Source organism: Archocentrus centrarchus, chromosome 17 (assembly GCF_007364275.1).
Source record: "Archocentrus centrarchus isolate MPI-CPG fArcCen1 chromosome 17, fArcCen1, whole genome shotgun sequence".
In the NCBI taxonomy this organism is placed as follows: domain Eukaryota; kingdom Metazoa; phylum Chordata; class Actinopteri; order Cichliformes; family Cichlidae; genus Archocentrus; species Archocentrus centrarchus.
Window position 1 is genome coordinate 31,816,938 of NC_044362.1, and position 53,822 is coordinate 31,870,759.

The 53,822-nt window shown below is 43.2% G+C and overlaps 3 protein-coding genes across 6 annotated transcripts; all 3 read right to left on the reverse strand.

Annotated features, from left to right (window-relative positions):
• Positions 1 to 9,249: 9,249 nt before the first annotated feature.
• LOC115795810 (piggyBac transposable element-derived protein 4-like) lies at positions 9,250 to 17,062 on the reverse strand. 2 transcript variants are annotated; one of them, XM_030751911.1, is made up of 5 exons: positions 16,913 to 17,062; positions 12,813 to 13,121; positions 11,922 to 12,003; positions 11,408 to 11,596; positions 9,250 to 11,150 (listed from the first exon to the last, which is right to left on the reverse strand). In XM_030751911.1, exons 2-5 carry the CDS (start codon positions 13,060 to 13,062, stop codon positions 9,422 to 9,424), a joined length of 2,250 nt encoding a protein of 749 aa, XP_030607771.1. In that variant the 5' UTR covers positions 13,063 to 13,121; positions 16,913 to 17,062; the 3' UTR covers positions 9,250 to 9,421. The 2 variants fall into 2 exon arrangements, with proteins under 2 accessions (XP_030607771.1, XP_030607770.1); XM_030751910.1 differs by having other exon boundaries at positions 16,864 to 17,062.
• A 17,521-nt stretch (positions 17,063 to 34,583) lies between these two features.
• On the reverse strand, positions 34,584 to 39,719 carry LOC115795809 (piggyBac transposable element-derived protein 4-like). Of its 2 annotated transcripts, none has more exons than XM_030751909.1 (5): positions 39,585 to 39,719; positions 38,024 to 38,332; positions 37,186 to 37,267; positions 36,675 to 36,863; positions 34,584 to 36,421 (listed from the first exon to the last, which is right to left on the reverse strand). In XM_030751909.1, exons 2-5 carry the CDS (start codon positions 38,271 to 38,273, stop codon positions 34,681 to 34,683), a joined length of 2,262 nt encoding a protein of 753 aa, XP_030607769.1. In that variant the 5' UTR covers positions 38,274 to 38,332; positions 39,585 to 39,719; the 3' UTR covers positions 34,584 to 34,680. The 2 variants fall into 2 exon arrangements, with proteins under 2 accessions (XP_030607769.1, XP_030607768.1); XM_030751908.1 differs by having other exon boundaries at positions 39,536 to 39,664.
• Positions 39,717 to 52,993, reverse strand: LOC115795831 (gastrula zinc finger protein XlCGF57.1-like). 2 transcript variants are annotated; one of them, XM_030751943.1, is made up of 4 exons: positions 52,844 to 52,993; positions 50,779 to 51,043; positions 46,970 to 47,611; positions 39,717 to 39,832 (listed from the first exon to the last, which is right to left on the reverse strand). In XM_030751943.1, the coding sequence occupies exons 2-4, from the start codon at positions 51,026 to 51,028 to the stop codon at positions 39,825 to 39,827; spliced, it is 900 nt and encodes a 299-aa protein (XP_030607803.1). In that variant the 5' UTR covers positions 51,029 to 51,043; positions 52,844 to 52,993; the 3' UTR covers positions 39,717 to 39,824. The 2 variants fall into 2 exon arrangements, with proteins under 2 accessions (XP_030607803.1, XP_030607802.1); XM_030751942.1 differs by lacking the exon at positions 39,717 to 39,832 and having other exon boundaries at positions 46,005 to 47,611.
• Positions 52,994 to 53,822: the final 829 nt, after the last annotated feature.

Genomic DNA, 53,822 nt, shown 5'->3' on the forward strand with positions numbered 1-53,822 from the left:
TCCCACAGGTGCTACAACAATGTGGCTTCTCACCTGTGTGATTTCTCATGTGAGTTTTTAATGCAGATAAGTAACTAAATATTTTCCCACAGATGCTGCAGGAATATGGCTTCTCACCTGTGTGAATTCTCATGTGAGTTTTTAATGCAGACAAGTAACTAAAGATCTTTCCACAGGTACTACAAGAATGGGGCTTCTCACCTGTGTGGACTCTCTGATGTTTAGTCAGTTTGTATTTATACTCAAAGGTTTTACCGCAAGTGTCACATTTTAAAGACTTTTTACTTGTGTCAGTTTTACACTGACTCTCTGACACAGGACAATTGTCCACTTTGTTATTGTTTCTGTGGTGTCCCCTCTTCTCTGGCTCTGCATTTCTACTTGATCCTGAGTCCACATGCTCACTTTCATCCTCATCTCGACTGTCTGGATCAGGAGAGTTGTAAGAAGGGAGCTGGTCACTGTTTGGTTCTGGTTCCCTTTCCTCATAAGTAGGAGTCACCATGAAGGTATCAGTCTCCACCTTCAGTACAAGCACCTGACTGGTACAGAGTTCTTCTGGTTCCTCTTTAATCTGTGGAAGCTCTGGGTCCTCCTGGTCCAGAATGGAGTTCCCCTCCTGGTTACAGACCTGCTGGTCATCTAGATCTTCCTCTTGCTTACAGACATGTTGTGGGAGGTCTAAAGTGGGGGTGGGGGGGTGGGACAAAAATGATAGAAAAGCATCAGATAAAAGATTAGATCCTAGTCTTGATCATTATCAGATATCTACTTTGTGAGCATGTCACCAATAAAATTTAAAGTGTACCAATGTGACAAAAATATCTGGCCACTGATGCAAATATCCTTTGAGTTCTGACCTTCTGATTAGCAAAGTTCAGCTCAATATCAGAATGTCTGTTATGCTTTAAATGTATAAAACTTAAAGATATTGATGCATTTCTTTCAAATTAATTTGGTCGTGGATGTCTGGATTTGGTGCACCTATAAGTCATGTTGGGCCAGAGCTGCTTGACTCGTTCTGGCTTGTGCGCTTTTACATAGTGGCAGTGATTTCAACCGCTCAGCTCCAAACACCATGAAAACCCTCCAAAATTCACATTTTTGTATTTCATAAAATATATTACAAATATTTATTTGTACTTAACCAGAACTCTAAATTACTAAAATGTAATTTCATGTATTTCCATGCTGGAGAGGAATCCTGTAATCCTTTCACTTAAAGTGATGACAGAACAAAAATGATAATACAAATCTGCAGAACCTAAAGTTTTAGTGTCAAGATTAGGGATGTGCACAATTACTCCCCAACATTTTATGTTTCTTTTGATATTAAATAGGCATAACATTTAATTTGATATGTTTCTTAATTTTAGACTTTTTCTTTGTTTAGGCGACTATGAAATTAGTGACCAGGAACATCCCTAGTCAAAATGGAAGTATGCACTGGCCATGAAAAGGACTAGAAAACCACCAAGTGGGAAACAACTCAGAGGCCGTCAGCCTTCCACGAGTGTGGCTATAAACCATGATACTCAAAATGTGGCTGCTTTTCCCTACACCCGTCAGTCCTCCACTTTCATCAAGCAAAGCACTTTCTGCCATTGAGAGTCTGCTTGCTGCTTATGTTTTAGCTTTGACAGATGCAACAAAATGGCATGATTTGTAGAAAAAGAAAAATCACCATTTCCAGCCTTCTAACCTGTAACACTGCAAAGTCTCTGTGATGTATCACATCGGCAACAGAGCTCAGCACCATTAATGTTATGAATTAAGGCAAACTCATCTGCCAGCATGGCAGCCTGCTGCAAAGTGGATACCCATGGCTAATTTAAATAAATCATCTATTCCCAGATACAAAATTCTCTTGCAATGAAGTAAAATAGAATCACCTATCCAAAAGAACACCCTTCTCTCTGGAAAGTCCATGTACCTAAGTTTGATCACAAGATGGCAACCAACTGGAACTTCACAGTTCCAGCCGACGCAATCTGATGGTGGTCTCTACTTCCAACCTTTTTATTTCCATCTCCCTAGCTCCCACCGTCTCTGCATACAATTTTTTCTCTCTGTTGCCCCCTCACTCTGGAGTGGAAGAACACAAAAAACCTCAGCTGGACACTTACCTGACTTATCTGGTAAGTTGTATATGCAACAGGCAAAACCTTGCTAGCCACAAACATAATAAATATAACAAAAAACAAATAATGCTGCTTCCAGACCTCCTTTTTAAAAAGTCGTGGACAAGAACCTCATCTGTTACATTCCTTTAAAAAGTCCAGGGGATGTGAGGAAGTAACAAAAAGTGTTTGGGTTAAAAAAAGAAAAAGGAGGCAGCAAGATTAGCATTAGAATACAGTTGTTTTTATTAGTAATTAAACAAAAAGAGACAGACAAGCCGCTATCATCATCAAAAGAAGGAGGATTCAATTCATTTCAATTTTATTTATATATCGCCAAATCACAACGAACAGTCGCCTCAAGGTGCTTTGTATTGTGGGTAAAAACCCTACAATAATACAGAGAAAACCCAACAGTCAAAACGACCCAGTATGAGCAGCACTTGGTGACAGTGGGAAGGAAAAACTCCTTTTTAACAGGAAGAAACCTCCAGCTCAGGGAGGGGCAGTCATCTGCTGTGACCGGTTGGGGCTGAGGGGAGAGAAAAATGACATGCTGTGGAAGAGAGCCAGAGATTAATAACAATTAATGATTACAGAGTGAAGTATAAACAAAGTAAATGAGGTGAATGAAAAGAAACAGCGCATTATGGGAAACCCCCAGCAGCCTAGGCCTATAGCAGCATAACTAAGGTGTGGTTCAGGATCACCTGATCCAGCCCTAACTATAAGCTTGATCAAAAAGGAAAGTTTTAAGCATAATCTTAAAAATAGAGAGGGTGTCTGTCTCCCGAATACAAGCTGGAAGCTGGTTCCACAGAAGAGGGGCCTGAAAGCTGAAGGCTCTGCCTCCCATTCTACTCTTAAGTATCCTAGGAACCACAAGTAAGCCAGCAGTCTGAGAGAGAAGTGCTCTGTTGGGGTGATATGGTACTATGAGGTCTTTGAGATAAGATGGTGCCTGATTAATCAAGACCTTGTAGGTGAGGAGAAGGATTTTAAATTCTATTCTAGATTTAACAGGGAGCCAATGAAGAGAAGCCAATATGGGAGAAATCTGCTCTCTCTTTCTAGTCCCTGTCAGTACTCTAGCTGCAGCATTTTGGATCAGCTGAAGGCTTTTCAGGGAGCTTTTAGGACAGCCTGATAATAATGAATTACAATAGTCCAGCCTAGAAGTAATAAATGTAATAAATTCGCTTTTCAGCATCAGCCTGAGAAAAGATGTTTTTAATTTTAGAAATATTGCACAAATGAAAAAAGCGGTCCTACATATTTGTTTAATATGTGCATTGAAGGACACATCCTGGCCAAAAATGACAAGATTTCTCACAGTGTTACTGGAGGCCAAAGTAATGCCAACCAGAGTAATATCTGGTTTGACAGATCAACTCCATAATTAACCTTAGTGTGTGAAGAAAACTCCCCATTTACATGAACAAATTGGAGTCTATTAGAAAAATATGATTCAAACCACTGCAGTGCAGTACCTTTAATACCTATAGTATGCTCTAATCTCTGTAATAAAATGTTATGGTCAACAGTATGAAAGCTGCACTGAGGTCCAACAGGACAAGAACAGAGATGAGTCCACTGTCACAGGCTGTAAGAAGATCATTTGTAACCTTCAAACGGTTTTGTTCTTCCTAGGGAGGGCATAACAGAAAATTATTGAGAAGCACTGGTCTAAACCAATGCCAGCAGTGCTGAAAGCAGCCGAACATGAAGAATAATCTTTGAGATGGTTATGAATAATTTTTTCTCTAATGTCTAAAATTTTATTTGTAAAGAAATCCATGAAGTCACTACTAGTTAAAGTGAAAGGAATACTCGGCTCTACAGAGCTCTGACTCTATGTCAGCCTGGCTACAGTGCTGAAAACAGTCTAAGAAATCAGACAGAAACTCTGAGTAAGGAACAGGTGGACGACAGACAGTAACAAATTCAACAGGTTTTTGATTTTCCCAATTAGGGTGGACAAGACTAAGAGTCAGGCTTTCAAAAGAATTAAAACTTTGTCTGGGTCTTTGATTAATTAATAAGAAAGATGGCGCCTCGGTACTGTGCTCTCTAGTACTATTCTGGTTTTTGCTTATTATCTGTAATTACGGATATTCAAACCCAACAACCTATTCAAGAGACGAACTGCTTAACATCAGGCAGTCAATCCCGATCAGTTTTTCTCCAGTTTTCACAAACCCAGAAAGTTTTTTTGGAGATCCTGGTTGGAGGTGCAGCGGCCTTTTATGGGACATGGAAAAGATGCAGATGAGGTAAACGCGCTGGAGCGCTTGTAAAGCTGCGACAGTGGGGATTCCAAACTGCGCTTCCATCCATTCACCTGGCGAATCTCCACTCTTTACCAAACAAAATGGAGGAACTACATCTACTTAACAGGATAAATAAGAACTTTGCTTGGTCTGCTGCTCTCTGTTTTACTGAAACCTGGCTCAGCGAATCCATCCTGGACAGCAAACTACAACCGTTGGGTTTCAATCTACACCACGCAGATCGCATGGCGGAGCTTTCAGGAAAAACTAAAGGCAGCGGAATTTGCTTCTATATTAATGAAGGTTGGTGTTTAGATGTCACAATTCTGAACAAATACTGCAGTCCAAACTTGGAATCACTATTCATAAACTGTAAACCTTTATATTCACCGCGGGGGTTTTCTTCTTTTATCCATGAGTCATTCACTACAGACTCTAGCGGAGCAAACAACTTTTCTGGAACAGAAACACCCGGGCTCACTTTTTGTAATACTTGGTGATTTAACAGAGCAAAATTAAACCACGAACTGCCAAAATATAAACAACATATTAATATTCCTACCAGGGAAAATAACACATTGGATCACTGCTATACAGTACGTAAAAACTCATATCGCTCTGTTCCCCGGGCAGATTTGGGACATTCTGATCACTGCCTGGTACATCTTATTCCAACATACAGGCAAAAGCTAAAATGTGCAAGGCCTGTTGTCAAAACTGTGAAGAAATGGAGCAGGGAGGCAAAGCAAGAACTGCAGGACTGTTTTGACTGCACCGACTGGAGTGTCTTTGAAGCTGCTACTGAAAATCTGGACCAACGGACTGACACTACATCAGTTTTTGTGAAGATGTGTGTGTGCCAACCAAGACCTTTCGCACATACAGTAAGAATAAACCATGGTTCACCGCCAAGTTAAAACAGCTTCGTCAGGATAAGGAGGATGCCTACAGAAGTGGGGACAGAGACCTGTACAAGCAGGCCAGGAACACACTGACAAAAGAGATCAGACGGGCGAAAAGGACATACACAAAGAAACTAAAAAACAAGTTCACAATGACCCGGCATGAGTGTGGAAAGGCCTTAAACACATCACAAACTACAAGGGACCACCTCCCCCTACTGAAGCAAACAAAGACCTGGCTGACGATCTCAGCACCTACTACTGTAGGTTTGAGAGAGACAAGTTTACAACTCTCACCCACTCCAACCAGACAACAACTGCCCTCTTCACACCCCTACTCTCTCTCCCTGATCAAGTTATTATCAGTCAGTCTGCTGGAATGACAATACACGAAGAGGAGGTGAGACAGCCCTTCAAGAGACAAAAGATCAGGAAGGCACCAGGTCCAGACGGCGTCTCCCCCTCCTGCCTCAAAACATGTGAACTTCAATAAATCCTTAGATCTGCATGAAGTCCCCTCCTGCTTCCAAAAATGCACCATCATTCCAGTACCCAAGAAACCCTCCATCACAGGACTAAATGACTACAGGCCTGTCGCACTGACGTCTGTGGTAATGAAGTCCTTTAAACGTCTGTGTTGGCTCACCTGAAGAATGTCACAGGACTCCTGCTGGACCCCCTGCAGTTTGCCTACCGAGCAAACAGGTCAGTGGGTGATGCTGTTAACATGGGACTGCACTACATCCTACAACACCTTGACAGCCCAGGGACATATGCTAGGATCCTGTTTGTTGAATTCAGCTCTGCATTCAACACCATAAAACCTGATATCCTCTCCTCCAAACTCTCTCAGCTCACTGTACCTCCTGCCATCTGTCAGTGGATCACCAGCTTCCTGACAGACAGAACACAGCAAGTGAGGCTGGGGGAAATCACTTCAGATACACTGTCATCAGCACTGGAGCTCCACAAGGATGCGTCCTGTCCCCACTGCTCTTCTCCCTCTTTACCAATGACTGCACATCGACAGACCCGACTGTTAAACTCCTTAATTTTGCGGACAACACAACAGTCATCGGACTAATACACGATGGTGACGAGTCTGCATATCGGTGGGAGGTTGAACGGCTGATGCTTTGGTGCAGTCAGAACAATCTGGAGCTAAATATGCTTAAGACTGTGGAGATGACAGTGGACTTAAGGTGACACCCCTCATCATTGATTCCCCTCACTATAACCGACAGCCCTGTGATGACTGTGGAGACCTTCAAGTTTCTGGGAACCACCATCTCTCAGGACTTGAAATGGGAGCTCAACATCAGCTCCATCCTCAAAAGGGCCCAACAGAGGATGTACTTTCTGCGCCAACTGAGGAATTATGGTCTACCACAGGAGCTGTTAAGGCAGTTCTACTCTGCGATCACTGAACCTGTCTTGTGCTCTTCTGTCACAACTGGTTTGGAGCAGCAACAAAACAAGACAGGAACAGACTACAGAGAACTATGAGAACTGCTGATAAAATCATTGGCGCTCCTCTGCCCAACCTTCAGGACTTGTACACTTTTAGAACCAGGAAACAGGCAAAGAAAATCATCAGAGTCCTCACACCCTGGACACAGTTTATTTTAGCTCCTTCGCTCAGGCAGGAGATACAGATCACTGTACACAAAAACTATCAGACACTTTAACAGTTTCCTTCCTTATGCCATCACACTCATTAACAGCTGATCAATAACACTGATCGCTACATACATTGCCTAAATGTGTACAGAATAGAGATATTGATGTTATACCACAACGTACACTACACTTTATTATTTATTAGATTTGTATATTGTATAGTATTGTATAGTATAGTTCTTAAATTACACAGCACCTTCCTTCCTTTTCTTAGATTTGTATTTGAATTTGTATATAGTGTAGCATTTATGTTGATTTATATGACACTGTATAGTACTAGAGAGACACCATCAACCGGAACCAAATTCAGTGTGTGTGTAAACATACTTGGCCAAAATAAATCTGATTCTGATAAGCTGGAATTGAAGATTGCAGCTACTCCTCCTCCTCGACCTGTGCTTTGAGCATTCTGACAGTTAGTGTGACTCGGGGGTGTTGATTCATTTAACCCCTTAACTGGCAGCAAAAAAATCACCTGACAAAAACTACATAACGCCTTCTGGTCATTATTGGCTCTGAACAACCCATTTCATAGCCTATTAATCGGCTGCGTCTGGTCCGCGGGCCAAATGAAGTGCATTTATATGGCAGGCTAGACCCGCCCATTTTGACTGACACCTCATTCGGCCAATCATGTTAAGAAATGGGTTTCCCAGAGCCAATAATACTCAGAGGGCGTCACGTAGCTTTGTCAGGTGATTTGGTGCAGCCAGTTACATGATTGGCCGAATGACGTGTCAATAAAAATGGGAGGGTCTAGCCTGCCATATAAAAGGGACTACAAACGGCCCGTCACCGGGCCCTTGCCAGTTAAGGGGTTAAACTAACATATTCATCCTGCTGTAACCAGGTTTCTGTAAGGCAGAATAAATTAATATGTTGATCATTAATTAAATCTTTTACTAACAGCAACTTGGAAGAGAGAGACCTAATGTTTAATAATCCCCATTTAATCATTTTATTCTTTGGTGCAGTTGATGAAGTATATTATTTATTGTTTTTGAATTTTTATGCTTAAATAATTTTTTGCTGATTTTAGGTTTGTTTTTTGGTGGTCTGGGAGCAGGCACCGACTTTATGGGGATGGGGTTTTGGGGGGATGGCAGGAGGAGAGAAGGTGCAGAGAGGCGTGTAAGACTGCAACTCTGCTTCCTGGTCTCAACCCTGGATAGTCAGGTTTTAGGAGGGTTAATAAATTTGGTCAGATTTCTAGAGATGAGAGCTGCTCCATCCAAAATGGGATGGATGCCGTCTCTCCTAACAAGACCAGGTTTTCCCCAGAAACTTTCCCAATTGTCTATAAAGCCCATGTTGTTTCTTGGACCCGACTCAGACAGCCAGTGATTCAAGGAGAACCTCACAGAATAACAAGTGTCAACTATATACATATCATCCACACTGGTCAAATTGTCTATACTGTACATAGTGTATGCAGTTTTTAGTATTCTTTATACCCTAACTCCTGTATTTTATACTTTCTTATTTTCATCTTTTTATATTTTATTGTGTTTATACTTATGGCATTGTGTCCTGTACAATACCTTACCGCTGCTACATTGAAATTTCCCCATTGTGGGACCAATAAAGTGATTTCTATTGTATTGTATTGTATTTTCAGGTTGTAACATTAATTACACTCTCAAAACTTACAACAGTAAAAATAAAGACTGCCAAACGAAAATCACCTAAAAACTATAACCAAAAAAAAAATCAGCTGCTGTTCTTGAACCTTTTGGGGTACATGAAAAAGCTTAGTCCCTTTGTGAAGATGTCAGGCTAAATTTTTCCTTTTTGCCGTCAAAAATGCTTTAACTTTAATTAGTATGTAGCTATTAAGTTTGTAACACAAAAAAAATTAGAAAAACTCTGGCTCGCCTAGATTTTCATGTTTATTACTATGTTACTACACATTGAGTGTTGTAGGCATGGAGAGGAAAATAAAACTGTAGAATGAAGTCTTGTCTACTTGTCTTTCAAAATTGATCAAAATAGCACAAAAAATACTTACCTGGACATCGTTTTGTGTGTTGATGTCCAGGCATTATCCATATGGTGCCAATTGGACAGCACCTGATATACAAACTTCAAATGGCTGTAACTCCTCAATGCTTCAACATAAATTCATCAATGAGGGCTCTAATGAAAGATAATACCCAGAGGAATCCTCTGCTATGCACAAATTCACTGATAGTGTGCATTCATTATAATTATAGACATATAAACAATAAAATTGTAATGACGCTATTGTGCATTGTAATAAAAAGTCAGAAAAATGACTATTTTTATAAATGAGTTTATTTTCAGAGTAATAAAAATAAAACAGGAAAACACAGGAAAATGCAGATATGTAGAATCATTCTGCCCCTAACACACACACACACACACACACACACACACAGACAAACACAGACAAACACACACACACACACACCACCCCCATCTCATCCCCTCACATGGCATTGTACATGTGCCACTGGTTATAGCAGTCTCTTTTTGGGATAAAGCACAATGGCTTGTCACAAGTAGAACACTGAACAGCAGTCTTTGTACCACATACACGGCATCTTAGTCTACCATCAGACCTGTGCCCACTGATGAACTGAAGCCGGTGTTGTGAGTCACTTGGCTGAGACGTCTTTGGCTGAGACGGCCTAGGAACACTCCCCTGAGAGTCTAACTGCATCAGCTGCTCAGCCAGTGTCTCCCTGAATGCCTTCTGGCACATCGGCACTTGTCCTTTGGCAGTGTAGAGCTCTTTGTGGAGAAGGAAAGCGTTCACTATTGCTATGTCAAGGAAGTGGTAGAAGAATGTCTTATACCACTTGCGGGTTTTGTGGGGGACTTGATAGCAGCCAATCAGTGCATCAGAGACATCCACTCCTCCCATGCACTGGTTGTACTCTCTGATGGCCGGAGAAACTGAGACGTCCTTCTTTGTCCGGCGTCCATTGCTGTCCTTCACCTTCCTAGTAACTGTGTCACTGCTGTGTGCTGTGTGGATTGTGGAGCAGAGGAAGACATCTTGGGTGTCTCGCCACTGGATGAAGAGGAGTGAGCCGGTGCGAAGCCAACGGATGGTGCCACGTGGAGATGTAGGAGCAAGGGCATTGTCTTTTGTTTTTGGGTAACCTATTCTGTTTGTTCTAATAGTCCCACATGCCCAGATCTTCTGCTGCATGAGATCTTGGAACAGGGTGGGACTAGTGTAAAAATTGTCCACAAACAGTTTGTAGCCTGAGCCTAGCAATGAGGTGTTTATAAGCTTTGTTACCGCGTCATAACCGAGACCCTTTCCACTGCTGCCATCAGTTTTGCCATCATAAATGAAAAAGTCCCAGATGTAGCCGCTGCTGGAGTCTACAAGGACAAACAGTTTGCAGCCCCAGCGAACAGGGTTGCCCTTCTTATACTGCTTAAATGTAACCCTTGGTTGTGATGCAATCATTCTCTCATCAATGGCTATGTGCTGGCGAGGATGGTAGTTTCGGCGGCAAGCTTCTCTCATCTCCATGTAAAGAGGTTTTATTTTTCCAAGTCGGTCAAATTCTGGTGTCCCTCTTTTTGCTTCATTTGCAGAATCCTCTGCTGCACTACTCAGGTGGAGAGCATTGAGGATCCTGATCCACTTTCTTTGCGACATGACCGACTTCGGAAACAACAGACTGTACAACTTCCCACCTCGCCAGTAGTCCGATAGAGATGAGCATTGCATAAAACCCATGTAAATGACAACAGACAGAAAGCCAAACATATCCTGCATCGTGATGTCTGTCCAAGGCCTTGATGGTGTTGAGCAGCATGCTCTACCATACTCATTGCTGTTAGCCAACAGTTTCTGAAGCATATCAGCAGTGAAGAACAGTTGAAAAAGCTCAACAGCACTATATGCAGCACTCATTACAAGCTGAGCTCCCGGTGTTCTGGATGGACAGAAAGTGGGCTGGGGTGGCATTATATCCGGCACCTCAACACCATGCCATCTGTCTGCAGCTGGAGTTGATGTGTTTCCCCCTCTTGTGCTGCTCCTGCTCCGGCCTCTGTCTCCATCTCTGGCTCTGGCTCTGCTCCTAAAGCTCCTCCTGGCCCGTGCACTCGCAGGTGTCAGATCCTCTTCATCTGACCAAGAAGCATCTTCCACGCTCTGTTTGGCTGGCTCCCACTTATGATCAGAGGTTGCCCTAATTTGTAAAAGAAGGAAAACGTTAGGCCTTCATTTACAAAAACAACAGTCTATTTTCAGTGATTCCCTCACACAACCAAAATAAATAAATAGTGTATCTAAAAAAAAAAAGAAACTACACTAAATGTAAACATTACATATACAAATAGAATGAAAAACAATCCTCGACAAAACAACTTACACAAAGCAAAGCATTTATATTTATCTATAGGGAATAATAAAATAAAAACTTTTTGTAAAACTTTAGACACTTACTGGTCATCTCCATCAAAAAGCAGATCATCTTCAGATGTTGGCTCATCAGTTGAATCAGAAACCTCTGATGCTGAGACGTCGCTCTCCCTCCGTGTAAGCAATTCTATAACCTCCTTTGTGCTAGACTTTGTCTTGCCGGCGGCCTGTTCTGCCATTTTTCCTCTCCGAAACGTTGACGATGTGGTCGCACTGAATATCAATAAACAAAGCTCTGAGTCGTTGTCCTCCTCATCCTGTCCTTTCACCAGGTGAAGCGGACGTAATAAAAGAACCCGGTGAAAGCCCCATAATACACCTCCCCCTGCCCCCAAACACCACTCTCACACTTGTAAATTTCCATATGTAAAGCAGGCAAGCACACACAATCACGCTCACCCACAATAGAAGGCATAACACATTCGTATGGTGATATTTTCTGTGTAAAGGAGCGTGTCAAGCATACGATTACATACATATTTACATCTAAACGACATATAATATGAGACACGAGCTGAGAATAAAAAGTTACACTTACTAGAATCTCCTTCTGTGAGTAACAGCTCTTCGTTTGTGGGATTCTGCAGCCGTAAAACCAGTCGAATCAGCGATGAAGTCCTCTAATAAATAATAATCCGCTCTCATGAGTCATTTTGTCACTTCGTTGAAGAAATATATCCTGTTTTTGACACGTTCTGACAATCCATTGTTGAGAAAAAGTATTGTCTAGGGCGCACAGACTCTGACTTGCTGCTCAGTTTCATGCACGGAGGACACACTGATTGTGCAGGAAGCTTACGCATTCATGTCAAAATAAACCGCAAGGTGCCATATATCCACGTCAGAAATTTTATTGGCTATACATCTGTGGTTTTAGATTTAGTGTCAGAGTTGACTGGTCAGAAAGACTGGAGAAAGACTGGGGCATGTACAGAGAAGCTAAGTGACGCTCTCTGGTTATTATTGGCTCTGTAAAATCCATTTCTTAACATGATTGGTCGAATGAGGTGTCGATTAAAAAAGGGAAGGGTCTAGCCTGTCCTATAAAACTGTCGTAATGGCAAAGTGTAGTGTTATTGTTCCAGTATGAGGCTGCAAATTCGGAAGCACTATATACGTCCTGCGGATGGGACTTGACGGTGTGGCCAGTTAACACGTTAAAATAATTTAAGTTTAGTAAGCAAAGTACTGCAATGAGATAAAATGCTGCAGTAAAATATAAACTCTACAATGTAAGCCTGTTTCCCCTTTGAGTGATGCAAAGTGGAGGTTTAATGTCAACAGTTTAGAAAAGAGATGCATTAATGCTGTGCATCACAGGTGGCCCTTAAACTGATCCTCAACCTCTAAAAGTAACTTGGCACTCTGATTAATATCATACCTTTTTACTGTTTTATATCATCATCATCATCATCACAGTTTTACATACCTATGCTGTGTAAGTCTCTTTCACGTTTCCAGATGTTGTCCAGCAGTCTGAGTTGCTCTTCCCCGGTCCAGACGACGATGTCTTCGGCCTCCTGCTTCACTTTAACCTGCTCCACCTCCTGACTGGTCCAGAATTCCTCCTCTTCCTTTTTGATCTGAGGAGGTTCTGGATCCTCCTGGTCCAGACTGGACTTCCACTCCTGGTTACAGACCTGCTGGTAATCCAAACCCTCCTCTTCCTCACACTTCATGTTGCTGTGGGAGTTCTTGAGGGCGTCGATCTTGGAGTGTACAAATGCTTCAGGAGCACCTAAACAAGATAAATATGAAAAATAAATAAATAAATAGGTGATTGTAAATAATAACGTAAATTAAATAGTTATTAACAATATTCAAAATACATCAACAATACATTGCACAGTACTTTGTGGGTATATGACAACTAATATCAGTACAGAGCATTGATAACAGTGGAAACGGCACGTTACTAATACTAAAATAAAAAATGATACAATAATACAGTAATAATTTATGCTTGGGGGGGGGGGGGGTTCTTTTGTGTTTTTTTTCATGAGTTTGTATGAACTAGTGGTTCAACTAGCTTTCCATCACAGTTCATATTATTTTAATTCACAGCCCCACACGATGCCCCTCTCCGTCATGCTCCCACTCACCGCAGCCTCCGTGTTTACTGTGTCACTGAGTCATGTGACTGCATGACAAAAAATAAATAAATAAATAAAATCACAGGACGAGCAAAGTGTGCACGCAAGCACTTGGCGACTTTTCAGACCAGGCAGTGGAGCGCTGGTGTACAGGCGAACAAGAATGGATGCCGCGGACATGGGCGGTCAGGCGGCAGTGCTCCAATTACATAGTTCTGACTGACATTTTCTAACTACCTGAAAGGGTATGTTGGGCATTAACCTCCTCCCACCTGGCGTATGGTTTATACGCTTTGGAAAATGTTGACAATTGTGAATAGGGTTGCAGCTATCGATTATTTTAGTAATCTAGCATTTTATTGATTATTCCACTGATTACTCGAGTAATCGGATAAGGTGGATGGAGCAGCTACAAAGTTTCCTTTTCCTCACTTACTGATCAGGTGGTTGATGAAGGACCTCCAGCTGGTTCGCAGTAAAGGTTTAATGGTGGTTACAGGAGGAAAAAAAGCTTCTTTTGGACGCTAGAAAAACATTTCCTTTCGATTCACCTGAGCTCACCTTCTCTATAATGGCTCCCCTCTTTGCGCTTGCGCACACACAGTGCACCTAAAACAGCTGACTGCTGCTGTTGAGTTATCAGTGTTTACGTTGAAAAACTGGGGGCTGCAAGAGCTTAATGTTGTAATGCTTTGTATTCACAAGCATTCTCCTAAATACGTTTCTACTGCAGGTAACTAATCAGGGATTAAGGCTGGGTACCGGAAGGGATCCTTCAGGTACCCAACGATCGCTAGTGCTAATAGCGGCGCTCGCTAGCAATATGTGGTTGTATCTGGTTATAGCAATCAGTTCTGAGAGCTGAAGTAGAAAATAATAACAGTTGAAATTCTAAGCACAGCGAGCACAACACACAAACACGGCAAAGAGCGGTGGAGGCGTGGAAAAACATGCCAGCGATGATCCACTTATGCTACTTTTCCACAGCCGAAGTGAAAGTGTGAAAGCTGTGAAAACCGCATCGCTTTTCTCATGTAATACACACCATGCAGTGAAACAGAGGTGGAAAACTTTACGTTGAGACGGCAGAGTCACGCCCTTCAGCCGCTTTCGTCACGTGTTCTGGGTTCAAGACCTGCTAGCTTGCGTGGCCGGAGTTGAACCCTTTTTTCGGCCGAGCATCGAGTGTGTTCGCGGTGGAAAAACCGCTGAACGGTCCAAATACTGGCACCGGAACCCCGTCGGTGGAAAAGCGGCCTTAGTGTTAAAGGAAATCCGTCGCAGCGATGGAGAAATTTTAGAATCTGAGGGGGTTTTCTAACTCCTGATCTACACAGCCCAGTCCAGTAGGTGGCGGTAATGCAGCTCTAAACTGGTTTGCCCACCGCCATTAAAGAAGAAGAAGAGAAGAAGAAGAAGAAGAAGAAGAAGAAACAGCCTTTATTGTCCCACAGAGGGGAAATTTGGGTGTAACAGCAGCCGCAGTTATTATAAATATAAATAAAAATATAATAATTCACACTATTAAGAAAAGAATATAAATATATATAAAATCAACAAACAAGATTAACCTTAATACTACTAATAATAACACTATATACAATGTACATGATATGCCTGTGTGTTGAACCTTAACAGGCCGGACTATTTACAGTATATTATATATTATCCTACATTGTGTAGGCTATTGTGGTTTTTGTTGGGAGCAGTGATGGTTATACAGTCTTACAGCTGCTGGGAGGAAGGATCTGCGGTAACGCTCCTTTGTGCATTTAGGATGCAGCAGTCTGTCACTGAAGGAGCTCTCCAGCTCAGCAACAGTTTCATGCATGGGATGGGAGACCTTGTCCATCAGTGATGTTATTTTGGTCAGAGTCCTTCTTTCTCCCACCACCTGCACTGAGTCGAGAGGACATCCTAGGACAGAGCTGGCTTTCCTGATGAGCTTGTCTATCCTCTTCCTCTCAGCTGTAGACAAGCTGCTGCTCCAACATACTGCTGCATAGAAGATGGCTGATGCCACCACCGAGTCATAGAAGGTCTTCAGGAGTGTCCCCTGCACTCCAAAAGACCTCAGCCTTCTCAGCAGGTAGAGTCTGCTCTGACCCTTCCTGTAGAGCGCGTCAGTGTTATGAGTCCAGTCCAGTTTATTGTTTAGGTGAACACCCAGGTACTTATAAGAGTCCACTATCTCAATGTCCACTCCCTGGATGTTCACCGGTGTCCGTGTGGTGGGTCTGCGCCTGCGGAAATCCACCACCAGCTCCTTGGTTTTAGCGGCGTTGATCAGGAGGTGGTTCCGCTGGCACCAGTCCACAAAGTCCTGAGTCCACTGTCTGTACTCTGAGTCATCCTCACCTGTGATGAGGCCAACTATGGCAGAGTCGTCAGAGAACTTCTGCAGATGGCAGCGTGGGGAGTTGATGGAGAAGTCTGCAGTGTAGAGGGTGAAGAGGAACGGTGCCAGCACAGTTCCCTGTGGGGCCCCCGTACTGCAGATCAGCCTGTCAGAGACACAGCCCTGTGTCCTCACGTACTGTGGGCGGTCAGTGAGGTAGTCCAGTATCCACTCGGAGATGTGGTGGTCCACTCCTGACAGTTCCAGGACCCACAAGAAGAAGAAGAAGAAGACCATCCAGCTGAAACGAAGACACTAGCGAGACACTAGCGTTTAAACGAAGCATTGAAGCAACAAATTTGCTTCGAAGATTTTTTATAATCTAATTATTCGACGAATCATCCCTAACACAGACACTTGTTCAAAATGCACATCTGGCTGCACAAATGATTTTCACGCCACGTGGATCATCTCCATCAGAGTGTCCGCTCTGTGAAAAATCCCAGGAAAATACAGGAAGCAGTCCTTTATCCTTCTAACTACAGCCAAGAAAACATAAAAACATTTTTAAAAACCAAATGTTCCTGCCCAAGCCCTCCAGGCGTAAAACTCTGCGCCTCTTCCTGTTGTTGTGATACGGCGCTGCATAAACAAAACTGAATTTAAATAAAGTTTTTTGTTTGTTTTCCTACCGAAGACCGGGAGTAAATTTGGCCTCATTCTTTCCCTTTTCTATAGAGCAGTTCTCTTTTTAAAGCGCTTATCAATTCTCCTTCATAACTTTTATGGACCCCGTTACGTTTTCCATCGAGGCCAAAGAAAAGCAGTTGGGGAAATGAAACAATAGGAGGTATTTTTGGACCCACCCAGCTTCTCCCCCCGTCTGTGATTTTAACGTGTAAAATCTCCTTCTCGTAAAGTTGCTTTCTCTCGCCGGATGTTCAGTAGTAGAAATTTACCATTTAAAAAGAGGAACTCGCGTTATTTATATAAAAACATGCCTGATTCCAGTCTGTTAACATCAAACCTGAGCTCCGATAGGGTCCTACCTGAGCTGCGTTCCTGTTAGTTCACGGACACCGTCACAGTTGTATGTACCTGTATGTATAACTTTATCTCGGATGTTCAGTAGTCTGCGCCAACAGTTTCCTTTTTTAAATTTCCGAGGTCTCTTCGGCTGCAGCAGTTAATCTCTCCTTAAACTCTGGGACACTGAACTGGAGACGGTGAGTAGTAAGAGTCGCGTCATTTCCGTTTCCACCTTCTTCTATTGCATTTCCGGCAGACTAGAATCATCTATGAGGTGTACTGCTGCCCTCTTCTGGTACGTTTCAGAATTTATGACTCTTGGATAGATGAAAGATAGATTCCAAACAATGGAGGTATAAACTACACAAATTATACTAACAATACAAACTAAATATACTAAGCTGTACAGGGGCGTAGTGCTTTGAAAAAAGGAAAAGAAAACAGTCTGTGATGTCCTGACAGTTCCTCATGTTTAAGGTTTCTTTCTGCAGCATAGTTGGAGCAGACCATCACAACATGCTTACCTGCCTTACAGACGTCACACTCACACTCCTGTTCTGTTTTTTAACACTCTGTGCTAAAGCTGAAGGAAATGTTTCTACAGTGTTAGATGATACAGCTCCAAACTAAATCACTAACTAATTATGCTCCGATACAGTTTACCATGATTTATGATACAATGTACTTTATTGTAAAGGGTTTGATGAAAACAAACTGAGCTGAGCTGCTTTAACCTTCTCTACAGCCCTGTTAGAAGGATGAAGGCACCCTCTTGTGTTGAGCATCAGTTGTCAGATTTCAGTTGTTAACCTGTAGTAGGAAGACATGGAAAACCTTCACTGAGCCTTCAGCAGCAGCAGCAGCAGCAAAAAGAGATTTCAATATCTGTAATATCACACTGATGCTGCATTCAGGGACCATGGGGAAGATGGGAGACAAGAGTTTGAACAACAAAAAAGCCTTGAAACACTTCAGTGCTGGAAACTGTGGAGTAACTTCAACTGAGACAGTTCAGTCAATTAACTCTCCTGGGGTCCAGGCTCGGTGGGCGTTTGTGGGGAAAACAGAAATCAGAGCCACAGAATAAAAAACAGTTTTCATTCTGTGAGCAGAGCCTTTTTCATAAGCTGAAGAGCAGACACAGCACTCATTTATTTCCTGCCATAACCTTTACCCTCAATCTGTGTCCATCTTTGCCACCTGCAGCTCTGAACAGCATGAGAACTGCTTCCAAACTCTGTAATGCTCATCAAGCTGCTCTCTGCAGATATGCTCATGACTGCACACTGTATGCAAGTAAAGAAATCACAGAAAGTTTGAGTCATTATGTAAAATGTACTGTTTATAAGGTTGGGGAAACCTGTCTGCTCCATGCTCATCCTTGAAACACAGCATCATGACATAATTGTAAAATCCAGGACTGTGAAGAAAATCCAACCTCTTCATTTTAGTCCAGTTATCCATGCTGTGAAGAGCAAAAACTGTCTCTCCAGCTGCTCCCAGTTTTCACTGCAGTAATTATTGCATTAAATAAGAGCTTGTGTCTCAATGTTTTTCTTGGTTTTCGTTTTGTTATTTTGTTGCACATTTGTCACACTTTCATTTCAAATAATCAAAAAATGTAATATTACACAAAGAGTAAATACAAAATGCAGTTTTTAAATGATGATTTTGTTTGTTAGGGGAAAAATATATCCAAATCTGCCTGACCCTATGTGAACAAGGTACACACCTCAATCAGATTTAAGTCCAGACTTTGATTGAAGTCCGAAGAAACAAGACATACTGGTAATTTAACATTGTATTCATCTAACAAAGAGGGGCTTCAGCAGCACAACAGCCTGGCGCCTCCTCCTCATGCTGGTCACACACTGCCGTGGGAGGGCATGTGATTCTTCAAACTGCAATCATCCGGTCCAATAAACAACACCAAACAAAAGTTGATAGCAAAATAAACTGTTTTTCATGGGTGTAACCCACATACTCAATTCTGCTGCTCAACCCACAAATACACTTTCCTCACAAATGAGGCTCCATTTAAGAGGAAATAAACAGATTTTCCAACAGTATAAGATTTATTGGCAAGAAGCATCGTTACAACAAAGAGATAATGAACCACAATCAAGCACAAATTTCCTACTTTTTGTGCTGAATTTAGTTGTTGCTCAGAAACATTCCTTGATACATTTTTGATGATACAGCTTGAATACTTCAAATCATTCACCCTGGATTGGTGAATGATTTGAAGTATTTGAGCTAAGTGGCACAGGGGTCTGTGCCACTTAGATCCTCATGTGTGATAAAGGTCTATATGTAAGTATTTACTTTATGATAACAAAATTACATACTTGGTAGAACACTGCGCTGTAGAAGGTTCATCAGGCAGACAGACCGCTGTGGACAGCAGAGCGAGAAGCAGGTAGGAGACAGGCAAGTGTGTGTGAGGACATTTACATTAAGCATAATATTATCCTTATTAAATACATTATGGCCCCATCTATTTAATATCAAATACTTTAAAGCTTTTAGTGAAATTGTATGGTGATGCTTACTTTTCGTTTCGTAATTTTGCTAAAGAGGACTCCACAGTTCTCCGCAAGAAACCAATGCCACATCTCTCTCTTTTTACTTTATTGCACACACTCTGAAAAAAAAAACCCACATGTGGATCTCAAATGAGGAATATAAAACTCTGCTAATAATGATATTTAACAAAGTATTATGATATTTTCCACTGGAAACTCAGAATGAAGACAAGACAAATCAAACATTTTTACAGTTTCTGATTACAGAAAGGACACATTATGAAGTTTATGCTTGATGCTGCTTTTAGCAGGTTGTTTATACTGACTCCGTCATATATGTAACAATATTAAAATGATATGAAATAAGACACCTTGCCTGACAGCTGTATCTACAGCTTCAGTCATAATTTCCTGTGACACCATTTCAGTAAATGACAAAGATACTGGGTCAGGTATAGCATAGAAAAAAGTGATTCAATCATTAAGAATCATTCAAAACAAAAACCTTTTGTCTCAGCTGAGACTCAACCTGGCAGGTAACAGGTGTAAGGTAGGAAAAACTGAGATGAAGAAAAAACAGATAGCATTGCTTGATATCAAGACCTTAAACACATGTTGACCTGCCAAGCAGGGATGGTCTGATAAGGGGAAAGTTACAGCAGGTGAGTAGGACAGGTAACTGCAGGACAAATGACAAAGTGGTAACAGAGCGGACATACCCGGACTCTCTTATCATCGTACTTGGGGACTTTAATAAAGCCAGCCTGAGACAGGAACTTCCCAAATATAAACAATATATCACATGTCCGACCAGAGAGGAGAAGACACTAGACCACTGCTACAGCACGATAAGCGGGGCTTATCACGCAGTGCCCCGCGCTGCACTCGGCCTCTCTGACCACGACATGATCCACCTGATCCCCGCGTACAGACAGAGGCTGAAGCTCTCAAAACCTGTGGTGAGGACAACAAAGCAGTGGACCCGTGAGGCTGTGGAGGAGCTCCGCACATGCTTCGAAACTACAGACTGGGACTCAATGAGGGCTGCCTGTGACAGTCTGGATGACTACACGGACACTGTAACCTCGTATATCCACTTCTGCGAGGACAGCATTGTGCCATCACGCACCAGGGTGAGTTATAACAGTGACAAACCCTGGTTTACTCCCAAACTGAAGCAGCTGTGGATAGAGAAGAGGGAGGCTTTTAAAAGTGGGGACAAAGACTGCTACAAAGAGGCCAAGTACAGGTTTAGCAAGGAAGTGGCCACTGCTAGATCACATCACTCTGAGAATATACAGCAGCAGATCTCAGAGAACGACGCGGCCTCTGTATGGAAAGGTTTTAGGCAGATTACCAACTACAAGCCTAAAACCCCCCACTCCACAGACGACCTACAAACTGCAAATAGACTGAACGAGTTCTATTGTCGTTTTGATGGTCAGTTCAGCAGCCTTCACACCTCCACCAGTCCCAACTACAATACAGCCAACACAAATATTCACCCCCCAACCTCCCCCACTCCCCACACCTCAGAGAAGCCCACATCATCAAGGACTCCCACCCCAGAGTCCCCCTCCTCCCCCACCCCCACAGTCTTTTGTATTCAGGAGGACCAGGTGCTAAAGCAGTTCAGGAGTGTCAAAGCTCGCAAAGCTCCAGGTCCAGATGGTGTCTCACCTGCCACACTGAGACACTGTGCTAACGAGCTTGCCCCATTGTTCACGAACATCTTCAACTCCTCACTGGAGGCTTGCCACGTGCCTGTCTGCTTTAAAACCGCTACCATTGTTCCTGTCCCCAAGAAGCCAAGGATCACTGGACTAAATGACTACAGACCTGTGGCACTGACTTCTGTGGTCATGAAGTCATTTGAGCGTCTGGTGCTGTCCCACCTCAAGTCCCTCACAGCCCCCCTTCTGGACCCCCTGCAGTTTGCCTACAGAGCCAACAGGTCTGTGGACGACGCCATCAACCTGACTCTGCACTTCATCCTACAGCATCTGGACTCCCAGGGAACCTACGCCAGGATCCTGTTTGTGGACTTCAGCTCTGCCTTCAACACCATCATCCCTGATCTCCTCCAAGAAAAGCTGTCCCAGATGAACGTGCCTGATCCCATCTGCAGGTGGATCACTGACTTCCTGACGAACAGGAAGCAGCACGTGAGGCTGGGGAAGAATGTCTCGGACTCCCGGACCATCAGCACTGGCACTCCTCAGGGCTGTGTCCTCTCTCCTCTGCTCTTCTCCCTGTATACCAACTGCTGCACCTCTGACCACCAGTGTGTCAAGCTTATTAAGTTTGCAGACGACATGACTCTCATCGGACTCATCTCAGACGGGGACGAGTCGGCCTACAGGATGGAGGTCAAACGTCTGGCGTCCTGGTGCAGCCACAATAACCTGGTACTGAACGCCCAGAAGACAGTGGAGATTATAGTGGACTTTAGGAAGCACACAGCCCCTCTACCCTCCATCATCCTGACTGACACCCCCATCACCACAGTGGACTCTTCTCGCTTCCTGGGAACTACCATCACCCAGGACCTCAAGTGGGAGCCCACCATCACCTCTGTCATCAAAAAGGCCCAGCAGAGGATGTACTTCCTGCGGCAGTTGAAGAAATTCAACTTGCCAGCAAGGACCATGGTGCAGTTCTATACTGCCATCATTGAGTCCATCCTCACCTCCTCCATCACTGTGTGGTACGCTGGAGCCACCACTAGGGACAAACAGAGACTACAGCGCGTTGTGCACTCTGCTGAGAAGGTGATTGGCTGTAACCTCCCATCTCTCCAGGACCTGTACACCTCCAGGACACTGGGGCGTGCAGGTCGGATCACAGCCGACCACTCTCACCCTGGGCACAGACTTTTTGACCCTCTCCCCTCAGGCAGGAGGCTACGGTCCATACGGACCAGAACCTCCCGCCATAAGAACAGTTTCTTCCCCTCTGCTGTTGGACTCATGAACAATTACCCTAAGACTGTTACCACCACCCTCCACAAACGCTGATGACCCTATGTCTATGCACCTGTCTGATTGCACTGATGTACATATTAGTGGAATATAGTCTACATTCTTCTATCTTTTAATTAGTCTCTGCACTGTATATTTTGTAATTTTGTAATATTGTGCTATAGTTATAGCTCTAATATCTCTGTATATTTGCAATTTGTATACTTGTATATTGTCTTATAGTTTTTATACTTATTTGTTTCTTTCTGTAAGCACGAAGTACCGCAGCAATTTCCTAATGCTGTGAACCTGTTCACCCATATGGCAATAAAAACCTTCTGATTCTGATTCTGATTCTGAGGTGTGTTAAGGAGGGAAACCTTGAGGACATCTTGTGGACAGCATGAGGATGTCAGGTCTGGGGAGAGAGGTAAACAGAGAGAGCAATGCAGAAGGACTCCGGATAAGACTTTAACACAGTGTGATGATAACATTTAAATCTAAAATATTGTACAAATACCATCTATCATAAAGCTCTGGTCCTGCCACTGCACTTATGAAGTGAGCTACAATGACTTCCAAAGAATACAGTGTAAAAACCTACTATGCATCGGTTTACTCTGGTGCAAAAGGAGGTCAGCTTATCACAAGAGTTCATATTTTGGGAAGTTTATAAACCATGTTTCAAGTCACATGCCATCAAGCTAATCTGCACCTCTTGTGCATCATCTGTAAACATGGAGATACCCCCATTAACTGGTTAATGATAAGCTTAATAATTACAGCAAGATCACTGAAGTGCACTTAAGTTGCAGTGGGCTAGTCTTCTCCTTAAATAATCGACAAAGATGTGCGACACAATCCAGCGTACCGACGCATTAGCTTGTTCCATTATCAACACAATCCTCATGTCACTCAAGCTGACTCACCCATAGGCTGTGCAAAAGTGACAGGGTGTGACAGAGAGAGTGGGCAGTGTGGCTGTTGGGGGAGGTTGGCAAAACTGAGCCCACCTCTGGTATTATTGTGGGGCAGCTTTGGTTACATCCGTCAGATGCTGTTAGAGCGGCTGGGTCATTCCCAGCTGGTCTAAGGACCACTGATGTCGCTTCCACGAATATCAGATGGAGATGGGAGATCAGCCATTTGCCTACGTCCAGTGGCTCAGGGACACTGCAGCCAGGTGGCTACAGCCGGGGCCGTCAGACGGGGAACTGCAGATACTGGAGTGCTGTGGGAGAATCATCTTGTGATCTGGAGGATCCAGTGCTCCCAACAGGTGGTAGGGAAAAGGCTCTTTGCTGCTCTTGTGGCCCATCTTTGCCTGTGGCATAACCACCAGCATGCATATCCACTGTTCCATCTGCTCTTCCTCCTCAGGTCCCAACAGGTACAGGTGCTGCTTCACATTCACAGGAAGCTGAACCAACGCTGGGGCAGGAGTCCTGGATATGCTGATGGCCAGAGCAGTGCCGCTGTGCAGCATTGCTGCAAAGAGTGTGGTGCAGGCACTGCTTCAGGTCATCTCCCAAGTCAGTGGCCCAAAGGAGATACTGACTGACCAGGGCACCAGGGGTAGGGTAGGTTAGGCAGGAAGGTGCCCCGACCTATGTCGGATAATGGGGTATGTGGTGGCACTGCACCTTGCTGAGACGCTCTTGTGCCAGGCTGAGGATCTCTGTTGTCACTGAATTTAGCAAACAGGAGCGCACCCCAGCTAGGTAGCTGCTATTATCACCGCTTGCGCCTGTATCATTTCACCGCAATTTGCAATCTACCACAGAGCACCGGCAGTTTCATTCACAACGTAATCTTGCTACGGTTGTGCGCGAGCGTGATTTGGAAAAAAACAACACTTTAACACGAGTGGATCGCTGACAAGTTTTTCCACACCCCCACAGCTCTGTGCTGTGAGTGTGTGTGTGTGCGGGCGCATGTTGTGCTCGCTATGCAGAGAATGTCACCTGTTCTTTCTTTACTTCAGCTGTAGCCACTAGAATGGATCCTGTAACCAGTTTGCTAGCAGGGACTGCCATTAGCACTAGCAATCGTTCGGTGCCGGTGTTGTGCCAAAAAGTGATCGTCTGCCATAAAGTGATTTCTGATGTTTGTGTGCTTTTATGTATAATGCCTTTGCTTATATTGGTGAATAAAGTGCAGTCAACATGATTTATGAAGGGCTGATATAAAAAAATGAAGAAATGACCTGTTTTTCAAGTATGTTTATGACTCATTATTATATATTATAATAAATCCAGTCCTCTTTGGTCAATTAAAATGTCTTTATAGAGTGTAATGTTATATTTGTTGTGATTTCTGCTGCCCTCTTGGCCAGATTTCTCTTTAAAAGACATTTTTAAGATCAATTACAATTTTTACCCTGATAAAGAATATATATAAAAGTCACTGCCAAAAACTGATTGCAGCTTCTAGCTTGTGACAGAAATGTCATTTCTCACTCAAAATGACTTGATATCATTCACGAGAGATATGTTTGACATATTTTCCACAGATTATAGATCAGCAAGTCATTTACAACAGTTTAAATACAGGCAAAATGTTTTTCCTCTCTCCTACAGCCTCAATTGCAACTACAGTCAAATGAACAATTATGCAAATTAGGCGATGACACCATATAGCAACTTCTATTTTCAGCAGCGGAAAATTTCCTGTATTTTTAAATACAAAACTTGACAGGTATACTCTGGGATATATTAAATGCATGATATAAGTGAAACTCTGCTAGATTATATGCAAAAATGATCACTCTATCAATCTAATAAGGCCTGATTTAGAGTTCTGCATTGGTCCTACGTACATAACCGACATGCACCTCAAGAAATGTAACTACACATCCACAAAGACTGATTACTGCCTAGGCTTCAGAGGTGCTTTCTGGTTACATACGCATGCCCCACCACTCAATTAACAAGCAGAGCAGCATTTCGCGATTAGCATTAGCTTGCTAATTTCATGAATGATTTGTGACTGAATCATTTACCACACATAATACAAGAATGTGGCTTCTCACATGTGTGAATTCTCATGTGAGCTTTAAATGCTGCTGAGTCGCTAAATCTTTTCCAACAGGCACGACAAGAGTACGGCTTCTCACCTGTGTGGATTCTCATGTGAGACTTCAAGTGTATCATCTGACTGAATCCTTTCCCACAGATGCTACAAGAATAAGGTTTCTCACCTCTCAGTTTGGATTTATACTGAAAGGTTTTGCTACAAAGGTCACATTTTAAAGACTTGGGTGTCAAACTCCAGGCCTCAAGGGCTGGTGTCCTGCAGGTTTTAGATATGTCTCTGATTCAACACAGCTGAGTCAAATGCATATTGAGGAGGTAATTCAGCCATTTGATTCAGGTGTGCTGGATCAGGGACACATCTAAAACCTGCAGGACACTGGTCCTCGAGGCCTGGAGTTTGACACCTGCGTTTTATACCGACTCTCTGATGTGGGCTGGTTGTCAGCTCTGTTTTTTCTCCTCTGAAATCTCCTCTTTGAGTTTGCATTTCTAGTTGATCCTGAATCCACATGCTTGCTTTCTTTCAGACCTCAGATCTCTGGCTCAGAAGAGCTGCAAGAAAGAATCTGGTCATGGTTTGGTTCTGTTTCACTTTCCTCATAAATAGGATTCACCCTAAAGGCATCAGTCTCCTCCTTCAGTATAAGCTGCTCTCCCTCCTGACTGGTGCAGAGTTCCTCTGGTTCCTCTTTAATCTGTGGAGAATCCAGGTCCTCCTGGTCCAGACTGGAGTTCCTCTCCTGGTTGCAGACCTGTTGCTCCGTGAGAACCTCCTCTTCCTTAAAGAGCTTTTGATCTGGAAAGTCTGAAGGGACAAAAAAAAATCCCAAAACAAAAAACAAGACCCATCACTGATGGGGATATCTTACCACCATTAATTAAAATATGAAATAAATTTAGAAGTCTTGATAACATTACACCCCCATTTCATAACATGTTTCAGGTTTATCAATATTCATTAATTCAGAACAATTTTAAGCATACTGTAAGAGATTGGTATTCTGTGATTATCTTTGACATTTCTTTTTGGTAACCACATCCTAGCACAGACAAAAAAAAATTTGTGGTAAACATCCATCCATCCATCCATCTTCTTCCGCTTATCCGGGGCTGGGAAAAGCCAGCCATCCTTCAGAGGAAGCTCATTTTTTGCAGCTTGTATTTCTGATCTAGTTCAGGTCACTACCCAAAGGTCATGACCACAGATGATGGTAGGGATGTAGATTGACCTGTAAATCGACAGCTTCAGTTTCTTGTTCAGCTCCCTCTTTACCATGATAGACCCGTGCAGTATCCGCAACACTGCAGATGCAGCCCCAATCTGTCTGTCAATCTCCTTCCTTTTCCAGTCACTCGTGACTATGGTCGCTGGTGTCTCTAGCTTCACATTTTTCAAAACAGAGTCGCCAATAACCAGAGTTTGTTCCTCGGCAGGTGTGTCGCTGAGTGGAGAAAAACAGAGACGTGAACAGGTTGGTGGTGTACCGGGGGCTTCTGTTTTGGACTACACATCCTCCTCACAGTCACCCAGCCAGCCTGCTTTCCCTGCTGCTCAGGATCTGCTGGGGGGAAGCTAACAATGGCTAAGCTACCATGGTCTGCACCAACTACAGGGGCCTGGCTAGCCATAGGATTTTCCAGGGTGCAGAGCTGAGTCTCCAATTCAGTAAGCCTGGCCTCCAGAGCTACAAACAGACTACATTTATTACAAGTACCGTTACTGCTAAAGTGATACAATACCGCAGTGACAGCCATCACCAAAAGGATCACAGAAAACCCAGTAAGTAGCGAAAACAACACAAGTTAAAAGACTAACTGGTGGTAAAACCCCCTCCTCTCCACAGAGCAGGAGTGTGGATTGGAGTTCTTCTCTCCCTGACCTTAAGCAGCTCCCCAGCCTAATTGCTGACAGGAGTCAGCTGCTAGAGGCAGGACCCAAGGCAGGCTCTGCTAGGACCACAACATGAGGAGAGGGTGTGAAATTTTGTGTTAACATTGATTACATCCTTTATATTCTCGTGTTAAAACATGTTATCTCATTAGAACAAGGATTTAATATTGAGCATTTTGGTGATCAGACTATGTTTTCAACAAACCTGCAGAAGCACATGTTTTTTCCCCTTTTGTGATGCTTTGACACAGTGGTTTTCTGGCCACAGGAGGGCTCTGTTGGCCACAGAAATCTTCATTCTGGCCAACACAGAGTTTCCATAATTTCCATTAAATGTGCTGCATAAATATTTTTTTTTCCACATTTAAACTGGAATAGATTTCATTTATAATTAATTTAACTTGAATATTTAATAACCTGTCTATTCAATAATAATATTTATAATATCACGGGGATGGGGGGGGGGTTGTTTTTGGTATGTTTGTTAGTTAACAATATTACAGCAAAACTACCAATCTAATTCATAGCAAATTTGTACAAAATATAGCCAGTGACCCCTACATCACGTGATTACATTTTTTTTTTTTTTTGCTATAATTGGGTCAAGATTTTTTTTAAAAAAATCAAGATTTAAAAAAAAAAAAAATCCCCATCTTTAACATTGGGCAAAATTGAAAAATGACATCTCCCCCCAAAACAAATTCATGGAACTAAAATTATTTTAGTTCAACTTTATAAACCTTGGAAAATTATGGGCACCTGTGTGTTATTTCGGTGTCTGGACAGTGACATGCTTGTGAGACGGACAACATTCCAATCAGCTGAAACGTCTCTTGGGGGCGGGGTTTGTTGTGCCGGCACCTCTTGTTTGATATGTGAAATTGATGACTAATATTTGGATTTCCTTCTTCCTTTTTCTTTAGAAATCCACATCTACACACAAATGACCTGTATCTGCTGAACTAATAATCTTTAAAGATTTCCATTTCCAAAGCTTTACTGTCACATGTATGTTCAGACCAATGGCAGACAAGTAAACAGTGACAGTCAAGTGCAGTAATGTGCAGAGGGCTGTACAGTCCTGGTGATTTTTGTGGCAGTCTTTACCACTCTCTGCAGGCCTTTGTGGTCCTTCACAGTAGCACTGCCATACCACACAGTGATGCAGCTGGTCAAGATGGATTCAATGAAGAAGTTGCTGAGGATTTTGGTTGACATACCAAATTTCCTCAGCCTCCTCAGAAAGTACAGCCGCTGCTGAGCCCTCTTCAGCACCTGTGTGGTGTTCAGTGTCCAGGACAGGTTGTCACTGATGTAGACCCCCAGGTATTTAAAGCTGCTCACCCTTTCCACTTCAAGGTCTCGGATAAACAGTGGTCGAAGAGGTCTCCTCTCCTTCCTCATGTCCACTATCATTTCCTTGGTCTTGTCTGTGTTGAGGGTGAGGTTGTTGTCCACACACCATGTCACCAGACTGTTCACTAGGGTTTAATATTTTTCCCGAAAATGACATGAATCAAATCCCGGGAAATGGCTCGTCATTTCCCGGGAATCCCGGGAAAAAGTTTATTTATTTTTTTATTTTAATTAGGCCTTCTGTAGCCTGTGTCGGCCTTAACCTATTGTGATATTGTAGAGGTAGCTTTCCAGCTATGTCCTGTTATGCCCAGTAGGGGGCAACGTCGGCTTGATTAATGCAATAAAACCTACATCTGTACATTGGAGTGCTCGAGCTATGCGGTGTTGTATCGTTCCTCAACACTCCCTTAACAAATATAATTCGAATATTCCTCCATTGTACATGGAATTATACCAAGCTATTTTACAACTGCTGGTGCAAAACAATACGGTTCATCTCCACAGCATTGATAAAGGCTCAGCCACGCTGTCGTGGCGACATCTGTTGCGCTATATCTCCACCAGTGGAACGCTGTAATAGTCATTGAAAAGTTAACTACCGTACTACACTATAATATGACATAACACAGGGCCTTGAGTAATGCTCCACGACTTGGTCATTGCCATTCTGGCAACAGCAAATTTATAACACCGTGTCTGAGGGTTAAAGTAGGTTCGCTGTGAATCGTCTTTTGAAAAACTGGCCGATCCTTATAGCCTAAAAAATATACATTTTACTCAACTCCATTTTAAAAGCGAAATATGTTAAAGCAATCTATTTCATGATAATTTCTTCACACATTAGGCCCGTATCCTAATTCATGATTGTTAGTAAGCGGCTGCAAACGAGGAAAAGAAACACTCGAAGTTAAACAGATATTTCTTTATTGTTCAGGGCAGGCATATTTTATAGGCTATATAATGCAATATAACAATATATAATATAAAATTATATAATACAAAATACCTTAGGGTAAACACATTGCCTACGATTTCAACAAATTAAAGAGGAAAAAACCACAACTGTGTAATACCTCTATTAAAACGCTTGAGATGAAGGCTGAAGCCTTAAACAGAGGCTGAACGTGCCTGAAATGAAGAGTAATGCTTTTCGCATTAAACGAACCCTTCTCTCAATATTTCCTTAAATTTAACATTCTGAAGCTTTCTTTTCTTTCTGAAAGTCAAATCGACGCGCGCGACTTTTTTCCCGGTTTCCCGTCTAACGTTTCCCGGGAAACGGGAAATGGTTCTGATCGCATTTCCCGGGAATCCCGGATCCCGGGATTAAACCCTACTGTTCACCTCCCTCCTGCAGGCTGCCTCGTCTCGGCCAGTGATACAGCCTATCACAGCGGTGTTATCTGCAAACTTTAGGAGGATGTTGTCGGGGTGTGAGGAGACACAGTCATAGGTGAACAGGGTGTAGAGGTTAGGGATGAAGACACAGCCCTGCAGGGTACCAATGTTAGTGGTGATGCTGCCTGGTAATCCTGACAGACTGGGGCCTGCCAGTCAGGAAGTTCAAGAGCCAGTCACAGAGGGTGGGATGTAGTCCAAGAGATGACAATTTATGGGTGAGTTTGTGGGGGATGACTGTGTTGAAGGCGGAGTTGTAGTCAATAACTAGTATTCTGACATAGGAATCCTTATTTTCCAGGTGAGAGAGGGAGACATGAAGGGCGGTGGCGACAGCATCTGAGGTGGACCTGTTGGCTCTGTCAGCGTATTGCAGGGTGTCTATAGTGTCCGGTATACTGCTCTGAATGTAGGACAGCACCACTCTCTCAAAGCACTTCATGATTGGGGTGAATGCTATTGGCCTGTAGTCATTCAAGCAGGATGGAGGGTTCTTCTTAGAGAGGGGGATGATGGTGGTGGCCTTTTAGTATGTAGGAACAGTGCATTGTCTTAGGGAAAGGTTGAAAATGGATGTGAAACAATCAGCCAGCTCATTAGCACATGCTCTGAGGGCCCACCCAGGAATGTTGTCAGGTCCTGCGGCTTTGCGTGGGTTGATCCTCCTCAGGGCATTGTGTATTTGGGCTGATGAAATGATTGGTGGGAGGGAGGGGGATTTATCCTGCTCAGGGCTTTGTGCACCTGGGCTGGTAAGACGACTGGTGGGGGGTAGTTGAGATATGTATATTCTCTGTGGTGGTGGAGGACTCAAAGTGGGTGTAAAACTCATTGAGGTAATCTAGACGGCTGTCTGGGGGGCTGATAGTGTTGTTGAGCCTGGACCTGAAGTTTGTGATTTGGTCCAGACATTGCCACATTTTCCTGGGGTCAGCAGTGGAGTAGAATACCTCTGTCTTCTCTCTATGCTGTCTCTTGTACCCCTTGTGCAGCAACAACCAGCTGTCTCCCGTACAGTGACAGGATGGTCTGATGAGTCTGAAGAGGCTCTAAGAGACTGTTTTGAGACAACAGTGATTTGACCAAGCATCTGTCCTACCCCCGGCCCAGTCCTCCCTGCAGTTACCTATGGCTCTGTACCTCCCTCCACCACCCTCACCTCCCCTGCCTCTACTCCAACAGCTCACATCCCACTACAACCCCCCACTGCTCTTCCACTCTACTCATCCCCTCCCCCTCTCAATACACAGCTTCCATGATTTAAGCTGTTCTTCATGGAACACCACGTGAGAAAAGAGCTCAGGAACATCAAGGTGAGGAAAGCAGCGGGTCCTGATTGTATAAGCTCCAGGCCCCTGAGGTCCTGCGCAGACCAGCTGGGTGGGATAGTTACACTTCTCTTCAACTTGAGCCTAGAGCTGAGAAAGGTGCCACAGCTCTGGAAGACATCTTACTTGGTACCGGTGCCAAAGACTTCCCACCCAAGGAACCCTAACACCTATAGGCCAGTGTCACTAACATCCCACCTAATGAAGACCCTGGAGTGTTTGGTCCTTGCCCATCTGCATCGGGTAGTAGGACCCTCAATGGACCCACTCCAATTTGCATATCAGCCGCGCATTGGGGTGGATGACGCCGTTATACTCCTCTTACAATGAGCTCTTTCTCACCTGGAGAAGCCTGGAAGCACTGTTAGACAAATTTTCTTTGATTTCTCCAGTGCATTCAACACAATCCAGCCTACACTTCTGGGGAACAAATTGGAAAACACTGGAGCTGATTGATCACCACCTACCATCCTGGGTCCTGGACTATCTCACTAACCAGCCACAGTATAGTGGCATTTCCATACAGAAGGACTCAGCCCAGGTCAACTCGACCCACCGCAGTTTGATGGCATTTCCATTAGAATCAGGCACACTTTGCAGGTCATTTTTCTGTACTCACGGATCTAGGCGATCCGGGGTGATCTGAAAATGTGACACAGAAGAACAGCATGCCACTGATTGGCCAGGGAGTGTTGTGTCATGAGAGCAACTCCTTCACCAGAATCAACCATGCCATTTTTAAAACCCGACAGCAAGAATCTGGAGGCATGCAAAGCACCAGTTGAATGCTTGGACCAACAGTTTGCAGCAGTAGTTTTGCAACATGAGAGCCATCTGAAACGCACACACAGCATACATATTTATAACCCTATACTGCCGGGCGATTGCCGCTGAAGCACCATTACCTGCCCCTACTAGCCGAACAGCTGGTTAGCACAGAGCCCGAGGCTGCTGATCAAAGGAACTTTGAATTACCGTAATAATGCGACCGTTTGTCCTATCAGAAAAATTCAAACAGTTTCTGAAAGCTGAGAAACTGCACTTCATGACCAACATAGCATATTACTATGGTGTTATTATGATATAGGTTGCCATATGTCTGCAAACTGTGGCACTTTTGCAGTACACTGAGCCGATTACAACATGTTTGGGGGTATAGGGTTATACTTAACAATGATAACCTTCATCCATTAAAATATTGTACGGGGACTTAGGCATGCTGATTATATTAAACTGGCATTAGCTGTTAGCTTGCCTCTATGTCATCCATTGTTGTGTGGTGTTTTGAGCTGCATACAAATTACATCAAGACTCTAATGCCCACGCTGCTATATCAACTACAGCCACACTGTGGTGGTCCTCAATTGCAATGGAAACACAATACGACCGTGACAAGTTGTGTTGAGTGAGACAACCCATACTGAGTAGTTCTGTATGGAAACGCGGCTTATGTGAGGTCATGTGGCTGTGTTTCTGACACAGCTGTCTGCAGCACAGGGGCCCCACAGGGAACCGTTCTAACCCCATTCCTCTTCACCTTATACACTGTGACTTCTCCTATAATTCACCCACTTGTCATCTGCACAAGTTTTCAGATAACTCTGCGATCGTCGGTTTCATACAAGATGAGGATGACGAGGAATACAGAAAGCTGATACGAAGATTCTCAGTCTGGTGCCAAAGGAACCACCTCAAGATCACTGCAGGTAAAACCAAAGAGTTGGTGGTGGATTTCCGCAGGCACAAGTGCACTCCCCCCACACCAGTGAACATCCTGGGAATGGACATTGATAAGGTTAAATCCTATAAGTACCTGGGTGTTCATCTGAACAATAAACTGGACTGGTCAGACAACACCAATGCACTTTATAAGAAAGGTCAGAGCAGACTCTACCTGCTCAGAAGACTTAAGTCCTTTTGAGTCCAGGGGGCACTCCTGAAAACCTTTTATGACTCTGTGGTAGCATCAGCCCTTTTTTACCGTGTGGTGTGCTGGGGGAGCAGTATGACTGCTGCTGACAGGAAGAGTGGATAGGCTCATCAAGAAGGTCAGCTTTATCCTGGGTTGCTCCCTGGACACTGTGGAGGTAGTGACGGAGAGGAGGATGACAACAAGGCTGTACTGTATGTTGTCAAATGACTCCCATCCCATGTATGGAACTGTGACAGCCTTGAGAAGCTCCATCAGTGACAGACTGCTTCACCCCAAATGTTTGAGAGAGCGCTATTGCAGGCCTGCAGAAGTGAGACATTTTAACCAGCACTGCTCCCAGACATGAGTGTCCACTGTGTACATATCATCTACACTGGTCATACTGTTTATACTGTACATAGTGTACAGTTTTTATCATTCTTTATACCCTACCTCCTGTATTTTATATTTTCTTTTTATGTTTTTATACTTATCTTATTGTGTCCTGTACAATACCTTGCCGCTGCTACAATGAAATTTCCCCATTGTGGGACAATAAAGGGATTTCTATTTTATTGTATTGTATTGTATTCTATTTTCAAGTTGTAACATTAATTACACTCTCAAAACTTACAACAGTAAAAATAAAGACTGCCAAACCAAAATCACCTAAAAACTATAACCAAAGAAAATCAGCTGCTGCTCTTGAACCTTTTGGGGTACATGAAAAAGCTTGGTCCCTTTGTGAAGATGTCAGGCTAAATCTTTCATTTTTGCAGTCAAAAATGCTTTAGCTGTAATTAGTATGTAGCTATTAAGTTTGTAACACAAAAAAATTAGAAAATCTCTGGCTCGCCTAGATTTTCATGTTTATTACAACGTTACTACACATTGAGTGTTGTAGGTATAGACTGGAAAATAAAACTGTAGAATGAAGTCTTGTCTACTTGTCTTTCAAAATTGATCAAAATAGCACAAAAAATAACTTTGGACATCGTTTTGTGTGTTGATGTCCAGGCATTATCCATATGGTGCCAATTGCACAAACTTCAAATGGCTGTAACTCCTCAATGCTTCAACATAAATTCATCAATGAGGGCTCTAATGAAAGATAATACCCAGAGGAATCCTCTGCTATGCACAAATTCACTGATAGTGTGCATTCATTATAATTATAGACATATAAACAATAAAATTGTAATGATGCTATTGTGCATTGTAAAAAAAAGTCAGAAAAATGACTGTTTTTATAAATGAGTTTATTTTCAGAGTAATAAAAATAAAACAGGAAAACACAGGAAAATGCAGATACGTAGAATCATTCTGCCCCTAACACACACACACACACACACACACACACACACACACACACACACACACAGACACAGACACAGACAAACACACACACCACCACCCCCATCTCATCCCCTCACATGGGATTGTACATGTGCCACTGGTTATAGCAGTCTCTTTTTGGGATAAAGCACAATGGCTTATCACAAGTGGAACACTGAACAGCAGTCTTTGTACCACATACACGGCATCTTAGTCTACCCTCAGACCTGTGCCCACTGATGAACTGAAGCCGGTGTTGTGAGTCACTTGGCTGAGATGGCCTTGGCTGAGACGGTCGTGGCTGAGACGTCCTTGGCTGAGACGGCCTAGGAACACTCCCCTGAGAGTCTAACTGCATCAGCTGCTCAGCCAGTGTCTCCCTGAATGCCTTCTGGCACATCGGCACTTGTCCTTTGGCAGTGTAGAGCTCTTTGTGGAGAAGGAAAGCGTTCACTATTGCTATGTCAAGGAAGTGGTAGAAGAATGTCTTATACCACTTGCGGGTTTTGTGGGGGACTTGATAGCAGCCAATCAGTGCATCAGAGACATCCACTCCTCCCATGCACTGGTTGTACTCTCTGATGGCCGGAGAAACTGAGACGTCCTTCATTGTCCAGTGTCCATTGCTGTCCTTCACCTTCCTAGTGACTGTGTCACTACTGTGTGCTGTGTGGATTGTGGAGCAGAGGAAGACATCTTGGGTGTCTCGCCACTGGATGAAGAGGAGTGAGCCGGTGCGAAGCCAACGGATGGTGCCACGTGGAGATGTAGGAGCAAGGGCATTGTCTTTTGTTTTTGGGTAACCTATTCTGTTTGTTCTAATAGTCCCACATGCCCAGATCTTCTGCTGCATGAGATCTTGGAACAGGGCGGGACTAGAGTAAAAATTGTCCACAAACAGTTTGTAGCCTGAGCCTAGCAATGAGGTGTTTATAAGCTTTGTTACCGCGTCATAACCGAGACCCTTTCCACTGCTGCCATCAGTTTTGCCATCATAAATGAAAAAGTCCCAGATGTAGCCGCTGCTGGAGTCTACAAGGACAAACAGTTTGTAGCCCCAGCAAACAGGGTTGCCCTTCTTATACTGCTTAAATGTAACCCTTGGTTGTGATGCAATCATTCTCTCATCAATGGCTATGTGCTGGCGAGGATGGTAGTTTCGGCGGCAAGCTTCTCTCATCTCCATGTAAAGAGGTTTTATTTTTCCAAGTCGGTCAAATTCTGGTGTCCCTCTTTTTGCTTCATTTGCAGAATCCTCTGCTGCACTACTCAGGTGGAGAGCATTGAGGATCCTGATCCACTTTCTTTGCGACATGACCGACTTCGGAAACAACAGACTGTACAGCTTCCCACCTCGCCAGTAGTCCGATAGAGATGAGCATTGCATAAAACCCATGTAAATGACAACAGACAGAAAGCCAAACATATCCTGCATCGTGATGTCTGTCCAAGGCCTTGATGATGTTGAGCAGCATGCTCTACCATACTCATTGCTGTTAGCCAGCAGTTTCTGAAGCATATCAGCAGTGAAGAACAGTTGAAAAAGCTCAACAGCACTATATGCAGCACTCATTACAAGCTGAGCTCCCGGTGTTCTGGATGGACGGAAAGTGGGCTGGGGTGGCATTATATCCGGCACCTCAACACCATGCCATCTGTCTGCAGCTGGAGTTGATGTGTTTCCCCCTCTTGTGCTGCTCCTGCTCCGGCCTCTGTCTCTGCTCCTAAAGCTCCTCCTGGCCCGTGCACTCGCAGGTGTCAGATCCTCTTCATCTGACCAAGAAGCATCTTCCATGCTCTGTTTGGCTGGCTCCCACTTATGATCAGAGGTTGCCCTAATTTTTAAAAGAAGGAAAACGTTAGGCCTTCATTTACAAAAACAACAGTCTATTTTCAGTGAGTCCCTCACACAACCAAAATAAATAAATGGTGTATCAAAAAAAAAAAGCTAGACTAAATGTAAACACTACATATACAAATAGAATGAAAAACAATCCTCGACAAAACAACTTACACAAAGCAAAGCATTTATATTTATCTATAGGGAATAATAAAATAAAATCTTTTTGTAAAACTTTAGACACTTACTGGTCATCTCCATCAAAAAGTGGATCATCTTCAGATGTTGGCTCATCAGTTGAATCAGAAACCTCTGATGCTGAGACGTCGCTCTCCCTCCGTGTGAGCGATTCTATAACCTCCTTTGTGCTAGACTTTGTCTTGCCGGCGGCCTGTTCTGCCATTTTTCCTCTCCGAAATGTCGACGATGCGGTCGCACTAAATATCAATAAACAAAGCTCTGAGTCGTTGTCCTCCTCATCCTGTCCTTTCACCAGGTGAAGCGGACGTAATAAAAGAACCCGGTGAAAGCCCCATAATACACCTCCCACTGCCCCTAAATACCACTCTCACACTTGTAAATTTCCATATGTAAAGCAGGCAAGCACACACAATCACGCACACCCACAATATAAGTGGCACAACACATTCGTATGGTGATATTTTCCGTGTAAAGGAGCTTGTCAAGCACACCATTACATACATATTTACATCTAAATGACATATGAGAGACGAGCTGAAAAAAAAAAGTTACACTTACTAGAATCTCCTTCTGTGAGTAACAGCTCTTCGTTTGTGGGATTCTGCAGCCGTAAAACCAGTCGAATCAGCGATGAAGTCCTCTAATAAATAATAATCCGCTCTCATGAGTTATTTTGTCACTTCGTTGAAGAAATATATCCTGTTTTTGACACGTTCTGACAATCCATTGTTGAGAAAAAGTATTGTCTAGGGCGCACAGACTCTGACTTGCTGCTCAGTTTCATGCACGGAGGACACACTGATTGTGCAGGAAGCTTACGCATTCATGTCAAAATAAACCCCAAGGTGCCATATATCCACGTCAGAAATTTTATTGGCTATACATAAGATTGGGGCATGTACAGAGAAGCTAAGTGACGCTCTCTGGTTATTAATGGCTCTGTAAAATCCATTTCTTAACATGATTGGCCGAATGAGGTGTCGATTAAAAAAGGGAAGGGTCCAGCCTGTCCTATAAAACTGTCGTAATGGTGGACTGTAGTGTTATTGTGGCAGTATGAGGCTGCAAATTCGGAAGCACTATATACATCCTGTGGATGGGACTTGACGGTGTGGCCAGTTAACACGTTAAAATAATTTAAGTTTAGTAAGCAAAGTAGTGCAATGAGATAAAATGCTGCAGTAAAATATAAACTCTACAATGTAAGCCTGTTTCCCCTTTGAGTGATGCAAAGTGGAGGTTTAATGTCAACAGTTTAGAAAAGAGATGCATTAATGCTGTGCATCACAGGTGGCCCTTAAACTGATCCTCAACCTCTAAAAGTAACTTGGCACTCTGATTAATATCATACCTTTTTACTGTTTTATATCATCATCATCATCACAGTTTTACATACCTATGCTGTGTAAGTCTCTTTCACGTTTCCAGATGTTGTCCAGCAGTCTGAGTTGCTCTTCCCCGGTCCAGACGACGATGTCTTCGGCCTCCTGCTTCACTACAAGCGGCTCCACCTCCTGACTGGTCCAGAATTCCTCCTCTTCCTTTTTGATCTGAGGAGGTTCTGGATCCTCCTGGTCCAGACTGGACTTCCACTCCTGGTTACAGACCTGCTGGTAATCCAAACCCTCCTCTTCCTCACACTTCATGTTGCTGTGGGAGTTCTTGAGGGCGTCGATCTTGGAGTGTACAAATGCTTCAGGAGCACCTAAACAAGATAAATATGAAAAATAAATAAATAAATAGGTGATTGTAAATAATAACGTAAATTAAATAGTTATTAACAATATTCAAAATACATCAACAGTACTTTGTAGGTATATGACAACTAATATCAGTACAGAGCATTGATAACAGTGGAAACTGCATGTTACTAATACTACAATAAATGATACAATAATACAGACAAAGATTGTGACTGTGGTGTGTGATACTGCAAAATGTGGTAATAAATGTGATCTGATACTCTGCCTGGGGGGGTGCTGTTTTGTGTTTTTTTTCATGAGTTTGTATGAACTAGTGGTTCGACTAGCTTTCCATCACAGTTCAAATTATTTCAGTTCACAGCCCAACATGATGCCCCTCTCCGTCATGCTCCCACTCACTGCAGCCTCCGTGTTTACTGTGTCACTGAGTCAATGTGACTGCACGACAAAAAAGGAAAAAAGGAAAAAGAAAAAAATCACATGACGAGCAAAGTGTGCACGCAAGATGTGAGAGGAGCAGTTTGCACACACATCTGGTTTTTGATGAAATGAGAAGTGCGTAATGAACATAGAAGCAATAAACTGAATGGATTATTCTCCATACACATACATATACTCACCGGTCACTTTATTAGGTACACCTGTTCAACTGCATGTTCATCACTTCACCCAAAGATAAAGCTTTAAAATGGCTTCAAGTAAGGGGTCATTCACAGTATATACATTGCCAACTTATAGTTGCCAACTTAGCGACTTTTCAGACCAGTGGAGTGCTGGAGTACAGGCGAAGAATGGATGCCGCGGACATGGGCGGTCAGGCGGCAGTGCTCGAATGTTTGTTTTCCTACCGAAGACCGGGGGTAAATCTGGCCTCATTCTTTCCCTTTTCCATAGAGTAGTTCTCTTTTTAAAGCGCTTATCATTTCTCCTTCATAACTTTTATGGACCCCGTTACGTTTTCCATCGAGGCCAAAGAAAAGCAGTTGGGGAAATGAAACAATAGGAGGTATTTTTGGACCCACCCAGCTTCTGCCCCCCGTCTGTGATTTTAACGTGTAAAATCTCCTTCTCGTAAAGTTGCTTTCTCTCGCCGGATGTCCAGTAGTAGAAATTTACCATTTAAAAAGAGGAACTTGGTTATTTATATAAAAACATGCCTGATTCCAGTCTGTTAACCTCAAACCTGAGCTCCGACAGGGTCCTACCTGAGCTGCGTTCCTGTTAGTTCACGGACACCGTCACAGTTGTATGTACCTGTATGTATAACTTTATCTCGGATGTTCAGTAGTCTGCGCCAACAGTTTCCTTTTTTAAATTTCCGAGGTCTCTTCGGCTGCAGCAGTTAATCCCTCCTTAAACTCTCGGATACTGAACTGGAGACGGTGAGTAGTAAGAGTCGCGTCATTTCCGTTTCCACCTTCTTCTATTGCATTTCCGGCAGACTAGAATCATCTATGAGGTGTACTGCTGCCCTCTTCTGGTACGTTTCAGAATTTATGACTCTCGATAGATAGATAGATAGATAGATAGATAGATAGATAGATAGATAGATAGATAGATAGATAGATAGATAGATAGATAGATAGATAGATAGATAGATAGATAGATAGATAGAGTCCAAACAATGGAGGTATCAACTACACAAATTATATTAACAATGCAAACTAACTATACTGAGCTGTACAGGGGCTTAGTGCTCTGAAAACAAGGAAAATAAAATAAATTCAATTCACTTTTATTCATATTGTGCCAAATCACAACAAACAGTCACCTCAAGGTGCTTGATGTGAAGGTTAAAGACATTTAAGGAACAGTCTGTGATGTCCTGACAGTTCCTCATGTTTAAGGTTTCTTTCTGCAGCACAGTTGGAGCAGACCATCACAACATGCTTACCTGCCTTACAGACGCCACACTCACACTCCTGTTCTGTTTTTAAGACTGTGTTGAAGCTGAAGGAAATGTTTCTACAGTGTTAGATGATACAGCTCCAAACTAAATCACCAATTATGATCTGATACCGTTTACCATAATTTATGATACAATGTACTTTATTATAAAGGGTTTGATGAAAACAAACTGAGCTGAGCTGCCTTCTCTACAGCCCTGTTAGAAGGATGAAGGCGCCCTCTTGTGTTGAGCATCAGTTGTCAGATTTCAGTTGTTAACCTGTAGTAGGAAGACATGGAAAACCTTCACTGAGCCTTCAGCAGCAGCAGCAAAAAGAGATTTCAATATCTGTAATATCACACTGATGCTGCATTCAGGGACCATGGGGAAGATGGGAGACAAGAGTTTGAACAACAAAAACGTTCTGAAACACTTCAGTGCTGGAAACTGTGGAGTAACTTCAACCGAGACAGTTCAGTCAATTAACTCTCCTGGGGTCCAGCCTCGGTGGGAGATTGTGGGGAAAACAGAAATCAGAGCCACAGAATAAAAGGCAACTGGGAATACACTGCTCAAAAAAATAAAGGGAACACTTAAACAACACAATATAACTCCAAGTAAATCAAACTTCTGTGAAATCAAACTGTCCACTTAGGAAGCAACACTGATTGACAATCAATTTCACATGCTGTTGTGCAAATGGAATAGACAACAGGAGGAGCACTGCCAGAGCCCTGCAAAATTAGGCCACAAATGTGCATGTGTCTGCACAAACGGTTAGAAACCGATGTTATGAGGGCCAGACATCCACAGATGGGGGTTGTGCTCACAGCCCAACACCGTGCAGGATGCTTGACATTTGCCAGAGAACACCAGGATTGGCAAATTCGCCACTGGCGCCCTGTGCTCTTCACACAGGTTCACACTGAGCACATGTGACAGACGTGACAGAGTCTGGAGACGCCGTGGAGAGCGATCTGCTGCCTGCAACATCCTTCAGCATGACCAGTTTGGCAGTGGGTCAGTAATGGTGTGGGGTGGCATTTCTTTGGAGGGCCGCACAGCCCTCCATGTGCTCGCCAGAGGTAGCATGACTGCCATTAGGTACCGAGATGAGATCCTCAGACCCCATGTGAGACCATATGCTGGTGCGGTTGGCCCTGGGTTCCTCCTAATGCAGAACAATGCTAGACCTCATGTGGCTGGAGTGTGTCAGCAGTTCCTGCAAGATGAAGGCATTGAAGCTATGGACTGGCCCGCCCGTTCCCCACACCTGAATCTGATTGAGCACATCTGGGACATCATGTCTCGCTCCATCCACCAACGTTGCACCACAGACTGTCCAGGAGTTGGCGGATGCTTTATTCCAGGTCTGGGAGGAGATCCCTCAGGAGACCATCCGCCACCTCATCAGGAGCATGCCCAGGCGTTGTAGGGAGGTCATACAGGCACGTGGAGGCCACACACAATACTGAGCCTCATTTTGACTTGTTTTAAGGACATTACATCAAAGTTGGATCAGCCTGTAGTGTGTTTTTCCACTTTAATTTTGTGTGTGACTCCAAATCCAGGCCCCCATTGGTTAATAAATTTGATTTCCATTGATGATTTTTGTGTGATTTTGTTGTCAGCACATTCAACTTTGTACAGAACAAAGTATTCAATGAGAATATTTCATTCATTCAGATCTAGGATGTGTTATTTGAGTGCACCCTTTATTTTTTTGAGCAGTGTATATGCATTTTACTTCATTTTTGTTAAAGGAAATGTTTTCAACCATTTTTCTATAAGCAGAATTTTACTCCATGCTTCACGAGTTTCCCTTTATGACATAAGAATCTTTCTCTTTTTACTTTATTGCAATCAGTCATACTGAAAAAAGAAACCCAAATGAAGATCTCAAATGAGGAATACAAAACTCTGCTAATAATGATATTTAACAAAGCCTTATGATATTTTCCACTGGAAGAGTGTAGATGAGACAAATCAAGCATTCTTAGTTTCCAATAACAGAAAGGACACATTCTGAAATTTATGCTCGATGCTGCTTTTAGCAGGTTGTTTATAGTGACTCCTTCAAATATGGAGGCCAAAGGAGGTCAGCGTATTACAGGAGTTCGTATTTTGGGCTCTAGGACACTAGAGGGTCTCCAAAGTCTTGTGCCTCTCAGTTGCTGTACACTCTCTAAGGTATGATGAAAGTTTATAAACCATGTTTTGAGTAACATGCCATCAAGCTAATCTGCACCTCTTGTGCATCATCTGTAACCATGGAGATGGCCCCATTAACTGGTTAATGATAAACTTAATTGCAGCAAGATCACTGAAGTGCATTGAAGTTGCAGTGGGCTAGTCTTCCTAAATAATCGACAAAGATGTGCAACACAATCCAGCGTACTGACGCATTAGCTTGTTCCATTATCAACACAACCCTCATGTCACTCAAGCTGATTCACCCATAGGATGTGAAAAAGTGACAGGGTGTGACAGAGATTGAGTGGGCAGTGTGGCTGCTGCTCATACTGTTGGGGGAGGTGCAAATAGCGAAGCTGTGCCCACCTCTGGTATTGTTGCGGGGCAGTTTTGGTTACATCTGTCAGATGCTGTTAGACTGGCTGGGTCATTCCCAGCTGGTCTAAGGACCACTCCTGTCACTTCCACAAATATCAGATGGAGATGAGAGATCAGCCATTTGCCTATGCCCAGTGGCTCAGGCACACTGCAGCCAGGTGGCTACAGCCGGGGCCGTCAGACGGGGAACTGCAGATGCTGGAGTGCTGTGGGAGAATCATCTTGCAGTGCAGCTGGAAGATCCAGCACTCCCAGCAGGCGGTGAGGAAAAGGCTCTTTGCTGCTCTTGTGGCCCATCTTTGGCTGTGGCATAACCACCAGCATGCATATCCACTAACTCTGTTCCATCTGCTCTTCCTCTTCAGGTCCCAACAGCTACAGGTGCTGCTTCCCATTCACAGGAAGCTGAACAAATGCAGGGGCAGGTGTCCTGGATATGCTGATGGCCAGAGCACTTCCATAGGGAGAGTTCATCTGGCTATGGTGGACTCAGGCTGTTTGCAGACCCTGGTCTGCCAAATCCTGGTTTGGCTTGGGGTATTGTTGGAAACAGAATGGGTGGAGATTAAGTGTGTACATGGTGTCATTCACAAATATGCCATGATGCTGGTGAAAATTAAACATAAATGCCTTAGTTCTTGGGACGGATTGGTCTGGGTTTAATAAACTGGTGGGACAATGTATGAGGGTGTGCGCATGACTGATAGGAACTGCCAGTTAGCAAACCAGCCAGCCACCCCACCTGTTACCATTAATGGAGGTCCAATTTGAGTGTATCGGCATTGAGCTCATCGGGCCATTCCACTGGAGTGAACACAGATATCATTTTCTTTTTGTTGCAGTGGATTCTGCAACACGATATCCAAATGCAGTGCCGCTGTACAGCATTTCTGCAAAGAGTGTGGTGCAGGCACTGCTTCAGGTCATCTCCCAAGTCAGTGGCCCTAAGGAGATACTGAAAGACCAGGGCACCGGGGGTAGGTTAGGTGGGAAGGCACCCCGACCTGTCGGATAATGGGGTATGTAGCGGCGGGGTGTGGTTTGTGGCTCAACTGCAGGTGAGGGGTGGTGCAGTGGCTACAGGGGATGGTGGCAGGAGAGGTTGGCTGGAACAGCTAGGACAAATTGACTGCCTCTCCATTTTATGCAGCAGTGAGTTGGGACCGAGTGTGCATGGCAGGAGGAGAGGATGACTGTAAGGAGTTGGTGTCATGCACCAGAGCTGACCCAGCAGACTGCAAACAAGAAGTGATGGGAGTCAGAATAACTCTTTTATTTTGCTAAGTCAGCGCACCCTCTCTGTGTGTTACAATGTGGTTCAGATCTTTTTAAATTTTACTTTTGCAGCCAACATATTTCAAAAGGTACAACTTTTATTTAGAAGGCGAACTTTCCCCATTTCCGGTTTGTGTTATACTTCATTGAGAAAGTTGGATAATGGAACAAGCTAATGCTTTGGTGCCTTATATTATTTTGCACGTCTTCTTCAGGTAGTGCAGCCTTATGTCCCAAAAGGGACGAAGGGGACTAAGTACATCTTCTTCCAACGTGACAGTAAGACAGGCAAAGTTTTCCTATTGTTTAGTCAGCGTCAGCATTTGAGAGATGAATTCATGTGTCAACAAACATTTGGATCAACAAAAGTGTGAAAAAGAAACCCCCCCCCCCCCCCCCCCCCCCAAAAAAAAAACCCAAAACAAAACAAAAAAAAAAACGAATATTTCTCAATGATAGAATTATAGAATATCTGTAAGTTGACTATACTTGGAACACAGACTGTCCAATAATAATTTCTAGGATTGAACATATTTCCTTTAATAAAAGTATCTCAATTTATATGAAATAGTGTCAGACAAAGAAAAATGCATGAAATGAGGTAGAGCACTCTGTTGTCAAGCTTATAGTTAGGGCTGGATCAGGTGACCCTGAACCATCCCTTAGTTATGCTGCTATAGGCCTAGGCTGCTGGGGGGTTCACATAATGCACTGTTTGTTCTCATTCACCTTAGTTACTTTGTTTATACTCCACTCTGCATTTAATCATTAATTGTTATTAATCTCTGGCTCTCTTCCACAGCATGTCTTTTCTCTCTCCTCAGCCCAACCGGTCGCGGCAGATGACTGCCCCTCCCTGAGCCTGGTTCTGCTGGAGGTTTCTTCCTGTTAAAGGGAGTTTTTCCTTCCCACTGTCACCAAGTGCTGCTCATAGGGGGTCGTTTTGACTGTTGGGTTTTCTCTGTATTATTGTAGGGTCTTTACCCACAATACAAAGCGCCTTGAGGCGACTGTTTGTTGTGATTTGGCGCTATATAAATAAAATTGAATTGAATTGAATTGTTGTTTTGCTTCCCTCAGAGAAAAATTAGTTACAAAAAATTGTAATGAAGTCTTTATTTGAATTTTAAAAAACGGATAACCCTTCACTGCAACTTTCATGTAAGTAAACATCAAAACACAAAGTGATTTTTTTGTGTTATTTATGCTGCTTTTATGCTTTTAATCGTTTGTAATAAAAGCAGAATGACAGAGGAAATAAATCTTTGCTGTAAAAAGCAACAAGTGACAAAAAACACATTTTTATGTTCTTCTATAATAAAGCTGATTAGTATGAGAAGTTAAAGAAGTTTACAATTAATGCTTACCGTATTTTCCGGACTATAAGTCGCACTGGACTATAAGTCGCATGGGGGGTTAATTTGATAGAATCCGAGACCCAGAGCAGAAATTCCATCTTGAAAGGCAAGTTAAAATAATAATGGATTAAAGAACAGGGCGAACACGGTTATGCCTACGTTATGCTAATGTAACACATTCAGCTACATGACGCACAACGAACTGAGTACGTGTCTGGTATGTTAACGTAACATTAACAGTTATTCAGATAACCATAGCGTAAAAAGAACATGCTTCATCCTCGGTGTCGCTTCTAAACAACTCCGCACACTCCATACGTAGACGAAGCGCCACTTCCTCTTCTGTGTCGCTTTCGTCAGACTCGTCGTTAGTTGCAGTTCCAATTACTCCGGCCTTTCTGAATCCTGACAGGATGGTTTCGGTTGTCACTGAAACCCATGCTTTGTTGATCCATCCAATGACTTCCAGGAAAGTTGGGTGGCGCATTCTCCCAGTTGCCGTGAAGCTGTGCTCTCCATCCATGATCCACTGCTCCCACAGGTTACGCAAGACTGCCTTAAAGCTCCCGTTCACGGAGATGTCAAGTGGCTGGAGTATTTTGGTTCATGTGTTAATAATTTCACATATAAGTCGCTCCGGAGTATAGGTCGCACCCCCGGCAAAACTATGAAAAAAAGTGCGACTTATAGGCTGGAAAATACGGTATGTGTAAATCAAAGAAACAATATAAGAAAGTGCAATTCAGAAAAATATGCATCACAGCAATGAGTCAATTAGTGTAACAGACAACTGTTACTGTTGTGAACATAAAATACCAAATTGGCCTGAATATTAGGTCATATTTTCCCTCAGGCGTCTGAAAGCTCTCTCACACTTGTATGAATTCTCGTGTGACTTTTCAAGTGTGTCATCTGACTGAATCTTTTCCCACATGTGGTACACAAATGTGGCTTTTCACCTGTGTGGGTTTTCATGTGAGTTTTCAAGTGTATCCTCTGAATGAATCTTTTCCCACATGTACAGCATGAATGCAGCTTCTCACCTGTGTGGATTTTCATATGAGTTTTCAAGTTCATCATGTCACTAAAGCCTTTTCTACAGGTGCTACACAAATAGGGCTTCTCACCTGTATGAACTCTCATGTGACCTTTCAGTTGTATCATCTGAATGAATCTTTTCCCGCAAAGGCTACAGGAATACGGCTTCTCACCTGTGTGGCTTTTTATGTGGGTGTTCAAGTTCACAATATGGCTGAATCGTTTTCCACAGGTGCTACAAGAATGTGGCTTCTCACCTGTGTGAATCCTCATGTGAGTTTTCAAGTTTATCATATGACTGAATCTTTTACCACAGGTGCTACAAGAGTGTGGCTTCTCACCTGTATGGGTTCTCATGTGAGTTTCCAGTCCTGATTTGTGACTGAATCGTTTACCACACATGATACAAGAATGTGGCTTCTCACCTGTGTGAATTCTCATGTGAGCTTTAAATGCTGATGAGTCGCTAAATCTTTTCCCACATGCACGACAAGAGTACGGTTTCTCACCTGTGTGGATTCGCATGTGAGTTTTCAAGTGTATCATCTGACTGAATCCTCTCCCACAGTTGCTACATGGATATGGCTTCTCACCTGTGTGGATTCTCATGTGAGTTTTCAAGTGTATCATCTGACTGAATCCTTTCCCACAGGTGCTACAAGAATAAGGTTTCTCACCTGTGTGAACTCTTAGATGTTTAGTCAGTTTGGATTTATACTGAAAGGTTTTGCTACAAAGGTCACATTTTAAAGACTTTTTACACTGACTATCTGATGCGGGCTGGTTGTCGGCTCTGTTTTTTCTCTTCTGATATCTCCTCTTTGTGTTTCCATTTCTAGTTGATCCTGAGTCCACATGCCTGCTTTCTTCCTGATCTCGGATCTCTGCTTCAAAACAGTTGCGAGAAAGGATCTGGTCACTGTTTGCTTCTGTTTCACTTTCCTCATAAATACGATTCACCCTAAAAGCATCACTCTCCTCCTTCAGTATAAGCTGCTCTCCCTCCTGACTGGTGCAGAGTTCCTCTGGTTCCTCTTTAATCTGTGGAGAATCCAGGTCCTCCTGGTCCGGACTGGAGTTCCTCTCCTGGTTGCAGACCTGTTGCTCCATTAGAACCTCCTCCTCCTCACAGGGCTTTTGATCTGGAAAGTCTGAAGGGACAAAAAAAAAAAAAAAAAAAAAAAAATCGCAAAACAAAAGACAAGACCCATCACTGATGGGGATATCTTACCACCATTAATTAAAATATGAAATAAATTTAGAAGTCTTGATAACAGCCCGATTTCACAACATGTTTTCAGGATCATCATTACTCATTAAATCAAAAACAATTTTAAGCATACTGTAAGAGACCGATATTCTGTGATTATCTTTAACATTTCTTTTTGGTAACCACATCCTAGCACAGACAAAAAAAATTTTTATGGTTAACATCCATCCATCAGTCCATCCATCTTCTTATCCGGGGCTGGGAAAAGCCAGCCATCCTTCAGAGGAAGCTCATTTTTTGCAGCTTGTATTTCTGATCTAGTTCAGGTCACTACCCAAAGGTCATGACCATAGATGAGGGTAGGGATGTAGATTGACCTGTAAATCGACAGCTTCAGTTTCTTGTTCAGCTCCCTCTTTACCATGATAGACCCGTGCAGTATCCGCAACACTACAGATGCAGCCCCAATCTGTCTTGTCAATCTCCTTCTTCCTTTTCCTGTCACTCGTGGGCAAGACCCCAGGATACTTAAGATACTTCCTCTTGTGGCAGCAACTTGGCCCTGAGCCCGAGTGGGCACTCCACCCTCTTCCGGATGAGGACCATGGCCTCAGACTTAGAGGTGCTAATTCTCATGCCAGCTGCTTCACACTTGGCTGCGAACTGTTCCACTGTGAGCTGGAGGCTACTAACTGATGAAGCCAACAGGACCACATCATCTGCAAAAAGCAGAGATGTGATTCTGAAACTAGCAAGGTGGAAGCCTTCCACCAGTTGGCTATGTTTAGAAATTCAGTCATTAAAAATTATGAACAGATTCAATGATAAAGGACAGGCCTGGTGAAGTCCAATCAAAGGAAATGAGTCAGACTTATTGCTGGCAATACTGACCAAGCTCTCACTGCAGTTATACAGGGACTGAGTCCCGCAGCACCTCCCACAGGATATCGGGATGTGGTCGAATGCCTTCTCCAAGTCCATAAAACACATGTAGACTGGATGGGCAAACTCCCACACACACTTGAATATTCCATGACCAGGACGAGAACCGCATTGTTCCTCTTGAATCTGAGGTACAACTAATGGACGGACCGTCTTTTCCAGCACACTGGCATAGACCTTACAGGCAAGGCTGAGGAATGTGATCCCCTGATAGCTGGAGCACACCCTCTGGTTTTTCCTTTTTAAAGATGGGGACCACCACCCCGGTCTGTCAATCCAATGGCACCACCCCAGATCTCCACGTGATGTTGCAGAGGTATGTCAACCAAGACAGGCCTACAACATCCAGAACCTTCAGGAACTCAGGGCAGATCTCATCCACCCCACGGGCCCTGCCACCAAAGAGCTGTTTAACCACCTCAGTGACCTCACCCCCAGCAATGGGTGAGTTATTACCAGAGAATGCTTCTTCTACAAACGGCATGTCCGTGGGAATAAGGAGGTCCTTGAAGTATTCCTTCCTTCGCCTGATTGCAGCCTCAGCTGAAGTCGGCAATGCTATAGACCATGTGAGTAGAGGACCGCTTTCCTCTCCCGAGTTGCCTGATGGCTTGCCAGAATCACATCGAGGCCATTCAAAAGCCTTTTTTCATTGCCTCACCAAACTCCCCCTACAACTGAGTTTTTGCTTCGGCCACTGCCCGAGCCAAGTTTCACTGGGCCTGTCGGTACCCGTCAGCTGCCTCCAGAGTCCCACAGGCTAACCAAGCCTGACTGGACTCCTTCTTCAGCAGGGTGGCTCCACTCACCTCTGGTGTCCACCATCTGGTTCAGGGATTACCACCACTGCAGGCACCAACCACCTTGCAGCCACAGCTCTGAGCAGCAGCCTCAACAATGGAAATGTAGAACATGGCTCATTTGAACTCAATTTCCTCAGCCTCTCGGAGTTCTGCTGGAGGAGGGAGTTGAAGATGTTGCAGTCTGGGGCCTCTGCCAGGCATTCCCAGCGCACTCTCACTATACGTTTAGGTCTGCTAGATCTGTCCAACATCCTCCCCCAACACCTGATCCAACTCACCACCAGGTGGTGATCAGTTGACAGCTCAGCTCCTCTCTTGCCCTGAGTGTCCAGAACATACGGCCAAAGATCCATCGGTCCACCAAAGCCATTGCCCTCATTGCAAAATGCAATGATTTCCGAAACTCATAAACTGATATTTTATTCACAATAAAACACAGAAAACATTTCAAATATTTCCACTGAGACAACTGAATTTGATGGCAGCAACACATGTTAGATGCTGGGACAAAAAAAAGAGCAACTTAGAGAGGAAGAGTTTCTCAGATATAAAGATGAACAGAGGTTCACCAATATACAAAAACTGCATCTATAAATTGTGGAACAATTTCAGAATAATGTTCCTCAATGTAAAACTGTAAAGGCTCCAAATATTTCATCATCTAAAGTACAAAAAAATAATCTATTTGGGTCCTCGGGTAGCACTGCATTAAAAACAGGCCTGATTCTGTCATTGAAATTGCTGCACAGGCTCAGAAACACTTCCAGAAATCACTGTCTGTGAACACAGTTCACTGTGCCATCCACAAATGCAAGTTAAATCTTTATCATGCAAAGAAGAAGCCAAATGTGAACATGACTCAGAAACACCACCATCCTCTAGAATCCTCTATCAGACAAGAATGGGGCAACATTCATCTCCAAAAAGTCCAGAAACCAGTCTCCTCCATTCCCAGATGTTTATAGACTGTTGTTCAAAGAACAGCAGATGCCTGTGGGCAGTGGGTTAGCCCATATGGCTAGATGGAGCGTCCCTCTTTCATATCTGCTGGTCACTGCTACTATAAAATAAAGGCAAAAAGCCCAAAAATAAAATTTCAAAAAGAAGAGCAGTTGCTACACAGTGGTAAACATGGTCCTTTGTCAACTTTCTGAGCCATTAAATTCAACATGAGCTAATCGGTAGGTAACATGTGATTCAACTAGTATATGTTGATAAACAGTTTGTAATGTGGTCTTTTAAATGTGTTGCAGTGGGTCATAAATTCTTCCTGTGCCCCTAAAAATAAAAGTAAATTTAAGCTTGATTTAGGATCCTCCATGTGTTGTATTTATTTATTTAAGATCATTACAGTTTTAAATACCTTTGTTATGCAACTTTATTTCAGGTTTCCAGATTGTATCCAGCAGTCTGAGACGCTCTTCCCCGGTCCAGACGATGATGCCTTCGGCCTCCTGCTTCACTACAAGCTGCTCTCCCTCCGGACTGGTCCAGAGTTCCTCCCGTTCCTCTTTAATCTGTGAAGAATCTGAGTCCTCCTGGTCCAGACTGGAGTTCCTCTCCTGGTTACAGACCTGCTGGTCATCCAGACCCTCCTCCTCCTCACACTTCATGTTGCTGTGTGATGTCTTGAGGAGCAAAGGGACACAAGAAAAACTTTACTAATGTGATGACAGGAAAACACACATTTGGGTAAATATATTCCAGCATGTTGCTCACAAATGAGTGAAATTAAGAGAAGAAGAAAAAGAAGAAAAAAAAATTTTTTTTGCAAGATTATTTAAAATATAACCATTTCCTTGCGCCATAAATATAATTTGAATGGAAAAAGAAAAGACAAGTAAGGGTGTTGGGAGACACATGGTCTCATGGTAGGGAATTACTGTATGAGGGAGGCCAAACAATTTAAAAAAGTAACCAAAACAAGACACCACTCATCCAGCTGGACCCAGCACGTGACCCACTGGGGATACTGCACCATCAGTTGGTCACATCATATCCAACTTAGCAGTGCAGAGCCACCCAAACAAGAAACAGACGGCTCCTGATTTTCCTACAGGGAATTAAGTGAGTCATGATTGTGGGAGAACAACATACAATATGAAGGACACTCTTTGGTATTCATATTGTGCAGCCAGTGAAAGGGTGTGTTAATTTGAGGAACTTAATCAGTGCTTAATGAACACAGAAGCAGTTTTTAAACTAATAACAATGGCTGGAACATAGCTGCCGTCTCTTGGAGGGGCACATTCATTTTCTGATTTCTGATTAAAGCTGTAACACTTAGCAGTGTTTGATTTATTTTCATCATTTTCAAAATACAAATTCACAGCTGTCAACTGTGTAAAAAAGTTGTCATTATTAATAGTGTAATATTAATTAAAAGTAAAATATTTAGATTGTACTCAAGTAAAAATATAGAATTATATTAAAGGCTGGGTTCAGATTTTTACTTCTTTCATAAAACAGTAGTCAGATTACCAATCACAAATTAAATGGAGTGGTCAGTAATTCAGAAATGAATTCCTTGTGTTTATAATAGATCGATTTCTTACTTACAGTGTAAGCACTGTTTGTCAATAACCACCATCTGCCTCTGTAAAAATGTATATACAATATAAATAACACTTCAAGTAGATTTCTTTTTACAGAGGCAGATGGTGGTTATTGACAAACAGTGCTTACACTGTAAGTAAGCACTGTTCTTCTGACGACAGAAGTTTCATATACAATATGAAACTTCTGTCGTCAAAATGAGTCTAATCATACAGAATGTACACGCATCTCTGCACAAGATGACAAACTGGATCACTTACACTCAAAACTAAATTAACGGGGATATTTTATGAGAAAATGAATGATTGACCTGCTTTGTTAAGAACATTAAAAACATTAAAAGCTGTTAAAAGCAGGTTTGGAAACGGTGGCTCTGACAAAAACACAAGAGGCTGAGCTGGAGGTGGAAGAGCTGAACAGCTAAACAGGTCATTTCTTTATTTTATGCATAGCCATCCCGTAAATCCCGTTAATAACAGTCTATTTACCAATATAAGTAAAGGTATTACACAAAGAAAACACGGGGAAACATCGGAAATCCCTTTTTGGCGAAACACGGGCCTCTGCCTTCCTCCACCACGGGAGGTCTGGGAGTGCAGACGGGGGTGAGGAGCTCCACTGACGGCAGAGGACTCTTCTGCCTCCGGAGAGCTGCACGGGGCTGAGTGGCAGAGACAGATGAAGCTTCCTCTCACGGTCTCTGATCTGATCGTGTAGAGTCATCTTCCACTAAAGTCACTCTCACTGAATGTTCAATACTAAAAGTTTACCGTTAAAAAAGAGACGCGCTGTGTTATTGGCTGCTCCTGGATTATAATCCGAGCTCTGATCAGGTCCTACATGAGTCTCTGAGACATCACAGTTTTTCATACCTGCTGTGTGACTTTATCTCGGGTGTCCGGCTGATCTCATCCTCATACTGGACGATCGTTTCTTAACCTCCGAGAGGGTTTCTTCAGCAGCAGCAGTTAATCTCTGCCTGATAAACTCTCAAACACTGAACTGACATCGTTTGGTAGTTAGAGTCGCGTCACTTCCGTTCTTCCTCTTCTTCCATTGGATTTGAAGCAGAAGAGATGCATTAAAAACGCTTTGCTGCCCTCTTCAGGTCAGAGAGTCCTCACATAAAGTCCGGAACTTTGCAGAAATATGAATATACAATTTATGACTCTCTGATAATCCAAGATGAGTTTTCTTTCTGCAGCATAGCTGGAGCCAACAATCAAACCATGCTTAACATTTTCTGCCTCTCCACATGCTTGTTTTCCATCAGGATGCTCACTCATAATTCAGAGTGCAGTGCCCCAGCCTTAGTCTGGTCAAAATCACCCCATTCTACCTGCTCACAGTTAAAAGATGGTGCTTCTGTAACCTCATAGTCATTTGCAGTGAACAGTAACTACACTCCTTCCTTTCCTTCTCCCATTATTCCTGTTATGTTTTGTTTTCTTTGATAATCTTGGGTCCCATGTCTTCAGCTTCAGTCCCCTCTGCCCCAGCATGTCCCAGTACCCACAGATCCTCCTTAGAGAAAAGGTCAGTGAGTTCATGTAAAGGCTGCTTTTGCTGCAAGGCACAGACCTGACATAAAGGCATATATGTTACATAATTTTGATTTCTATCCATCATCTCAAACAGTATAAATGGATTAGCTTCATTATTGTGAGACTTGGTTTCATGTGTCTCCTTTCTTAGTATGACAAAGTATGACAAAGCATCTTCAACATGAAGTATTTTCAGCTGTTTGTTTGCAGTTTGTTTTTCTTGTTGTCATGTCTGTGTTTGGCCACAGGGTGGCCCCTTTGGCTTCCTTTCCCTGTGAATGTTTTCTATACCCACAATGATGAGATT

Excerpts from the sequence above, each read along its gene's own strand:
- LOC115795810 (XM_030751911.1), bottom strand. The coding sequence starts at position 13,062 with ATGAAGTGTGAGGAAGAGGAGGGTTTGGATTACCAGCAGGTCTGTAAC. Across the intron at positions 11,597-11,921 it reads ACTCACAGAAGGAGATTCTA|TGCGACCACATCGTCAACGT; the intron begins GTAAGTGTAACT and ends ATTGATATTCAG. Across the intron at positions 11,151-11,407 it reads CTTTTTGATGGAGATGACCA|GGCAACCTCTGATCATAAGT; the intron begins GTAAGTGTCTAA and ends TTTACAAATTAG.
- LOC115795809 (XM_030751909.1), bottom strand. The coding sequence starts at position 38,273 with ATGAAGTGTGAGGAAGAGGAGGGTTTGGATTACCAGCAGGTCTGTAAC. Across the intron at positions 37,268-38,023 it reads AAGAGACTTACACAGCATAG|AGGACTTCATCGCTGATTCG; the intron begins GTATGTAAAACT and ends ATTATTTATTAG. Across the intron at positions 36,422-36,674 it reads CTTTTTGATGGAGATGACCA|GGCAACCTCTGATCATAAGT; the intron begins GTAAGTGTCTAA and ends TTTAAAAATTAG.
- LOC115795831 (XM_030751942.1), bottom strand. The coding sequence starts at position 51,028 with ATGAAGTGTGAGGAGGAGGAGGGTCTGGATGACCAGCAGGTCTGTAAC. Across the intron at positions 47,612-50,778 it reads AATAAAGTTGCATAACAAAG|ACTTTCCAGATCAAAAGCCC; the intron begins GTATTTAAAACT and ends TTGTCCCTTCAG.